Genomic DNA, 67,104 nt, shown 5'->3' on the forward strand with positions numbered 1-67,104 from the left:
TAAAGAAGGTTTGATGAAAAAAATTTAATAAAGTGAAAAGTGATAAGAAAGAATGAAATATTAATTATATTTGGATCGGGTGTCACGTTCTGACAGAGTATATTTACATTGGGTGTCATATTCTGACATGATATTATTGGATCGTGTGTCACGTTCTGACATGGTATATTTGGATTAGGTGTCATGAGTGGATACGATATTATTAGATTGGGTATCACATTCCGGCACGACAATATTAAAGGAAAATAGATTAAAATGACTTAATGCTACCCAATCTCAAATAACTCATTTCCCAAAAGAGCGTGGTGTGGAGGCCTGAGTCTTTATGTATACTTTGGATATTTTTGACTAATTACGTAATTGTTTCATTGTGTTGTCACTTGGTCTTGATCTTATTGTTTGCCACCTGTTAAGTGTTATAGTTGATTTTCTACTTTATGCATATTGATTTCTATTTTGAGTCGGCCGATGATACCTACTCAATACATGTTGCCCCATTTTAACTCCTACCTGTATTTTTCTTTGCTTTATTTTATGGAGTGCAGAGAGTGTACCATCGACTTTGACTCCCCCTCAGCTTTATCCAGTCTACGATATATCAAATTCCAAGGTGAGCTATCCTCTTAGTTCGTGTTGGATTCTCTTAGTTATGACATGATGTCCTTGATATGATGACTTTTAAGTTTTGGGAATGATATGTAATAGACCTTAGTGGAATATTGTTTCTTACTTTCGTAAGTTGGACTCTCACATTGTTATCATATTTTATAAGTTGAACAGCTAATATAAGTTAGGGTTGTATCGTTGGATCTCCCACCTAGGAGGTTAAGTGTGGGTGCCACTCATGGCCTATTTTGGGTCGTGACACCCCTTATATGGGTTGTAGAATAAATGATGAGTCATCACGATGACTCATCTTTCAGGTCTGAGGAATGGGCTTAAAATAGAGCCTCTAAAGTTTTGCAACGAGTCATTATCATGACTCATCAACTTGTCTACAGGTCGTAGACATTGTTATACCCCACACTTTTATACATTGGAACATATTTTTTTTCTCTAAAAGATTGCCATGTGATCCATGTTATCTATGAAGTTCTATGTGAGTAGCGATGGTTGGAAATAGGATTGGAAAGGAGTTGGAGGTCAAGTAGTGAGTCGTGTTAATCGACCTACTTGCGTAAGCTACCGACTTGGATGTCTTACATACTTAAGCCACTTGAGTACATAATGAGCTTACGTAGCAAGGATTATATAGGTTCTTAAACTAAGATAAGATTATGAACCTACGAAAAGGAGTAAGTAGGTGATGCACCTACTTAGAAAGTGGCCCCACCAAGACGTGGCAGCAGGAGAAGAGGACACATGGCAGCAGGAGAAGAGGACATGTGGAAGCAGGTGATATACCTACTTGGATCAAGTAGGTGACGCACCTTCTTGGGTGGACCCCACCCCACCACGTGGCAGCCAAGAAGTGGATGCATGGATGTAGTACCCCAATAAGGGCTGGACACGTGTCACCTTTAGGGGCTAACATGTGTCACATTCTAAGGGAGTATATATATACATATAAGGATGACTAATCTCTCATTTTGCTTCATCTTTAGACTTAGAAATTTGGAGAAAAATCTTGGAGAACAAGAGAGAGTAGATACAACAGCAGCTAGGTTCAAGGTAAGCCCTCCAATTTTTTTCCATAAATTAATTATCTAAGATGTTCTTCGATCAAATGAAGGTATTTAACAACGTAAGTTAATTATTGGGACAGCAAGAAAGTCCAACGGGAAGTCTACCAACTTTCAATCGAAGTTGCGGAGCCAAGTATCTAAGGTAGGATTTCTCCCTTTTAAATTGGAGTTAATGATATTATAATGGAAAGGTTTTGTAAACAAACGGAATTGAAGTCGTTCTAGTTGAATTAAAGTTGAGTAGTGTTGTTATTATTATGGTCTTGTATTTAAAGGTAGTTTGTGGTGTTAAAGGGCTGGAAACGTGATTAAAAATAGGTATGGGTGTTGCTGGTTGCAGCCAGATCATGTCCCATTCCGTGTGGTTAAGATTTTATAAAATAAAGATTAAAAACCCTATTTTGGTATTGTGGTTTTATGCGAGCGGTTTGGAGCTTGTATTGCGTAATATTGAAGTTGTTTAATTGTGCATGGCTGCTGGTTGTTGTTGTTGATATAGATGTACCAATCGGAGGTGTAATTGGAAGTTCGAATAGGGCAAGTTATAGGGGAGATGCTGCCCAATTTCCGTTAACTTCTTAACTAACTAATAGACTAGTTGAGAAAAGTGAATAAGTAAATGATTCATGTGGATAATTGATTGTAGATATGGAAGCTGGGAAGTCGAGGGTTATTAATAGTATCATTACTTTAGTGTTAAATAGGTTTAGAAGGTGACGAAGCAAGCGTGGTTATGATTAATCCATAAGAGGTATGTAAAGCTATCTTTCCTTTCTCTTGGCATGTCTTAGCCATAAGTGGTTTGTATATGAAATATGCGGATAATTCCATTCCTAAAGATCCGAGTATGATTCATGCCTCTTATCCACTTCTTGATGTTAGAACTCTTATAATAATTAAGTTATTGCCTCTCAAGTCTTCTATACGAAGGAAAGTAGTAAATATGTAAAGCTGTCCCACTTTACTTTTGGCATGTCTTAGATCTAAGTGATATATAATATGGGTTGGAAGGTAATTCCATTCATAAGTTCTGAGTATAACTCATGACTCGTATTCACTTCTGAATGTTATAAGTCTTAAAGTAGCTATACTACTACCCTTGAGCCTTCTATATGTTGAGTAATAATTGGATGCGTAAGATCCTATTCCTAAGGTCTCTATGATGATAAATATCTTTGATTGCATAAGATGTGTAGCGTTATCTTGATCCACGTCTATGATGCCTGAGGCTCCACTTGATATGATCCCTAAAGACCTTTAGAGGGTACATAAGAAAATTACTACCCTGATCTTCAAGTGATGGTTCATTTGACTATTTCATGAAGTCTCAGATGATGATTTAACTTGCATATGGTTGCTCACTACTCTGCTCGTGCATGCTATGAATACATCTTCCACCGAGTCCCATAATGGGCTAGGTATGTTAATTGTACACAGCTTCACTAGATATTTACCAAGTCATGGGCCGGGTATGATTATGTATATGATGATATGAAGATATGATTATTCACCGAGTCCCTTGCTAGAGGGATGGATACGATATATGATGATATGATGACATGGTTATAAGACCGAGTCCCATAATAGGCCGGGTACGGTATAAATGTACACTACTCTCTTGATCGAGCCCCTCACTAAAGGACCAGGTACGGTATGACATGATGACATATTTGTAACACCGAGTCCCACAACGGGCCGGGTATGGTATATGATGATGATACACATGACTCTAGTTTATAAGACACAGGTATAGTGATTTATTAATTGTTATACTTGTCCCCTGCATCCCTATATCAGCTGTAATCTCCTTGTGGCATTTTATGCTTTACATATTCAGTACAAATATCGTACTGACCCCCCTCTTTTGGGGGGGCTGTTTTTTATGCCCGCAAGTATAGACACGTATTTTGGGGATCCGCCAGCTTAGAATTCCACTTAGCGAGTTTGGGAAGAGCTGCATTGTATCGGAGCCTAGATTTTGGTAGTGATCCTTTGATGTATATATTTATTTATTTAGGGGTACGGCGGGGCCCTATCCCGCCATATGTTATCGCTAATACTCTTAGAGGTCTGTAGACATGTGTGTTGGTTTTGTATATATGTGTGTTTAGTTGTGTCTATATGACTTATGTTTTGGGATGTTCCCTTTGTCGTGGAAACCTTGTCGGCTCGTGTGTGTGTTTATAATGGGACGACCCCACATGCTATGATAGCCCCATCGGCTTATGTATTATATTGCCTATTGATAAGTTGTGACCCCCCTCAGGAGATAGGTTATGCCAATATATGAACATACAACAGGTTTACTTACAGCTAATAGGGGTATACGCTAGTGTTCAGCTTAGACACCCATCACGACCTACAGGGTTGGGTCGTGATAGACTTGGTCCGACCTGCCTGTCCCAAAATTTGCAACTTTTAGAGCCTTTGATCTTTGGTTACGACTGGGTATTACGGGTCGTAGACACTCCAACAGCTCATCTTATTGAGTCTAAGGGTGTCATCTAAGGTTTTTTTTGGATGAACCCTTGGTAGTCATTCTATGACTCACTCTTACGAGTCGTAAAAGGCTCTATGAGTGGTGAGTGACTCGTGAACATGAGTGAGTTCAAAATTTTGAGACTTTTCTCCTTTGTTCTAACATTTTGACTTCTAGGATCTTACACTGCCCATCACGAGCCATGTTAATAAGGTGTGAACTTCACTATGGGCGGTGAAGGGCACCCTGATGGAGCCTTGGAAATTTGAAGGGGAGAGGTTCATAACGGGGACCAGACCACAGCTCGTGGAATTGACCCTAGGACCTCAATTCTCTTTGAGACCATGATAGGGTCCACTGTCCGTGGAACCCTTGACAGACCATGGTGCCATGCGTGGTGGTATCATCTCATATGTCAAAGTTCACCCTCTGGATCACGATGACCACTACAAGCCGTAGTGAGCTTTACGGGTCGTGGTAGACCTTCCATGTAGGTGCCCAATTTAGTTAAGTTGGGGGTGTTTTGGTCTTTTCCCTGTTGACTCATTAATGAATGTGGAAAATTTTGGGGGGTTAATTAAATCCTATTAACTACCCTATGCCCTCCTAACTCTCTTATTCTCACCCTACACTCAAATTCATAAAAATATTCTTTCAATATTATTATAGGCAAACTCAATTAATGGTAAATGTTCATCCCAACTTCCTTTAAAGTCAATATCACATGCTCTCAACATATCCTCTAAAGTTTGTATCATTTTTTCCACTTGACCGTCGGATTGATGATGGAAACCGGTACTTAACTTTATATTTGTACCGAGACCCTTTTGGAATAACTTCCAAAAGTATAAAGTGAATTGTGTTCCTCAATCCGATATGATGGAAAAGGGTACACTTTGAAGTCTAACCAACTCATAAACATGCAACTTAAAATAATCTTCGACACCATAGGAAGTCTTAACTGGTAGAAAATAAGCCTACTTGGTCATCTGATCTACAAAAACCCAAATGGAATCATGTAGCTTCTTAGTATGAGGCAAACCCGTTACAAAATCCATGTTCACATCTTCCCACTTCCAAGTAGGAATTTCAATGTCTTGGGCTAAACCTCCTGGTCTTTGATGCTCAACTTCAACTTGTTGAAATTTTGGACACTTAGCCACAAATTTCGGTATGTCCTTCTTCATACTATTCTGACAATACACCTCCCTCAAGACACGGTACATCTTGGTGGAACCTGGATGAATTGAATATTACGAACTATAAGCCTCATTCAATAACAACTTTTTAACCCATCAACATTTGGTACACACAATCGGCCTTGATAACGAAGCACACTATCTCCCCCTCGAGAGAAAGCCTCAATGGCTTCATTGGCAACCGACTTCTTTAATTCAACTAACATCAGATCATGGTCTTGCTTAGCCTTAACATCCACTACAAGAGTCAATTCCGAACCATTATGAACAAGAACACCTCCATCACTAGAATCAACCAAACATACCCCTAAATGTGTCAATCTATGAACATCTTTGACCAATTCTTTCTTATCCTCTTCAACATGTACAACACTATCCATAGATAGTTGACTATGGGTATCGGCAACTACATTTGCTTTGCACGGATGATACAACACACTCATGTCACAGTCCTTCAACATTCAAGCCATTTCCTTTGTCGAAGGTTCAAGTCTTCTTGCTTAAACACATATTGTAAACTCTTATAGTCGGTAAATATATCTACATGGACACCATGAAGATACTGTCTCCAAATCTTCAAAGCAAACACAACAGCCGCTAGCTCCAAGTCATGAGTTGGATAGTTTCTTTCATGTACCTTAAAATGCCTAGAAGCATAGGATATCACCTTACCATGTTGCATCAAAACACAATAAAACCAACCCTTGAAGTATCATAATACACAAAAAAACAATTGGGCCCTTCTGGTATAGTTAAAATAAGAGTGGTAGTGAGATAATTCTTTAACTCTTGAAAACTCTTCTCGAAAGCTTCCGACCGTTGAAGCTTTACCTTCTTTTGAGTAAACTTGGTTAAAGGTGACGAGATCACTGAAAATCCTTTCACAAATATCCTATAGTACCCGGCTAGTCCCAAGAGCTCTCTTAAACCTACTCATGGTTAGATCAATCAATTTTGGGTCAAATAGGAAGAACTCTTTTTTCTCGAAAGGCTGCCCATTGGAATATCTTCTCACTCTCATTTTAATAAGAGTATTACATACTATCTGCTTGAATGTTTTCAACGTTCATCGATTTTGCTAAGCGGTATTAGGTGAAAGATATGAAAGTCAACATTTAAATCAAAATAGAATGATCACCTATGACTAAGGGGACAATGAGGGAGGAACCAAGCCTTGACTCAATCATCGGACTCCAGCGCAGCAGTAAGAAAAAGTCACTCAGTGAATCAAAAATTCTAATATTCAAAAGAGATAATGGTCTAGGCTAATTCTTAACCATCTCGGTTTTCTTAAGATCAACAATAATCCCTTCATCAAACACAATATGACCAAGAAAAACCATCTCCCTCAACCAAAACTCACACTTGTTGAACTTGGAAAATAGCTGCTTGTCTCTTTGAGTTTGCAATACAATCCTCAAGTGATTAGCATGATCTTCCTCATTTCGAGAGTAAACCAATATATCATCAATACACACAATTACAAACATGTCTAAATATTATTTGAACACCTTATTCATCAAATCCATGAATGCCACGGGGGTTTTGGTCAAATGTAATGACATAACTAGGAACTAATAATGTCCATACCTTGTTCGTAATGCCATTTTAGGAATGTCACACTCCCTCGCCCTCAATTGGTGATAATTGAAACGAAGTAAATCTTAGAAAAGTAATTCACTCCTTGTAATTGGCCAAGCAAGTCATCTATCCTTGGAATTGAGTATTTATTCTTGATGGTTACTTTGTTCAATTGGCAGTAGTCAATGCACATACATATTGAATCATTTTTCTTTCTAACAAATAAGACTGGAGAACCCCATGGGGATATACTTGGTCTAATGAAACCTTTGTCTAACAAGTCTTTGAATTAGTTCTTCAACTCCACCGGAGCCATCCGGTAAGGAGTAATAGAAGTGGGTTGAGTATTCAGAAGAAGGTCTATACCAAAATCAATCTCCCTTTCAGGAGGGACACTGGGTAGATCATCAGGAAACACATCCGAAAACGCATTAACAATGGGGACTGACTCTAGAATAAAGTCTTCAGAAATTTCATCCCTAACCAAGATGGTAAATACAACCCTTGGAAATCATTCTTCCATTTTAGGACTGGCTCATTTAGGAATTGGAACTTAACCACTTGGGTTCTATAATCAATAGAAGCATAACATACATATAGCCAATTCATACCAAGGATAACATCAAAATTGATCATCTCAAGCTCGACTAAGTCATATAGGGTAACTTTATGAAGGAACGTGAACGAACAACTTCTATAGACTCTTTTAGCCATAATCGACTCACCTATGGGAGTATAAATAGAGAAAGACTCTAATAATGTTTTGGTGCTAACATCAAATCTCATGGCCACAAGGGAAATAAATGACAAGTTTGCACCCGGATCAAGCAAAGCATAAACATTATAGTGAAATACCCGTAACATACCACTAACAACATTGGGAGTCTCCTCCACCTCTTGCCTACCATGGAGAGCATAAAACATATTGTTGCATTGACCACCCTTTTGTTGCACTTGAGCACTTTGAGCAACTTGGCCTCCATGAGAAACTTGGCCTCAAGGACGACCATATTTGACCATGCATTCCTTAGCATGATGAACTGGCTTACCACATCGGTAGCACACATTCAAACCGAATAGACATTCACCCTTGTGTTTTTTAACACATTTCTTGCATGTGGGAGTAACTTGGCCAATAGAAGCACCTCCTTGAGGCTTAGGGTTGGGCACCTTATTTTTGTCGAACCTTGGAGTAGTGGCATTTTAAGACCCTTAGCCGAAGTACTTTTAGAAAAAACAAGGATGTCCACCACCTCCGGACTTACCGTGAGAGAAATCACCATCATCAGCCCTTGGCCTCTTTGACTCCCTATTCTTCTACTTTAGCTTCTTACACTCTATTTGCTCTGCATATTTCATGAGTCTAAATATGTCCCTCTCCTAAATCAACTTAGCCATTTTTCACTTCTTTGAGACCATATTTGATACGCTCGATATGAACTTGCACATACGAGTGAGTCGGCAACCATGAATGGAGCATATTTTGAGAATTGAGTAAATTTATGGGAATACTCCCTCACACTCATACCACTTGTCTTAAGGTTGATGAACTTTTGTACTTTGGCCTCCCTCAACTCTAAGGAGAAAAAGCAATCAATAAACTCCCATTTGAATTAATCCTAAGTTACGAGACCCTCCTCTCTAGGCCTCTCACTCTACCAATAGTCATACTAAACACGAGCAAAACCCTTCAATTGGTAAGTGGCTAACTCTGCCCTCTCAACTGGGCTAATCCCCATGATCTCAACAATCTTATGGATGCTACTAATAAACTCTTTTGGATCATCATCAACTTTAGAACCCCAAAATTCTGGAGGATTCATTCTCATAAAATCACAAACTCTAGTGGCCACTATACCAACGTTTGGGTTCATGGGAGCAACTACTACACGGTTAACTTGAGCCATAATGGCTTGAGTAAGTACTTGAAAGGACACTCAAAACTCAGCATTGGAGACTTGATCATTCATAAAGATCATTCGGAGCTTGTGGCTCCTCTTCAACCATATTCCTTCTAGCGGGGTATCTTCATGGACGCATATTCAGAAAATCACAAAGAACAAATGTTAGAGGGAAAGACTTAGCCACTTTATGACATGACATAGATCATGAAGGAAGTGAGACTTTTCCTAAGAGGTTTTGTAGCCTATAATTCATGGATGTTGTTTGCTTCACATAAATGAACAAGACTCTACTTAACACAACATGATAGACTTCTTAGGACTCTTCTAAACCTTTTGCTCTAATACCAAGTTTGTAACAACCCAAACTAGGCCTAAGCCGTGACACAACAATCAGAATATGAGGGACCCCAATAAGTCATCTTAGCATTCATTGCACTTCTAATGTAAAGAACATGATAATAAGATATAAGCAGAAGTAAGAACTCCATAAGGAAGGGACTAAGGGAAATCAACTCAATAGGCGTCCAATCCAAACTATATTATAAAGCCATCTAAACACTCTTCTAGTCTACTCTTTGATGGGGTCTTAGGATAAGCTCCTAGATCACTCTAACAATAGAGGAAATTCAAGTAAAAAAAAAAATACAAATCATGTCCTCGATAGAATGTGGACTCACTAACTCCTTGAGAATCTAGGTCAACTCTAGTCACAAATAGGATGGTTGTAAGTGTCATTCGTCCCTACATTATGAGACAATGTAGGTAACAAATGTGTTAGTATGTTTAAATGTACTAAGTATGTGAGGTATGCATGAACAAATAAAGAAATGTAATCAATATTCCATAAGATGCATGACCAATCATAATGTACATGAGTAAGGCTTTAAACATTTGAAAACATATAAAACTCATGGTCAATGCATATCATAAAACTTCATCATGAACTCAAAACTTGATATTTAACTTGTGTGGGATAAGATATTTAATCGATATTTAAGACCATGCGAGCTATTATATGGAATTTGATGGAACCCTCATCAAAAAGAGGAGGCTACTTTATTGGGGGATACTCCATCATGGTACTCATCTCAGCTCAAATGTGCTATATGTGGATCCACTAGCTAGTCCATGAAGTCAATCCTATGCGGGCAACGTAGTTTGAGACTTTAAGTTGCTACTAGGATTCCCTTGGGTAACTAATTGCGTTAACAGACCAAACCCTACCTAGAAGCCCTCTAGGTGCTTAGTTAATATCCCAACGAAAACTTATATAAAAATGATCATAACATAATAGGGAAAGATAGTAACTGCCGATTAATCCATCTTATAAAACATTAGGAATAGGTCATTATTTTAGTGATTCATAAGAATCCATAACTTCAATAAGAATTGTACTTATCACCATCTTTAACATGATTGTGTGAGAATTGGACTTATCACACCATAATAACTTCTTTTATTTTAAATTTGATCATCAACACAACTTTCATTATAAAATCATAATCTCAACTTTAAATCATAGAAACTTTTATTGAAATTCATTAAATTCATGATCAACTTATAAAATCATCTTTAACTTTCATAATCATAACTTGAAAGTATATTTATACATGGGCATTCATGTTTCAACTTAAAATTATGTAATTCATATGAAAACATGCATATAATGATCCTTGATAATATCTAAAAATAGAATTAAATCAGCCCAACACAAATTCATCAAAACTAGGGGCAATAATCAATTGAAATTGAATGAAAATTTGAGAAAATTGGGACTCCATGGGTGAAATGAACACTTCGATCAATCCCCACATACCTTGATGGAATTCACTAAGAATTGAAGAAGAAACCTTGTAGAAATCCGGAAACCCTACCTTGAAGCTTTGAGAAGAATCCTTGAACGATTTTGAGTTCTTGCCTTAGGGAATTTAGAAGAATGAATTTGGAATGAGGGAATTTCAAAGAATTAGGTAGATATAGGGTTGAACTTGGCCATAATTATGTCTAGGTTCATTTAACTAAACTAGAAAATGACATAATTACCCTTTATTAAACTTTGGATTTTTGGACCTACGAGACCCTTTTTACGGGTCATAGAATAAAAGATGAGTCGTCAAGATGTATCATCTTGCAGGTTTGAGGAATGGGCTTAAAATTGAGCATCTGAAGTTTTGTAATGAATCATTATTACAAATCGTCAACTCATGCATAGGTCATAGACTTGGTCCATCCTGCAGATCGCAAAACCTGCAACTTTGAGAGCCTCTGATCTTTTATTACGATTGGGTATTATGGGTCGTATACACTCTTATGGCTAATCCTATTGAGTCATTGGGTGTCATCTAAGGTTTGTTCTATATGAACCCTTGGGACTCACTCTAAGACTTACTCTTACAAGTCGTAGAAAGCTCTACGAGTGGTAGAGTGACTCGTGAACATGAGTCAGTTAAGAATTTGAGATTTTTCTTCTTGGTTCTAACTTTCCGACTTTTGGGATCTTACACTGCCCAAAATGGGCCATGTTCACAAGGCGTGACTTCACTACAGGAAGTGAAGGCCACCATAATTGAGCCTTGGAAATTTGAGGAATAGGGGAGAGGTTTATGAGAGGGACCAGAGCTCGTGGTGAGCACCAAGAACCTTAGTCTTTTCCATGGAGTTGGCCCCCAGGACCTGAAGTCTCTTTCAGACCATGATAAGGTCCATGGTCCATGGAGCCCGTGATAGACCATAGTGCCCTCCGTGGTGGCGACCTCCCCTAAGTCAAGGTTCACCCTTAGGATCACGACCACCACCACAAGCCGTAGTGAGCTTCACGGGCCGTGGTGAATCTTCCAAGTAGTTTCCCAATTTAGTTAAGGTGGGGGTATTTTGGTCTTTTCCCTATTGACTCATTAATAAATGTGGAAAAAATTTGGGGGTTTATTCAATCCTTTTAACTACCCTATGCCCTCTTACCTCTCTTACTCTCACCGTAATACTTAAATTCATTAAAAATATCTCTCACTAAAGCTTTCTCTGTATGTCTTGTTCTTCCTCAAGAAAATTCTAGGATAATTCAACGTCAAGTCTCCAATTCATTGCAATTTTGGGCTTCTAAAGTCTAAGGTATGTGGGAATTATATCATGAATCCTTTCATCCGTGGAGTCCCAAGGTTTTCTTCAAATCTCTTTTATGAATCTTTCTTCTAAGCCTTAGTTTTTATGGAATTGCATTGGGTCTCTTATTTATGATTTATCTTATGATATTTGATCAAATTATGCATAATTCACATTACATAGCATGATTTCTAGTTGATTTTCAATTACCCATGCTATATGCTATTTTAAAGTATATTTTCAAGGATTTATGATTATGAATGATGAAGGATTCCAATGAATATTTTATGAATGATTATCTAGGCTTATGAATGGCTCATGGAAAGTAATGGACAATGATGAACTATAATGTTCCAATGATACTTCAAGCAAAGTATAATGGTTGTGATGAATTTTTATCACACACTCATGATCAAGATGATGAATGAGCTACTCTTATGATTATTTTATGATGAGGATTGATATCTATTATTGCGCTTCCTAACGATGTTAATGACTATATTTCCATGAATTTTATTGGGATAATGACTAATCACCGAGAGGACTTTAAAGATTAGGGTCCTTCGGGATTCTAATTATCGTATCACACCAAAGGTCTAGCTTGAGTTGTGACAAATGTTGTATCAGAGCACAAGGTTTAAAATATCTTAGAGAGTCTAACATGAAGAGTCAAGTAGAGTTTTGTTTATCAGTGTAGTGCACCACATCTATGAATAGGAGGCTATGAGGTGTTTAGGAAAAACTTCACTTCTATCATGATCTAATCTGTCACAATTCAATTTCTCAAGTCATGATGACACCTATTATCAACCCATTAGTAGGTAAGTCTAACCCCACAATCTGAAACCATTGGCAATAGACCATCATAAGTGGAAGTAAATAATAATAATAATAATAATAATAATAATAATAATAATAATAATAAGAAGAAGAAGAAGAAGAAGAAGAAGAAAAAAAGAAGAATGAGATCAATACAACAAGATAACCCCCAAAACCTGGTATCCGTCGCTAGTTGATCTACTAAATCTAATATGGATGTACAAGGTTTACACAGATACAATAATAGTGCAACTGGCTCTAAATACAAAATAAAAACTAGTCCAAGACAAAACAAAGGGAGATAGGCAAATCTGAACGCCAAGAGCTCACTCAAGTCTCTAAAATCCAAGAGCTTCTCCGTGCGATACCCAAATCAGTAAAGAAAACCTGTACTATGATATGCAGGGTGCAGAAGTCTAGTATGAGTACTAATAAGTGAAAATCATCAGGCATCGACCGACTTAACACCAAAGATAAAGCAAGTATAAAGGAAATATAAGCAAGGAGTATATATCATAAGTAATTAACAAGAATAATACGGAAGCCTACCATAAGAAACATCTGATATAAGGAAAGGAGAAGATAGGAAACAAGTAAGGAAACAAAGGAAGTATCTGGTGGTGCCATCCCAGAACCTAAACATGATAACACACTATGAAGGAGGACAACTAAGTGACAACCTACTAACAGAAGTAAAAGTAAATATCACATAAAGGACAAAGGACCGTATCATCTAAATCCCTGCACAAGAAGGTTAGCTAAATACGAACAAGCACAGTAACTACCTTCAAACAAGATACCACGTTTTATACCACCTCAAGTTTGCAAATAGTTAGACAATACCTCTCGAGCCCTTATGTGATCAAGAGGTTCACTCACAAATAGGTAAACCCACACGTCATTTCATACTACCGACAGGTACAAACAACTATGCTAGTGATAGAAAATGCATATATGAATGAGAGTTATGCAATAAAACTAGTAGTACCATCAGTGCCAAGTGCCTCATACAAAAATATATACACCTACTTCCAGTCCTGACCTTGAAGTAGGACCCATGTACCTCTCTGGGATTGCCATGAGGGGCTCTGGAATGCCCCTCCATATAAATAGAAAGGGTCAAGAACTCTCTCCAACTAAACTAATATAAGAAAATGAGTGCATCTTCGATGCCTCCATTCCACTGTAAATAGTAGTAATAAAGGTAGTACAAACCCTATTTAGAAAATATATATAAAATAGTTTATGTTACAACCTATCTTCCTCAAATCAATGTCAAGAACCAATGTATGCATCCGGGTCGATTACAACCGTGAGAAAATAAGAATCCAATACAATGCATGTCATCACCAATACCTAAACAGCACGTAAATTCACATACCATAATGACACCACAAGCACCTTACCCTCTAGAGCATAGAAACAGGACTAACACATCCAATCGACCTGTAACCAAGGTTTAGGGTTCAAATCCACTCCTCTAACTCTATAATAAGGTCCAAAAGGTATCTCAACCCTAACTAGGTAACAAGGAGGATAATTTGAGGAACAAGTGCTCAGCTAGTCAATTTATAGCTCTATATCAAACTAAAGTACAACCTCAAGAGTACAAACACAGTTAGCCCCACCAAACGAAAAAAACAAGGCATAGAGGATTCTAACTCTAAATCCAAAAAAAGGGCCCAACAGTAATTCACAAGCCTAACCAGGTGAAAAACATTACACCAAGGCTCCAAAATAGGTGCTACAATAGTGAAAAACACTAAGTCTCAGAAATTCTTGCTAACAACGGCTACATCAACTAAAGGTCAGCCCAAACTCAACTCTAAGTCATAATTCCTCCAACCACCACCAACATCAAACAAGCCACCTAAAATAGGCTAATCAAGGCCAAGCTAAGGCATATTCAATAATTTTACCAACTAAACTAAAAGTCTCATAAAGGCGACCTAGCCTAAGGCTCATACCAAGATAAGAATGCAGGAACAAGGGTTTGGACCTAACACACCACATATACTCTCAACCACATGCAATTTATGCTAAACAATACCTCATTAAGATTAATCAAAAGAAAGGAGACCTTAGCCTACCTCGAAGCCGAACACGTGCTCTCCAAGTCTACTTTTTGGTAGCTTTTTGCTCCAAAATCAAACCAATTATCTCCATGCTATCAAAATATTGATACCCTCATCAATACGAGCATTTTGACACCAAAAATGCATTTTTTGGAGATAGACCCAAAATTAAGTCAAAAATGGGATTATGGGACCCGCAATAGGAATTCCAAAATTGACTCTGTAAAAAGGTTCTAAATACATTATTGATCTTGTACTCCAAAATGGAGCACAAATTGATGCTCAAAATGAGATAAATCAGTCCAATAAATGAAATCATCATTAAAGCTTGAAACTAAGCTAGGACAGTCATTTTGGGGCCAAGATTACCTCAAACCACTACCTTGCACACTTCTCTGTATATACCACCACGTACCCACGATTAATAAAAACCCACTGGATTTGGAATATCTTAAATTGGAGCTTTCTAACTCCCAAAATTGAATAAAGAAAATAGAGGTTGGGGCTAGTTCACGTCTGGTCTTAAATTAAAAGCCTAGAAAAAATAATGCATCGCGATCGCGAGCTACAAGGAAAATACACTTCGCGATCATGGCAGTGACCTCACGATTACAAAGGCCTATTAGGGAGAGGGTCACAATCGCAGCAGGAGGCATCACGATCGCAAAGTCCAAGGGTGGTATGGCACCAGCAAGGTGCTGCAACAGCTTTTTGGCCAAGTCTAAATTCTTTGATAGGGTGCTTAGGATTCGTTTAGAATCCCGTGAACACAAACGAACTATGATACCCTACAAAATTTGATGTTTCAGACTCAACGGTGCAGTCCAAATTTCCATATAAGGTCATCTCGACAAAATATGAGTCCCTTACCCATTTTTACTAATTCTACAAGGAGTCTCTAAATGAGATCAGAATTCTAAAAATCACATAAAGGGTCGATCCAGACCAAACTCAAGATTTTATAGCTAACCATAGTGATATAATTTTTATCCGAGTGAATTTACCAAGAATGTTGACAAAAGTCAACCTTAAGAATGAATAGAATTAGAGGTTTTGGTCAATTTATAAAACTGAATTAGGTCCTAAAAATGTCTAGGTTCATTAACTAACAATTAGGGAAAAGTCTAAAGTGTCCATGCTAAAAACTAAATTGACCAGAACATCACTAGGTCCGCGATGCAGACTTACCACGCACTTTACTTTTTTGCATAAATTCTTTGAAAAGTGTATCTTTTGATATACGGGTCCTAAAAATCCACCGAGACTATTTTCCGTAGGTTTTGACCCCCTTATAGATATTCCAAACTCGAATTTTTCCAAAAATATTAAGGATAATGTATTACATGAGCGGCCTATTCCCAAGACATTCTTAAGGCAATTGTGAGCATTTTGAGGAATGTTACATTAGCTCTGGAACACCGAATTTGGTCTAGAACGACCTTTGGTTTGGTGCTCGAAATGAGCTTTTAGCCGTTTGGGCGTCTTATTTGTTTTTCTTTGAAAGTGTTGAATTTGGTCAACATTTCAACGAGATTACCTCTATTGTTCATTTCTTTGATTTCTTTGAGTCTAAAACGTCATTTCCAGTTGAATAGTATAACCCATTTACATTGGTGGGGTCCCGAATGAGTTCCGAGCTGCCATCGGGAACCTTTTCCCCTTAGTAGCCTGCTGAAGTTCAGCTGCTGGTGCCACTAACATTCCTTCTCTGCGATCACGGGCTTCTACCTGTGTTTGCCTAGGTTTGACAACCTGTTCTCCGCATTCGTAGGAGGACTTTCTCGTTCGCGGATTTCACTGAGGCAAAGCTCTACATTCGAGGGCTAGCCTACTTGTTAGCGGAGAGTAATTTGGCTAACCTCCGCGTTCGCAAAGATAACCTTTGCATTCGCGAATGCCAAAGGGCCTAGCAGTGAAGATTTTTATGACCCATTTTTGGATATTTTCTTCTCATTTCCCTCAAAATTAAAGCTCAATTTTGAGAGCAAATCTTGATTATTTTTGGTAAATCTTGGTGCATTGTATTGGAGACTCTTGCGGGGATGTTCCGAAACCTTTTCTCATGTTAGAAACTTTGTAAGTCATGCATAATTTCATTGAATTCTTTAATTTTTGACCATACTAGGGCCTGATTTTGGTGGGACTAATTTGAGCCCTTTCAGTACTCGGAATATGACCATTTTTGGGGCACAAGTTCCTTGACCTAGTTGGGACCATGTGATAGAGTTGATTTTTTAATTATGTGTGTGGGTTCTAATATTGAATTTTGACCCAATTTTAGTTTCTTTTTTAATTGTGGTAATATGGGTATCGGTTGCTTTGTTTTGATGTGTTCTTCGATAATTCAATAGAGTGGCATCATTTAGAGGTAGTCTAGAAGGGAAAAGCTTTGTTTTAGTGGTTCGTATGCGATTTTGTCCTTGAGGTAGGCTATGGTTTCTCTCTTTTAGAATTGGCTTAGTTAGAGTTTGTATATTATCAGTAGTGATGTATGTTTAGGTTGGTAAGTTTAGGTGTTGATATCCTTTTGAGAAAAATAGGAGTTGATGGCCATCGTGGGTAATTAATTTGGATCTTAGCCGTTAAAGTATTAGTTTAAGTGCTTTTTTGTCTTGTTTGTATCGCGACGTATCCTTAGAACTTGCTTCTAGGTGACTTGAAAACTTAGGATGACACTCGTTTTACTTGGTTAATTACGTTGCCCTTGTTGGTGTATTTCCGAATTATGCTTGTGTTTTACTTGCTTATGACATTGAAATGTAGGGCTCGAGAACATACTTTTGGTACAACGGAGTCTCAGGTTAGTGAATTGATGCCCTTCGCGGGGTTTTCCCCCGACTTAAGTGATATATGATTATTGACATGCTACTTGCCTTGGTTACCTCGCCGATGTTTAAAATCATTTTAATGGAAAATGAGACAGATTTTGGTTAATGGATAAGTGTAGGATTTGAATTTATTGAAATCTTATTGATTTCGACATTTCTGCTATGATGAGCTGGAGTTATAATTTTGGATGGCCCTTTTATTTACTTTGGGCTATACTATTATATTCACTGTTGATAAGCTCAAGGTGTGAATTTTGATCATTTTGTTGATACATATTCTGGGTTATTACCTTGATATTAATAAGCTCAAGGATTATTCCAAGATCTCCGTAATATTTTTGGGATTATTGTTACATTTTTGCTTAGTTATATATACTTGTTCTCCCAGTATTTTGTGAGTTGAGGCAATTATGGCGATTATCCGTTGTTATTGGGTTATTTGGCCTTTTATGTTCTCACTATACCCCGATGCACCCATAGTTATAGTTCATGATTTATTTTATGTTGTTATTAGTATCATCATGCTGCTTATATATATTTATTCTTTCTAAGCTCGGTCGACCTATGATGTCTACTGGGTACCCCATATTTTGGTACTCATACTGCACTTCTACATTTTTTTGATCTAGCTCCCAGTTTGAGCTACCACCAGCGTGTGCTAGAACATCTATAGTTGTGCCAGATCCTAACAGTATTTTGTATTTTGGACAGCCAGTTATGTATTGTATATTTATATGTTGTCAGCTTTTATACTTAATAGCTCTTGTATAGGTGTCACTAGGTTCAGGGTTTGGTCTAAATTCAGTTTATCTTTTTGGTAACTTTTGGGCCTTTTTGTATATTTTGTATCATATTTATACCTTGGCTCGATCTCTTTTGTTATATTATTCTTGTTTTCACCTTCTTATGTTATTTCTTATTTATTTAAATTGATGTTTGAATTCCACTTTTGAGTTTGGGTTTGCCTCGCCTACTCGGGGGTTATAGTAGGCACCATCATGGCCCGGATTTGGGCTGTGAAACACATTCCCTTACTCAGAGTTGATGATAACCCAATCAAAGATCAATATTTGAAAAGTAACTTGCTCCTTGAAGTTGGTCGAACAAGTCATCAATTCTTGGAATGGGATACTTATTCTTAATCATGACCTTGTTTAATTGTCGATAATCAATACACACTCGGAGAGAACCATCCTTCTTCCTAACAAAGAGAATCGGAGCACCCTATGAAGAGATACTCTGTCTAATAAAGTCCTTATCCAATAAATCCTTCAACTGATCCTTTAACTCTTTCAATTATTTCGTAGCCATTCGATAAGGAGGAATAAAGATAGGTTGAGTATCAGGGATAAGATCGATACCAAAGTCTATTCCCCTTTTAAGAGGAATGTCGGGAGATCATCAGGGAAAACTTTTGGAAATGCAATAACAATTGAAACTGACTCAAGAGTAGGAACTTCAAAATTAGTATCTCTAAACCAGACTAGATGACAAATGCAACATTTGGAAATCATTTTCCGAGCTTTAAAGCATCAGAAGAATTGTCCCTTAAACATGGAATTACTACATTTTCATACTAGAACTGGCTCATTAGAAAACTAAAACTTGACCACATGGGTCCTACAATATATAGAAGCATAACATGCATGAAGCCAATCCATACCAAGAATAACATTAAAATCGGTCATATCAAGCTCTACAAGGTCAACTGAGGTGATTTTATGAAAAACTGAAACAAGCAATTTCTATAGACTCTTTTAGCCACAACTGAATCAACGATAGGAATATAAACTGAAAAAGGTTCTAGCAAGCTCTCTGGACTAACAATGAACCTCATAGCCAGATAAGAAGTAACAAATGATGAAGTAGCATCCGAATTTAACAATACATAAAAATCAAAGTCGAAGACTGTCAACATACCAGTCAAACATCGAGGGAATCCTCTAAGTCCTGACAAGTCTGAAAGGTATAAAATTTGTTTTGGTGCTAATCGCCACCCGAAGTAGTAGTATGTTAATCCTAATGATCGGTATCTTGAGTCTGAGTATAGGGTCTAGCACCACTCCTAGACTCTCTCGAATGATGACCCGTCTTTCCACACCTATAGCAGACATTCGATCCCGCTTAGCATTCTCCCTTATGATTCCTCCCACACCTCTTGCATGAAGGGATGACTTGACCACTTGGATCTCCTCCTTGTGCCTTAGGATTAGGCATCTTATCCTTACTGAATTTTGGGGCTGGAGTATTTGATGAAGCTTGGTAGGAATACCTTTGACGAAATTGAGGATGACCACCATACCATGAGAAAAGTTACCACTATCGGTTCGAGACTTCTTAGACTCCCTCTTAAACCTCTCCTTCAACTTTTCCTCTTCAATTTTCTCAGCATGTGTCATGAGCCTTGAAATATCCATCTCTTTAATAAGCATGGTGTAACTATATTCTTTGACCACCAAATCGTACATACTCAAAACAAACTTGCTCATACGAGCTCTTGGATCCGCAACCATGAATAGAGCATAGTTGGACAACTTTGTGAACTTGAGGGCATACTCCCTCACACTTATATTACATTGGCACAAATTGATGAACTCTTGCACCTTTGCCTCCCTCAACTCCAACGGAAAGAATCAGTTAAGAAAAGCACCCATGAACTTCTCCCAATCAATGGGACCATCATCTATACCTCTCTTACCGACCCATTGTTCATACCACACTTGAGCAACCCCCTTAAGTTTATATGCCGCCAAGTCCAATTTCTCAACCGAGCTAACACCCATAATGCCAACAATCTTACCAATACGCTCCATGAACTCTTGTGGATCCTCATCCACCTTCGAACCATGAACCTCGGTAGGGTTTATTCGGGTGAAATCACAAACTTGGCTAGCCACCGTATCTAAATTTGGGTTCATGGTAGCTACCACCTCATAGTTCACTTAAGCCACTATGGTTGAGAAAGAACTTGAAAAGTGGCTCGGAACTCTAAATGAGACACTTGTTCACTCAAAGGGTCATTTAGATCTTGTTGCTCCTCCTCACATTTCTCCGGATAGGGTTTCTTTGTGGAGGCACAATTCTATAATTCGCAAAGAGAAAGCGTTAGAAGAGGAATTCTTAGAGTTTAACTCCATAGCACGATGAGATCACGAAAGAAATGATATTTTTTCTTAAAATGCCTCATAGCCTCCTATTCATAGGTGTGGCGCACTTCACACTAATGAACAAGACTCTACTAGATGTGGCATGTTAGACTCCCTAGGATACTTGAACCTTGCGCTCTGATATCAACTTTGTCACGACTCAAGTTAGACCCTAGGTGCGACATGAAGATTAGAATTCCGAGGGACCCCAACCAAGCCTCTTAGCATATCTTCCATGAGCATACATAAGGTAAATAAGCAAATAATATAATCATAAAAGCAAAAGTAAAGACTGAATAATAACATCTCAATAAAGGAGAAAAGATATCAAAAGATGCGACAAAATAGACTCTATGAACATCTAGCATGCCTCTACTAACTTGATGGGAGTGTAAGACAAGATCCTAGCTCATCTACGAAAACATAAGAGAGTGAAATGACATAGTCAAATAACGTAACAAAAATAAAGTGTCATATCCTCGGAATATGAAGACCCACCACCAATACAACTATCATAAGATCTATCTACGAACGGGAGGATGGACGAGATCGTCGGACCCTATATTATGATATAATATAGGCAAAAAGTATGTATTAGTATATGGAGTGCACTAATTATGTGAGAAGTATACATGAACAATAAATATAGGACATAATTAATATGAATCATGGGATGCAAGACCAATATCTTAAAACATGAGTAAAAGCATGAAAACATTATGACATCATAACTCATTGGTCAATGCATCAAGACATCTTTATCATAAGAAATTCATAGATTTTCATTAACTGGTGTGGGATTGGACCTTTAACCGATATATAAGACCATGCGAGCTAATACATTAAATCCAATGAACCCCACATCGAAAAGGGAAGGCTACCTTGCCATGATAGACTTCTTGATGGTACTCTCTCTTTAACTGTGCTATATATGGATCCACTAGCTTCGTCATATTGGAATCTTTGAACCTACATGGGCAACGCAGTTTGGGACTAAAGGTTGCTACTAGAATTTCCTTGGATAGCTACATAAAGTCTTCTCAGTGCTTAGTTATTATTCCAACAGAACTTTCACTAAAACATAATCATTAACATCATTAGGAGAGATAATAATCGATATGAATCCATCTTATAAACATAACATAAGAATAGTTCATCTATCAACAACATAGTAAAATTATAAGAATAACTCATTAAGTTGCTTAATTCATAAAGAATCCATAGTTGGTGAGAATTGTCCTTACTCCTCTTTAACATAATTGTGTAAGAATTTTCCTTATTGCACCATAACTTCTTTTCTTAAAGCATCATTGAAACATCATTCATAACTTCTTGTATAAATCATCTTTGTACATCATTCATAAAGCTTTCATCGAAACAACTTGAAAAGCATGATCATAACTTATAAATTATACTTAAAACTAGAATATAGCATAGGTCTTTCAAATTCATCTTAAAATCATGTAATATAATGTGAAATATGCATAATAATGCTAATAGCATTTAAATACATCATAATTAAGAAGATCCAATGAAAATTATGAAATTAAGGCTTTTTGAAGAAGAAATCATAATAGAATTTGAGAAGAAATCTGTGAGATTCCATGGGTGAAAGGGCCCAAGGATGAATTCCCACATACCTTTTGTAACACCCCAATTTTTCTTTTTATGTTTTTTTCTAAAAGATTGTCAGGTGATCAACGTTATTTGTGAAGTTCTACATGAGTAGTGACAGTTAGAAATAGGTCTAGAGGGATTTGGAAGGAGTTGGAGGCCAAATAATGAGCTGTGGTAATCAACCTACTTTCCTAAGCTACCGACTTGGATGTTTTGCATAATTAAGCTACTTGAATACACGTCAAGTTTAAGTAGCGAGGACTACATAGGTTCTTACGGTAAAATAAGATTTTGAACCTTCGAAAAATAAGCAAGTAGGTGTTGAAGTAGGTGACAAGTAGGTGATGCACCTACTTGGGGTAAGTAGGTGACACACCTACTTGAGGTGGACCCCACCCTACCACGTGGCAGCCTAGGATTGGAGGCATGGCGTGAGGTGGCACTCCTAGGGGCTGAATACGTGTCACCCTTAGGGGTTGCCATGTGTCACTCTCTAAAAAGCATATATATACATGTATTGATGACTAATTCATCATAAGTTATCCTTTACAATTAGAAAGTGAGAGGAAAGAAGAGAGAAATATAGAGAAAAGAGAGAGGCAGCCACGGATTTGGCTTGAAGCAAGGTAAGTCCTCCGATTTCTTTCCATAAATTAATTATCTAAGGTATTCCTAGACTAAGTAGAGGTATTTAACAACGTAAAATTTATAGTTGGGGCAGTGAGGAGGTTCTTTTCTTGTTAACAAATCTATTTTTGGATGGGACTGTTGTTAGTAATATTAGTATAACTCCTTGTGTAAAGCTTCGTTTCAAGTGATTCAAGATTTTTTGGAAAGATATTTCATAGGGATATAACTTTTATTTAGGCTCTAAAACCCATTTTTGCTTTTATCTACTCGAAAGAGGGTGATGAAGTATAGGAGATGTGCTGCCCAGATTTTGTTTTGGAAATCCTACATGGACTACTGTTGGTATTTTGGGCATATCTTTTTGTACAAAATTGCTGTAGGGGTGATTCGAAATTGTATGCGACTCTAAGACATATATCTATAACTTTTACTGTGGCCACAAAGCCTAGTTCCCCAATTTACCCCTTAGAAATAGAGCGACAATACAAGACAGTAGGCTGTCCAGAATTCCGATTTGAATAGTTTGGGCTAATTTTTATTAATTTCATGTTTAGTTTCAATATGATGAGACTCTTAAACTTAAATAGATATTTTATTGTATATTTAAGGTGTATATATGCTTATACAAGCTAATAGAAACTATTTGACGAAGTGGATTTTGGTTGGTCTATGGCAGAGAGGAATTGAGCTCCTCGAGTTGTGGTAGAACCTGTTGTATGCTAAAACCCCAAGGTTTGTGTATAAACTTGAACTTGGAATATTTTATTTTTCTGAAATTTGAATTATTTTGATGGGTTGTTTCTTTACTCCTTGTCTTGTATTATGGTATGACTATTATCTCAAGTATTGCAAAACTTTTGCTAAATCGCCCACTTGTACGGATTGCTTGATCATTTTGTATTCTTGTTGGGACTTTTCTCTTCTTGTTACGGTGACTTGTCATCGAAATTGGCATGTCTCTCGATTTGGATCTTGTCCATCTTGACTTTGGATTTATATTTCATCTTGACTATGGAGTTTCATCCATTCTCGAGTACGAGTGGAAAGCCACTTTCAACATGATTCTTGATTCTCTTGATTTCGAGGCTTCGGTCCATCTTGATACTGAGTGTACTTAGTGTGAAGGCATGACGTACATATTGGGTGAAATTGAATTATAAGTTTTTTGTTACTTGAGCCTTCGAATATTGATATTGATATTTTGAAACTCTTAAAGGTTTGTATTCGATACTTTGATATGCTTGTTCACTTGGGCTTTCTTTTATCCTATTGAGCCACCTGGGACGAATAAGGGAATTGAAGAATTTAATGACTCCAAGACCAAATTTTTTACACCACTAAGCTTTATGCTTAGCGATAGTTGTTTTCTATTGTAGGTAATGTGCGGACGAGTTATGAAGATGGCCATTTGGAGTAGACTTTTTGGATCCCTTGTGAAGATCACATCTGCATATACATCTAGTTTTTATAAATATTTTGGGGGACTTGTACATGATACATGTGACACTTATGTATGAAATTTTGAAGGCTTGTAAAAACAAAACTATATGCTTGTAACTTGAATAGGATGACTAGTTTTGCTATTTTGGAGTGTGCTTTTTACTCAAGTCATGTCTGTACTGCGTTTATATGTTGGCTTGTCATTTTGCACAAAGGAAGATAATAGCTTTGTAATAACTACTGATTTGAGTTTTGTATACTTTATGGACCCGCAATGGTGTTGACTATTTGTGATTTAAAAAAAAAACTACCTTTTGTTTCGTAAGTGGCATCCTCCCAGAGGGGGTGCTACACCTTTGATCTAGAAAGCCCCAATTTTTTTCTTGATTGGAGACTTGACTTGAATTCCTTTTCGAATTGCTTGAGGAAGAAGAAGACTCTTGAGAGGAAACTTTAGAAAGAAGATTTTGTGATTTAGGAGTTATGGTGAGAATGAGAGGGTTAAGAGGACTTAGGGTAGTTAATAGGTTAGAATGTAGTCCCAAAAACCGTCCACGTTCATTAATGGAAAAAAGAGAAAGACCAAAACACCCCCAACTTAAAATAGGAATTGCACCTAGACGGAGGACCCACCACGGTCCGTCAACCTCACCACTGCCCGTGGTGGTGATCATGGTACTAGACTTGAACTTGGGAAAGTTGGACTTCTGAGGGGTGACCTTCACGGAGGTAACCAAAGCACGTGGTAAGTACCAAGGCTCGTGGTGCCTTCCCGTGGTCAGCACCCTGAATAGGGCCTTAAGGGGTTGGGCTCCACAGATCACACCACAGCTCGTGGTTTGCACCACGGGCCATGAAGCCATCCGTGGTCCCTCCTCCAAGTGTTCCCTTCAATTAGTGACCTTCACGGGCACTCTCCACAGCTCGTGGAGAGCACTACAGGCCGTAAAGGGCCTCTAGAGAGTCACTTAGTGCAAAAAGTTGAAATTCTCTTGGAAACCTCTTTTGAACTTCGTTTTCTGACTTTTCAACTTTCGGGGTCTTACAATAAGCAAAAACTGCTTCTACATAGCAAATATATATTGTCTTAGTATGTACCTCTTGGCTACTACAGGAATACAATAGCGAGTGAAGAAGATCTTAGATTTAGGTAAATCAATGATTACCTATTAGCAAACAGAAGATATATGGTACAAAATGAAAATGGCGAGGTATTTGTTGCCATCTAATATTTATTGATAAAGAGGTAACATTATTTTAATCGTGTGTTACATTCATTTTATATTTTCTGTTACACATTACACGCATGCTGAAAAATAAGTTTTATTGTTTTGATTGATTGATAATAATTAATGAGCGACTAGGACTATTTCACAAATAGAGCTGGAAATTATCGCAGCTACATATTTTACTACTCGTAAGAAGAGTGTTCTGTATAATGCACATATATTGTGGTAACAAATTTATATAAATTAGCATGGGACACAGGTGCACGTGCCTAAAATTAGTATGTATGATAACTATAAATAATTGTTCATAAATATGATTAGTAACTTTAAGAAATGCCTATGATCTACTAATCTACTTGCAAAGATTTTTCAAAAATTCTTTTGAATTAAATATCTATTTAATTATTTCTTGTCACGCCAACATGTGCTTACAACACCTAACTCGCTACCCCTCCACCTTTCTTCAAAAGGAAAAAGAAAAGTTTGCAAAAAAATTACTTAAGCTGGACCCAACAGATTGCTTTTCACGTTCGTTGGATGTGGAGATTAAATGGCATGTAAAGTCCTTAGAAGCTTTGTCTTATATGTGATGTCAATTGTCACATCAAAGATGAAGCAGATGGTTCTTGCATACCAAGTTTAAGGCAAGAATATAATGAGAATACAGCCAATAAGTTATTATTATCCACATCTAACTCTAACTTGTTACTTTTCCTAGCAGATGGTTCTTGCATACCAAGTTTAAGGCAGAAAATTTACTTTTCTATAAATAATACACTCCCTGTTTTAATTTATTTATATGATTTTGATTTGATATAAAATTTAAAATTTAATAAGAAAGTAAATAAATATTTTAAATTTTATTGTCTTAAATTAAATATTGAAACAGACCACACTATTTTTGTTTATAAAAAAATATTTATAATAATCTTATTGTTGCTAAAATAATGGGACACTTCACATTTGAAATCCAAAGATGAATGTCGTATTTTCCAATGCATATGCACAGCATAGAGCCGCTTATCTTGGGTAAACTTGAGAAATGACAATTATATAAATCTTAATAATTTTGTATGGTATAGTTTTTCTAATAATTTTTCATAGATATATTTATGTTTGTTATGACCATTAACATTTGTATATCTCGTTGCAATATATAAATTGGGCTTTCAAAAGAGATTGTACATATTTGCTTCAAGATTTGAATATTTGCTTTCAGATTTGCTTTAGAAATTTGTATATCGTTATATATTCACTTTCAGATTTGTCTATTTACTTCTAAATTTGTATATTCGCTTCCATATTTGTATATTCGCTTTCAGATTTGTTTTAGAAATTTGTATATTCGGTTCTAGATTTGTATATGAGCCCCCAGATTTGTATAATAGCAAATTTCATTAAACTATAGCTAATTCGTTTAACTAATTGAAATTATACCTTTATCACATAATTATAATAGTAATGTTCGTCAATCCACGTAATTTTTCCTATCTTATATTATGCCAAAAAATTATAATGGGCTGATTTATTCTTACACTAAAACCATACTTTGATGGATGCTTACATAAATATCATTAGTTTAGGAGCTAATTACTTAAATGCATTATAGATTGTAATATTATGTATCGTATCAAATATACGTACAAATACATGTATCTCAAAATATATGGGGTCAAAATTATGTGCAATTTATTCTAGATACATTGTATCCAAGTGGATTCATATGTATCTGGGATACATAACAAATCTCACTCACCTCCCTCACCTCTCTCCCATCTCGCTCGCCACTCTCCTATATATCTAGTATATCATATACATACCAATACATGTATCTAGTGAGTATCTAGTGTGATTCGTATGTATCTGAGATACATAACGTATCTCGTTTGTCTCTCTCCCTATCTCGCTAGCCTCTCTCCCTATTTAGTGTATCAGGTAGTAAAAATACATGTATCTAAGTATATCTTTTCAATAGATGATAGGAAACTATTAATTAGTGATAAGATACCTAATATTTTAAAAGTATAGATCATAATAATATATAGGGTTGTACAGGGCAAACCGATAAACTGCGCCAAACCGACAAATCAAACCAAACCGGATAAAAACCCGACTAGTGGTTTGGTTTGACTTGGTTTGGTATTTGGAAAAAAAACCCGACCATTATAGGATTGGTTTGGTTTTAACTAAAAAAAGTCAAACCGAACCCAAACCGACCCGATTATAGATATACTACTTTTAAATTATGTTATACATAAAAGTATTTATTAAAATATAATTTATAAATATTTTTTTCATAATTTTTGTTTTCTTTCTTCCATTTAGATTTGGACTTGAGAAGACCTTCTAAATAATATACAAAAAAAGTCCATCTTATAAAGTTATATTATAAAGCTAAAACTTCAAACAGTGTTCTGCCTCCATCTTATATGTTGATATTTTGTACTAGAACTCCTTTTAAGAAGCACTATTCTGTGCTTTTATTAGATACTATGAAAAACCCGAAAAAACTCAAAAAACCCTAGAAAAATTGATATCGAAAAACCCGACTTTTATTGGTTTGGTTTGATTTATAGATTTAATAACCCGACACAAATAGTTTGATTTGATTTGTAAAAAATCTTAACCAACCCGATTCATGTGCACCCCTAATAGTATATATGATAGTAAAGTATGTCTAATTATGTAGTTTTTCCAACTTTCATTAATTCGTGTTCTCTCCTTCAAACCATTTGATGCCCAAACAAAGCCTCAGACTAAACATAGGGTGTACTTTTTACTAGGTGAGATCTACTTGTATAAACATACAAGTTTTTCCAAAGTGATTAATATCAAAATATTTCTTTCCACAACTAACTCTAACTTGTTCTTTTCCTAGCAATGATCCAGTGCCCACATTTCCTTTCCTTTTCTTTCTTTGTTTATTTCTTATTTTATTTAGCACTAAAAAAAAGATTTAAAAAAAAAGTTCACCCAACTTTGAAGTCATATAGTTGGTCAGTATAGGGCTTGGATTATTCAAATAAGAAAAATTTACAAAAATTTCATAGTGTTATGAGATAATTACATCATATTCCTACTCTTTTTTAAATTATAAAAATTCCTTCAATTTGGTGGAATTCAGATACTTCTCAAAACGTCTTGATACATCACATAAAGTGATGTATTTGATCGATATATCGCGTGAAGTGATGTATCCAACGTTCCGATACATCGCGTAAAGTGATGTATCCGACCGATACATCGCATAAAGTGTTATATTCAAGAATTGCAGAAAGTGGGGATTTTTATAATTTTTTCAAATAATAATTTTTTTAAAAAAATATGATAAAATAAGTTGTGTATTAAGATAATTTTTCTTTTCAATTATTGAATTTATGTTTTGTTTTATTATGGGCCTTTATTTGGGTCTTTGCAAGACTTTTTGAGAATTAATTAAAAAAGAAGTTTTGAAAAATAAAAAAGTCATATAGTTGGTAGCTACACATAAATTTCGCCGATGTTTCATAACTCCGATAAAACAACAGGCACCACTCATTCTTTTGTTTTATCTTTTGTCATGCCAACAAATTATAATGGGCTGATTTGATCTTACACAACCTGTATTTTCATTAAGTCTTCTCTCCTTTAAAAAGTTAGATGTCCAAACAAACCTCAAATTATAAATGAACAATAATAACAATATATCCAATGAAATTCACAACATTAAAAATTGATCAAACAACATATACATATATATATAAGGATGTACTTTTAATTGTGTGAGGTCTATTTGTGTAAGCGTATACGTTTGTTTCAAAGTAATTAATATCATACCATATAACACGTGGTTTTGGCTGATTTAATTAATTTAGCGCAATAAACTAATATCAAAGCCAACTGTTTGATCGGACAAGTTTAATGATCCAAATTTCCTATATGGCAATGGCTCCTAACCATTCGTACGCTATGCGGACTATTACACAATATTTACAAAATTAGAAATAGTTTATCATATGTTCAAATATTTAATTGAATTAAATTTTAATGTGAAGGCCAAAATAATATTAACGTATAAATTTTAAAAATTATCAATATATTAAACCTATATATTATTAAAATTACAAAGAGGACCGAAAATGAAACTTGTGAAGTGCGTAAATTCCATCACGTAACCAGAATATCTAATATGATATCCGAGTGCCCACATTCTGCCTTTTCCATCTTTTACTTTACACAAGAAAAGTAAAGGTATAAAATTGAAGCCAAAGTTAGTGGCGCTTGAGTCTGACAAATTAAAACAATGACACCCTTCTCTTTTTATAGTAATTTTTCTCTGCAAAAATATAGTGGGATGATTAGGTCTATCACATCTTCCCTCCTTTAACTAACCAATTATTTCAGGCAAAAAAATAATTAAAAATTCACTCCTTCTCGTCCAGTGTATCAACTCCTAACTTATAGCCTTGTTTCAATTATAGCCCCTTGAATATCTTACCTTTACTTTGTATATATGGACCAGGTCAATTGTCACGCTTCTAAATTCTCATCAAATTTCAAAAATGACGTTAACGTTTCAAAGTCATTCTCGGGTGTACATGGATCGGATTGGTTCAAATTTTTTACAAATCAAATCAAATCATTTGTGTTGGGTTATTAAATCTATAAATCAAACCAAATCAATAAAAGTCGAGTTTTTCGATATCAATTTTTCTTGGGTTTTTTGGGTTTTTTCGGATTTCTCGGATTTTTCATAATATCTAATAAAAAGCACAGCAGTGCTTCTTAAAAAGAGTTCTAGTACAAAATATCAACATATAAGATGGAGGCAGAACACTATTTGAAGTTTTAACTTTATAATATAACTTTATAATATGAGCTTTTTTTGTATATTATTTAGATGAGCTTCTCAAGTCCAAATCTACATGTAAGAAAGAAAACAAAAATTATGAAAAAAAAATTAAAAATATTTATAAATTATATTTTAATAAATATTTTTATGTATAACATAATTTAAAAGTAATATATCTATAATCAGGTCGATTTGGGTTCGATTTGACTTTTTTTAGTTAAAACCAAACCAACCCTGTAATGGTCGGGTTTTTTTTTCAAACACCAAACCAAGTCAAACCAAATCACTAGTCGAGTTTTTTTTCCGATTTGGTTCGGTTTGTCGATTTGGTGCGGTTTATCGGTTTGCCCTATACAACCCTACTCACTAGTTAAACACTTCCTGCTAGTCGAGACGGTACACTCTCTAAGGTATAATTGAACTTAATATTTTATACTTGAAATATATATTGCGCGTGTATGTGTATGTGAAATAATTAATAATTCAATAAATTTAAAATTTTATACGTGTAATCTTAAAAATATAATAAATTTATTGATAAGAACCTCAAGATTAAATTCGATGATGAATTTAAATTTTGAGTATGCTTCTACAAGGAGTCTTTTGAGCCAAACTCACACGCTCTGTCATCTGCTAATGGAAAGAAGTATCTTGTATAATATGATAGTGTAAGAATTATTTTACTTAATTAGTGATTATAAATTGAACCTGATATAATTTTTATATTTTCCGCGATTTAGCAAAACTCATTGGGAACGCCGGGGATCTCTAACTTTGTTACCTTTTCTAAATGTAGGAAGTTATTCTCTGTACACATCATTTACAGTATATTTTTTATTAAATCACCATAAACATACCATATATGTCACTGATTATTTTTACTGTTGCTGCTTCTAAACCTATATCAAAGTCCGGTTACTTTTTAAAAAATATTCAGAAAGAGCAGTGGATCAAACAAGCCCCGCCCTACCCCATCAGGGCGAAGCTAAGTAGCTCATATACGGGTTGTAATCGAGTGAATTTTGCTTAAATAATATATTTATGTTAATAAATTTGCTAAATATGTATAAATATTAAATTTAAAATCTAATTATTATCATTTAAGTAAAAAATCAGAACTCATAAAATTGAAATCATAACTTCTCTACACCCTACCCCACACCACCTCCCCGCGGTGAAAAAGAAAAATAAGAAAGTGTAATCTTTAGGGGTTGTTTGGTTGAAAACAAGTTAACCAGAATTAATTATTGTGCGATTAGCTATTGTGGGATAACTTATCCCATCATGTATATAAGATGACTTATTCTATTACTATGGCATAATGGTGGAATAAGTGATTCCAAACTTGACAACAAAAAAAGACACCAAAATTTTATTCCTGAATTATATTTTTATCACAAGACTATTTATTTTTATCCCTCACTACAAACGACCCCTTAATAAACAAGAAAAAGAGCTAACCAACACGTGACAACGTGTAACTCTTGCATCGAATGATCACATAAACATATACCAATTATTTGCCATATGTAAGACGATATTTTGTAAAGTGCCTATTTTAGTATTTCTTTTATGTCCTAATTTATGTGAAAGAATGCAAAGCTGACGATCAAAATATTTAGTTTTAGTTTTAAATTTAGGTGCAGGTTCTTCAAATATTTTAAAATAAAATTTAATTATTTAAAAATACTACAAATTAATGTAGCTAATGATTTAAAATATTTTAAAGAAAAGTTGAGAAAATTATAATCACAAAGAAATATTGTCCCAAAACAGTAACACATAAAAAGAGTATAGAGGGAGTATTATTCATTATAATTATCAGTTTGTTTATATTATTCTCCATATTGACTCCACCTACCATTTGTAAATACTCACTCTCCGTTCATTTTTACTAATTCAATACTTTCTTTATTCCATATTATCTGAATTTATAAGATAATGCACACATATTAAGAATATTATTTAAGGACAAAATTTGAATCATATTTTTTTCTATTACCTTTCTGTTTATTCCTAAGCTATTACTCAAAATGATTTGTATTTTACCTATAATAATTACTACTACTAACAGAAGTTAAGAAGTCCATTTGATTCCCAATGTTAGATTTTCACGAGGAGCATCAAGCTTCTCAGTTTATGAAGTAGAGTACTAGTAATACAAATAGTTCTTTATTAGAAATTTCAGTCTCATAAAAATAATTAAATATGAAATTATAAATACTCTTTGTAAATAGTGTAAACATTAACTCCTAGAATAATATAACTTCATTAAAGCAAAGGGTAAAACAAGAAAAAAAAAATTCAAACATTTCTCTACAACTCTGAACAATTCAACTATTTTGAACAATGAAAAAATCTTTAAAAATTCAGATAATATGGAGTAGAGGGAGTACTATTATAACATAGATTTTTATTTTTACTTGTCATTTTTAATTTTTAACATATCAAGAAAAGACAATTATTTTTTTTCATGTTCTTTAACATTAATTACTTTTTCCAAAATCATTTTTCAAGACATAAACTAAACATTAATTAATAGGAGTTGCAATAAAATAGTCATGTCAATTATTACTTTCTTAATGTGTCTGTCAAATTCAACTATGACGAGTAAAAATGAACATAAGGAGTATATTTAAGATGATCAGACGGTATAAAAACTCTTGCAAGACATCGAGGCTTTTTTCATTTGATATATTTGTATTAGTTAGTACTTATATATAAGAGAATAATTTAGTAGCTTTCGGTCGTGCTACTTGCATGAGCAACTTCCGATCGTCCTGTCTGTTTCAGCTGCTTGAAGCAGTCAACTAGTCATTGAAGTGTCTACATATATTCATTTTTTTGTATTTTTTATTTAATTTCTTTTTTACTCTTTTGGAGTATGTTATATATTAAAAAATTAAGTGTGAAGTATAAATTACAGTGATTACCAATTTCAAAAATTTATGTAAAAAGTATTATAAATCACAATAATTAGCAACTTAAATTAGACGGAGGAAGTAACATATATTATTTGAAATGATGTAAAAAGTATAATAAATCATAATAATTACCAACTTAAAAATTTAAAAGACATACACAAAATCTAAATGATTCTTCAAGTTTTATCATTGCCACATAAATTGAGACAAAGAGAGTAACATACATTATTTGAAATTTATGTTGTTGTACTATAAACCACAATAATTAATAATCTAAAATATTTTTTTTTAAAAAAAAAAAATTGATGCGACATAAAATGAAACAAAGTAAATAATATGTATTAATTAAAATGACATAAAATGTATAAATCATAATAATTATCAATTTAAAAATTTTAAAAACATGAAAAAATAATTTTCAATATCAAATAAATCGAGAAAAAAAGAAGACATATATTGAGCTTGGGCTAGCATGGTCTCTTTATGACTAGTATATATATATATATATATATATATAAAACTATGAAGTACTGGATAGGCTCCAATACTCTAGACTCCATATTTAAGTGTAGTCCAGTCCTCCATAGTCCATCAATATTAAATAAATCCCATCTCTCTCTTCAAGTGAACAACATAATGTTAGACTCCATCTCCAAGCTCCTTGCAAGTAAGCCCTTTCTCCTTTCTCTTTATTCTTGCAATCCAATTGAAGGATTTTACTTTTGATCTACTGCATGGAATTAAGTCTACGTACAAGACTTGCCATCTTAAATATGGTTAAAATTACTTTGACTCTAGATTATGGATTCACTTCTGCAGATGAGCATGAACTTTCTCTTCCCAAATGAGAAAAGTATAACTAGATAGTCTTTTCATTATAAAATTACAAAAAGTTATGTGATGATTTTCTATCTTACACCCTTCATATTTGTTTCGATTCTCTTTTTATTGTTGGTTGTTACGAAATTATCTCAACAAAATCTTTTAAGAAAATCACATTGTAAATTGTAATGCATTGATATATTCGCGGACGATTAAACTAGTTAGTATATACTTGGAGGGGCATAAAGTTCACCAGGTTTTGAGATGCGGTTTTAACTTTAATTTAACATATTTTTCATGAAACGCATTATGTGACCAGCATAAGTCATATACAATAAGGAACATTATTTATCCAGACGAATATTCAAAATGGATAACCAAGAGATTTTCTATCAAATTTTGAAAATTTTATCTTCAAATATCTATTTTGATCATAAAATTTGATCAGATTTTCAAATATTTTAAAGGAAATTTCACTCACTCAAAAAACTTCAATTTTTTTCAAGTAAAATACATGTCTGAATATTCAATGATATATAGGAAGATGTTTTTACTCATTGGCTGTACTTTAATTAAGAAAAAGAATAGAATTTGCGGTGCTTTAAACAGAAAAGCTGGATTGGCACTAGCTAAACGTGACTGAAACGGTAAGATTTTAAGAACATTAGGTGCTAACTTAGGAAAGAAAATAAAGATGTCTTCTTACGAATCTGTTAGCTAATTATGCTTATGTACATTACAAAGAGTGATGTCTATATACATGTTGTAATAAATACTCCTTCTAATCCATATTAAGTAAATTATTGAGGTTTGACATATCTTCTAAATATTTAAGAACATAAACTAACTACTAATTTTTCACTATTATTCTTTTGATTATTCTTAAATTATTCAACTAAAAAATATAATAAATATAAAATAAAAAAGTTCTAACAATTTTCTTGAACTATGAAAACAATTTGAACGATCCATTAAATATAAACTAAACTAAAGAGAGTAATAAAGTAGAGTGATCGAAATCTCTAACTTTTAGCCACAGCGAAAAAGAAAAAGGTGAGCAAGACAATGCCAATTGAGAAGATCAATAGCACACGTAAGTGAACACACATTTGACATTACCCATAAAAGTTTCAAATATAGATCTGGTAAAGATTCGGAATATATCGTGCTTCATATACAGACATGAGATAACTTAGAATGTTTGTCGACTTATTAAAATGCTCAGAAAATATATTTAACAATTGATATATTGTCAGAGCATGATTATAAGTAAATATTTTACTATTTCCAAGTACTATCAAATAGAATACTATTCTCACTATTTTATATTAACTTAATTTTTAAAATATTGCACACATATTAAGAAAAATATTTAAGGATAAAAATTTTAATCATATTTTCCTCTATAAGCTTTTTATTTAATCAGCTTCATAAAAATGATTTAACGTAAAATTATAAATTCAAATAGTCCTTTATTAGAGTATAACTTTGTAAGTAGTGTAGTTTAACTCCTAAAAAATTATAAAATTTTATTAATACAAAAAGTAAACATGAAAAAAGATTGTTGAACTTTGAATAATTCAATTATTTTGAATAATAAGGACAGCCCGGTGCACTAAAGCTCCCGCTAGAGAGAGTACTATAATGACTTGTGTACTCACAAAGATGTATAAAGTTAATGACTTTTTCCTCAAATCTATTTAATATTTTTCCTTTTTCAGTAAAACCCAGGAAATGAAAAACGCGATATCATTGGTGAAGTCAAAAAAAAGAAAAAGTGAAATCAGTCAGAGCATAATTTACCTAGATCTAAGATCCCTAGCTGCTGATGATTAGAGCTGCATTTAAGATCAATTAGAATAAGCTAAGATCTGTGAATGACAAACTCACTGCAACTTCAAAGATGGAGTTCCTCTACCTTTATTTTGAGCAGCATAGTAGAAATTTAAGGTGTGTTACCTAGGAAAAATGTGTTTTTTTTTAAAATGTTTTCCCATGTTTCAGACTTTCGGTTGGTCCAACACATTTTTTTCTAGGGAAGAAATAGAAACAAAATAAGTTTCATAAATGACATTTCAAGTTAATTGTCTCATTCCTATTCACTCCAACACTTCAATTTATCTTTTTGATAACTAGTGATGTACCATTCAGCTTGTACCGAGACTTTTCCGCTGACTTGCTACCTCCATGAACAAAATGGTAAATTCCCACCAAAGCCTAGAAATGAAAAGAAATTATAAGTATTTTTTTGTTTTTATTAAGATTTGAACCCTAGTACCCAATAGTTTTTACTAGCTTTATTGATCACTAGGCGGACTTTGGATGGACGGCAATGATTGAGATTTTGGAGATTTGAACCATCCCGACTCTTGCAAAGTCGACTTGGCATGAGACCTTATGCCCTTTCCCTAACAAATTATAATGGAAGTGTTAGCAGGGAAAGTAAGAATGAAGTTTCAGTTCAGCATACGTTTCCTCCTTTATAAGACGACAAAGTGGTACAGATTCATGAACAGATGGGTATTAGCATTGTTTTTTTCACCTGAGAATTGAAAAATTAACTGCTTTATGGAGCACTAAACAACAGGAAAATTCATGAACATATAAGTTTCTGTTCTGTTTAAGCTGTATGGGAAGTGAAGTGCATATAACCAAACAGAATCAAGGGATGACGAATAGAAATTGATAACAATTTTAACATGCACTGCCCAAAAAAGGATGCTAGTTTGAGAATAGTTTAGTCTGCTTTATATTATTGATGATTACTGAGATGATGATTCTTCTTTTGATCAATGGTAGATATAAATTTCCCTGAATTAAAGATGGCGTGGCTACAGCCAATGTCGCGCTGCTTGTGGGAGGACGCCAGCATCATTGTCTTACTGGGATTCCTCGGAATCTTACTGCTGGACTCACTCCTATGCAAATGCAGAGAGGAGGTTATGACAGTCGAGAAGTATGCTGTTGGCACAAAAGATGGCATTTCCTACATATTTAGCATTCTCTGCACGACCATATCATTTATCACTCATGTCATAATGCTCTTGATGCTGCAAAAGAGGAATGGTGCTCACTGCCAATTTGAGTTTCCAGCTCTTTCATCTGAGATTCTGCAAATGACATCATGGGCAGCTTCATTTCTTGTGCTCTACAGAACTCAATATAGGAAATACATAAAGTTTCCTTGGGTCCTCAGAATCTGGTGGATTTCCAGCTTCTTTCTGTCCCTTGCTCGTGCGACTCTTGATGCCCATTTTGTCATCACAAGCGACGAACATCTAGGACTTGCAGACTACGTTGATATCCTTGGTCTTATTGCATCAGCCTGTCTTCTGGTCATCTCTATTAGAGGGAAAACAGGCATAATTTTTGACATCTCAGACAGCACAACTGAACCACTTCTAAATGGAAAGAGGGAACAGCATTCCGAAGCCAAAAGGGACAGCCCATATGGAAAAGCTAGTCTTCTCCAACTGATCACCTTCTCTTGGCTCAATCCACTATTTGAAGTTGGAGTCAAGAAGCCCATTGACCAGGATGAAGTCCCAGATGTTGACTTCAGAGACTCTGCAAAATTTCTATCTGATTCCTTTGACGAAAGCCTCAAGTATGTAAAGGAAAGGGATGGAACCACAAACCCATCTATCTATAAGGCCATTTACGTATTTGGAAGGAAGAAAGCAGCTATCAATGCCCTCTTTGCTGTTATTAGTGCAGGATCATCTTATGTTGGTCCATACCTTATTGACGACTTTGTTAACTTCCTCAATGAAAAGAAATTCCGTGGGTTACGAAGTGGATATCTTCTAGCACTAACTTTTCTCGGCGCAAAAATGGTTGAGACAATTGCACAAAGGCAGTGGATATTTGGAGCTCGGCAGCTAGGCCTTCGGCTCAGGGGTGCTCTGATATCTCACATTTACCAAAAGGGCCTACTTTTATCAAGTAAATCACGCCAAAGCTACACCAGCGGAGAGATAATCAATTACATGAGCGTAGATGTCCAAAGGATTACAGATTTTATATGGTACCTCAACACAATATGGATGTTACCGATCCAGATATCATTGGCAATCTATATTTTACACATGAATCTAGGGATGGGGGCACTTGTGGCATTAGGGGCAACTCTGATAGTGATGACTGGAAACATACCCCTGATAAGAACCCAAAAGGGGTATCAAACTAAGATAATGGAGTCCAAAGATGAAAGAATGAAATCCACCTCGGAGATTCTGCGGAATATGAAGACTATCAAACTTCAGGCATGGGATAGTTATTATCTACAGAAGCTGGAAATCTTGAGAAAAGTGGAGCATAATTGGTTATGGAAGTCACTCAGATTGTCAGCTCTAAGTGCTTTTATCTTTTGGGGATCACCTACATTTATTTCTGTGGCAACCTTTTCTGGATGTGTTATGATGGGCATTCCACTGACTGCAGGGAGGGTCTTATCTGCATTGGCTACATTTCGGATGCTTCAAGATCCTATATTCAATTTGCCAGATTTACTCTCTGTAATAGCTCAAGGAAAAGTTTCTGCTGATAGAATTGCTTCCTACCTGCAGGAAGATGAGATTCAACACGATGCAGTTGAATTTGTTCCCAAAGTTGAAACGCAATTTGGGGTTGAGATAAGGAGTGGAACATTTAGCTGGGACACAGAATTAAATATCCTGACCCTTGTCGGAATAGAATTACAAGCTAAGAGGGGAATGAAGGTGGCAATTTGTGGCACTGTTGGATCAGGGAAGTCAAGCTTGCTCTCTTGTGTTTTAGGAGAAATGCCAAAACTGTCAGGAATCGTCAAGATCAGCGGTGAAGTAGCATATGTTCCTCAGTCTCCTTGGATACTTACAGGAAATATCAAGGAGAATGTTCTATTTGGAAAACCTTATGAGAGTGTCAAGTATGACACAACAGTTGAAGCATGCGCTCTGAAAAAAGATTTTGAACTATTCCCTGCTGGTGATCTTACAGAAATAGGAGAAAGAGGGATAAATATGAGTGGAGGTCAGAAGCAGAGAATACAAATTGCTCGTGCGGTTTATCAAGATGCTGATATATATCTTCTCGATGACCCTTTCAGTGCTGTCGATGCTCACACAGGAACGCACCTCTTTCAGGTTGGTTGTTCAGCATGTCTATCAAATAGTAATTCTAGTGTCGGTATCTTTAACCTCACTATCCATCTGGTGTGAGGTAACTTCATGGTATTTAAGTTATATATTTAAAGTTTTCTTCATGGTGCAGGAGTGCTTGATGAGGGTTCTCAAGGACAAGACGATACTTTATGTTACACACCAAGTTGAGTTTCTTCCTGCAGCAGATCTCATTCTGGTATGCAGGAAAACAGAATTTCAATTTGTTCCACTGATGCACGCATTAATGTCATTCATACTGATAAAACACTGCATAATTTATGAATCATAGCATCACCCTCACAAAACAACAACTTCCTATATAGTGGCTCTGAGGATGATTCAGAATAAAGAAATTAGTAACCCTTCAGTATATTCCATTGTTTACATGAATATATATCAAAGTTCTTCCATGATTGGATTTCGTATTCGAAAAAGCCTAGTAATTCTAAGAAACTGGACCTTTTTAGTTACGGGTCTAGCAACAGAAATATTGGAATAGGATTCTATAGAATCTCCCCTCCCCCCTCCCACCCCGCCCCCTCCACCTCCCCCGCCTTCCAAATCAGACATGAAAGTTTCGCCTCATCCAGCTAAAGAAGATGCACAAAATAAGGAAATCCCAAAATATAAAGATTGAGGTCTACTCCTTGCTCAAGTGTATACATGTTACACAGTTCAAAACAAGCTGGAATGTGTTGGAACTTCCCAAATATTTGGCAGTTGCCTATTCAGGATACCAAAGATCATTTTAAACATTAGTAATATTTAGACTCTTATGGAAAATACTTCATGCCTCTTAAGATTTCAATAATTTTGACCAACATTCAAAACTCTATGCAGAACCTAACTCCTTAATATCAACAGGTGATGCAAAATGGAAGAATTGCACAAGCTGGTACTTTTGAAGAACTATTGAAACAAAATATTGGATTTGAACTTCTAGTTGGAGCACACAACCAGGCTTTAGAATCAATTTTAACAGTTGAAAGCTCAAGTCGAGTATCTGAACATGCAGTTACTGATGGTGAGCTTGATACAGATAGTAATGTAAATGCAGAATTTCCACACACTAAGCAGGATTCAGAACACAATCTCTGCATAGAGATAACAGAGAAGGATGGCAGACTTGTGCAGGATGAGGAGAGAGAAAAAGGAAGCATTGGAAAGGAAGTTTACATTTCTTACTTGACCATTGTAAAAGGTGGTGCCTTTATTCCAATAATTCTTCTAGCACAATCATCATTTCAAGTGCTTCAGATAGCCAGCAACTACTGGATGGCATGGTCATGTCCCACAGGTGATGCAGCACCAATAGAAGAGAATATGAACTTCACACTTTTTGTTTATGTTCTTCTCGCTGTTGGAAGCTCTCTTTGTGTCCTAGTCCGGTCATCATTTGTGGCTATAACTGGCCTTCGAACAGCAGAAAAGCTCTTTAGCAACATGCTGCACAGCATCCTTTGTGCACCTATGTCATTCTTCGACTCTACTCCTACTGGAAGAATCTTAAATCGCGTAAGTAACTCAAAGTTAGTTGAATTGGATCGGACATAGAGGACAGCATACCAGCTGCAGTTTACTTCCCTTAATCTGAATGAGATGTGTGGATTTAGCTAAGTACTCGTACTGCATATGTAGTAATAGTTGGGTAGTTTTCCTTATCCTGCATATACACGGATAGCTAGATATATCCCTGGTACATGTTAAAAAGAAATAAATAGGAAGAAACCAGGCTTGATAATAGCTATAAGTCTGAGAACATATTTGAGATAATCTATATAGTGGAATGTTAGCTATATCTCATAACTGCACAAAGCAAGTAGACGTCTTCCAGTGTACAGTCGTGTGGTTTCTGAATATGTCCTCTCAATCAACCGTAACTCACAAGTTAATCCACAGAGAAATATCATAATAAGATAGTAGGATAAAAACATGACAACAGCAAAGTGAAGTGCCTAAATTATTACCATAACCTCTAGAACTTTAGGCTGAAATTCAGTTGATTCATTAATGCAATCCTAATGGATCAATCATCAATACATCTTATTACATGAACAGGCATCGACAGACCAAAGTGTTCTAGACTTGGAAATGGCAAACAGGTTGGGTTGGTGTGCTTTCTCCATCATTCAGCTTCTTGGGACAATTGCAGTCATGTCGCAGGCCGCATGGGAAGTATTTGTCATCTTTATTCCAGTAACAGCAGTCTGCATTTGGTACCAGGTAAGTAAGAAGTACATGTTTTAATCTTGGAATGCTAACTATATTAAAACAAGAAGATGCCGTCTTAGTTTTAGACAAAGTACTCTAGCGGTCAAGTTAGGGGAGGCTAACGCAGTGATAAAGCCAAGTTTTCCGCTTAAATAAGAATTTCTCATTTAGCTACCATTGTAAAAGAGTTTTTTGTATATATCGGTAAGTAAGTGCTTGCGAAAATATTGTTAAACTTATTATTTAAAGATGAAAGGATAAACAAACTCTATGTTTCTTTAAGATTCCAATGATTTTCTTTCTAACTTTTATAAAATGTAATTTAAAGCTATTATTGTTAAAAATGCCAGCAATACTACATACCAACTGCAAGGGAGCTTGCTCGATTATCTGGAGTTCAAAGAGCTCCGATCCTCCATCACTTTGCAGAATCACTCACAGGAGCAGCAACAATTCGTGCTTTCAACCAAAAAGATCGCTTTGCACATGCAAACCTTTGTCTCATAGATGGTCATTCAAGGCCATGGTTTCACAATGTGTCCGCAATGGAATGGCTTTCTTTTAGACTGAACCAGCTAGCTAATTTTGTTTTCACCTTCTCCCTTGTTCTGCTAGTCACACTCCCGGAAGGAATCATTAATCCAAGTAAGCATCAGAAACTATTTGTCTTTATGTTGTTATCTACCAAAGTCATGTTTCTTAAGAAAGTCAGGTTGATCAGAAGTTTCTTTTCTCACTTTCTTTTTACTGATGTGGCGGTAGTGGTGGACAGGTGTTAAGAAGTTCAGTTTCATAAAAGAAATCAGAGGAAACTCATGTTGCTTTATATTCTACAGGCATTGCAGGATTAGCAGTAACATATGGGATCAATTTGAATGTTTTACAAGCTTCAGTTATATGGAATATATGCAATGCTGAAAACAAAATGATATCAGTTGAAAGGATTCTCCAGTACTCGAACCTTGCCAGTGAAGCACCTCTTGTGATTGAAAATAGCACACCATCAAGCACTTGGCCAGAAACTGGTACAATTTCCTTCCAAAATTTGCAGGTAAAGACACTGTCTCATAGCTTAGATAAAACTAGACTGAATTATGTGGTTTGCAATAATGCAGCAGGATATCATCCAATAGTAATAGATGTCAAAGATGCTAGACAGTTAAAACAATTGTAAAGCTTTCAGAAAATCCTGTACAATTTTTGTGGTTCTAGTATGTCTAATGATCAGGATGCAAGGAATAAAGCTATATTTACCCAAAACCCGGCAGGAATATTACATACTTGTTTAAATACTTTTTAGCTTGATTGACTTAAACTTCCCACCCACTGATATTATCACCATACATCTATTTGCAGATACGTTATGCTGAACACCTCCCTTCTGTTTTGAAAAACATAACATGCACATTGCCAGGAAGTAAGAAAGTCGGTGTTGTGGGCAGAACAGGAAGTGGTAAATCAACCCTCATTCAGGCCCTTTTCCGGATTGTAGAACCCCAAGAAGGAAGCATTATCATCGATGATGTAGATATTTGCAAGATCGGTCTTCATGATTTGAGGTCAAGGCTTAGTATTATTCCTCAGGATCCAACAATGTTCGAGGGAACAGTGAGAGGAAACCTAGATCCACTAGCACAACACTCTGATACTGAAATCTGGGAGGTACTTATTGCACTCAGTATTGAAAAATAATTATGTGAAGAAGTCAACTTAAATTCACAAGATTGACTTATATATCAACATTTGTGCATGGTAACAAGCCAAAAGAACACAGAGTTTTTCAACCCTCTAATAGATCTTGTACTTGTTTCACAAAGTCTAAATGATTGGAATATAGACTTTAACCAGTTTTTGTGATGCAGTCAGGGAATAGTTGAAATTAACTCAAGTATTAGTGATTTGTATAGTGAATAATGTAGTGACGTCTTCTTTCATCAGGCTCTGGACAAATGCCAACTCGGTGATATAATACGTGCAAAGCCAGAAAAACTAGAGTCTACAGGTTAGACTAGAAATTTCTTGATAAGAAGTAGAATATTATTTTATGAAAGCAGTGGCATATTTCCTTGTTGAAACCTACTAATGTATTAAGTTTCACAGTGGTTGAAAATGGAGAAAACTGGAGTGTTGGTCAAAGGCAACTTTTCTGTCTTGGAAGAGCCTTGCTAAAGAAAAGCAGCATTCTCGTTCTGGATGAAGCAACGGCATCAGTTGATGCTGCAACTGATGCAGTGTTACAAAAGATTATCAGTCAAGAATTCATAAATCGAACAGTTGTCACAATAGCTCACAGAATCCACACAGTCATTGATAGTGATCTTGTCTTAGTCTTAAATGAAGGTAAAATTATAATGCATCTAAATCTTTTTATCCTATTGAATTGAATAAGCTGTTAATTCCTTCCTTCGCTTGTCCTTGAACAGGAAGAATAGCTGAATATGACACACCAGCAAAGCTATTGGAAAGAGAGGATTCTTTCTTCTCCAAATTGATAAAGGAGTATTCGATGAGATCCAAAAGTTTAACAGCTTAGCTATATTACAGACTTGATCTTGATTCCTACATTCTGCAAGAGGAAGAAGTAGAAGAAAGAAATGATATTGGAAAGCTAAAACTTTTATAAAAGCTGAAAAAAGTCTATAAACTTGACCATGTTTTCGCTGCATTTTTATCACTAAGTCATAGGAAATTGAAAATTTTGTAAGCTTAGTTCAGTATAGTGAAGAAACTGAACACAAAATGAAGAATACCCTCCCCCCCCCCCCCCCCTCCCAAGCATTAAAACTATTTGTAGACCATGAATCTCTTTCAATTTCAAAATAACCAATAATTATGTGTATTCAAAGTTGCAGTATGAGAGAGGTTATGTTGATGATGCACATGAAATCTTCCAATTCCCATGTGTAACTGTCAGCCGAAAAGTATAAGTTCAATAAACTGGCAATTGTCTGATATTTATGTCTTCTCAACTCAAAATAAACAGTTAACACCCTCAACAAACTAGCATACCAGAAAAAGAAACATGCTAGAAGCAATTATTAAGTTTCATTGTCCCAAGAGGGTGATTAAGACTTGAGGCATACTTGGAGATTCCATATCCAAATCCCAACTAGGAATTAATCTATTCTAGTTTTGATGGACATGTGTTAGGATAAGCATAGTTTTGATGATTGAAGAAATGCATGGAATAAAAGTAATCACAGCTGGTTCATGAGAAACTATTTCAAATGACTTCTACCTAAACTAGGACTGCGCAGATAAAGTCAAGCATGAGTAAATCAAGGAAAACAATTACTTCAAATATACACTGAGTGAAATAATTCGTGGTGGGGACTGAAGAGTTTGTGTTTGATTATGACTCTTGAAGAAGAAGAAGAGTTCGGATGAAAAGAGGAGTCTCAATGTCAAGAGGAATCTCAAGTAAAATACAACTCTGTGAAGAGGTTGTATGAAGCATAAACTCATTGAACTGAACAGTGTGTGCACTTAACAGAGCAAAGGCAATTGACAAATTGACTTTGAAGTGCTGTTCGTATATTGAATAAACTGATCAAGGAGCAAGGTTCTATTATAGTGTTAGGCTAAAAGTTTAGCATTCATGTAATAGGAGGTTTCCTTGAGTCGTATTGTTGATGTAATTGTTTGTGTGTTGTTTGGAATTAGAGCTTATAATTCCTTAGTTCACATAAGTTTGTAATCTTTTGTTGAAAGGCTCATTGTGGTTTAGTGAAGTTAGGAGAAAAATCTGTAGAGGTACAGGTCACGATGTTTACACCTTTTGTGATCCAGGTTTTTCCACATTAAAACAGTGTGTTCTTTACTTACTATTTACTGCTTTGTTGGAATACGTTAGGCAATCTGGTTCATTTTTGCGTAAGTCAACTAATGAAATTCTAGGTTGTGTAGAATATTAATTGGTATCAGATCAGGTTATCTTTAAAGGCGAACACCAAAGATAAGATCATGATGAATTCTACACCACCGATTGGACACAATGAAGGACAATCAACAACCAGACCTTCTCTCTTTAATGGAACTCATTTCACCTGGTGGAAGGTACGTACGGAAATCTTCATTCATACCGAGGATTACGAGCTATGGGAACAAATTATTGGAGGACCAACTATTCCCATGTAAACTATGGAAGGAGAAGAAGTTAAAAAAGTAAGAAAGTGTCGGGATTAATGCAGTTTTGATGATTGACAAAGAAAAATGAAACACGTCAGTCAGTATGATCCAAAGATACACTTTCACGAGCAGTTGAATTGGAAGCAATCTTTTAGAATGAAAAAAGACAAGAATGCAGAAATCAAGGAATAGATAATGTTAATTTTGTGATAAAACTCAAGGAAACAAACAATGCTGAATTGAAGAAGGATTCTAAAGAATCAAAGAGTTCGATTTGAAGAAGGAATCTATAGAGGCAAGGAGTTTGAATTGAAGAAGAAGTCTCACTTGAAGTAGAACTCCAAGTCAAGAGAATTTGAGTCAATGTGGAGTTTGAAATAAAGAATAACTCTATGAAGAGTTGTGCTTAAATAGAGATGAAGTAGTCCAGAATACTTGTGCACTTACAGAGCAAAAAAGAAACGAAAATTGGAAAATTGACTTTTCAAGTGCTACCAAGGGACTGAAGGAACACATTAAAGAACCAGGTCCTATTACAAAGTTTATGTTCTAGAAGTTTTTCTCTGTGTTTGAATTTTGATGTAACCTTAGTTTCAGTGAGATATAAGACTGAAATAGGACTTTAGTCTTCAAATTGGGGATACTCAAAGATTTGGGAACATATATCTTATGAGGTTTATGAGGTTTGTGTTGTTGTTGGGAATTAGAATTTATAATTCCTTAGGTGACACATGTTTATAATCTTTTGTTGAAAGGATCATTGTGATTTAGTAAAGTTGAGAGTGAAATCCTGTAGAGGTACTAATCGTAGTTTTTATACCTTTGTGAGTCGGGTGTTTCCATATAAAAATAGTGTGTTATTTACTTACTGATTTATTTTGTTAGAACACATTGGACAACTTGTTTCACTCGTATGCTAATTTAAAGAAAAATACTAGGTTATGTGGAATATCAATTAGCATCAAAGCAGATTTTCTTGTTAAAAGTTTAACCATTTAAGAAAAGACCAGGATGAATTCTACACCTCCATTAATATATAGTGAAGGACAACATTTTAACAGGCCTCCACTATTCAATGGACAATATTACTCATGGTGGAAAACAAGTATGGAAGTTTTTATTTATGCTGGAGATTATAAACTTTGGAATAGATTCACTGATGGTCCAAAGTATTCAATAAAGAAGGATGATAAAAATAATGACATACATAGATAAAAGAGTAAATATGATGAGGATAACTTCAAGATGCTTGGAAATAATGCCAAAGCTAAGTTTATTCTTGTTTGTGGCCTTGGACCAGATGAGTACAAACGAATATCTAATTGCATCACTGCAAAACAAATCCGAAATACTGTCATAAATGCACACGAAGAAATAGGTAGCAAGAAATGGTCCAATGTCAGTTCTCAGACTGGCTGCCACAAGTGTGATAAGACTGATCACATGATTAATGAATGTCCATCAGGAAAAATTTAGTGGAAGAAACAAAGTGTTGAAAAGGAAATAAAGGAGAAAGCAAAGAAAAATGATAAGAAAGAAAATGACATAATAGTTGTATGGGAATTAAGGTCAGAAGATTCTGACGATGAAAAAGTAGATGAGACTCCTCTAATGGCTATTGGAGATTCATATCTTGAAGAAGATGAAGAAAAATCTGAGGTAAGTATTCTTGACTTAAAAGAAAAATTGCTTCTTTTTTCAAAAAAGAAATTAATTTCTTTGATGAATGCCTTAATTGATAGTATTCAAGAATTATCCTATGATAGAGATCAGTTGTTCACTGCTTTTTTAGATCAAAAGTTTAAGTACTTAGAACTTAAAAACTGTAAAAGTGTTATTGATGAAGAAAATAGCACTCTAAAGAAACAGGTTGATAAACTTGATTTACTGAATCTGAATTTAAAATATGAGATTTTGAAGATGTCAATTATTGAAAAAGGAAAAGGAGTCATGAGTGAAGCTAAAAAAAATTGAGTTTGATCTAAAAGAATGCAAAATTGACTATTTCTGTGAAAAAGAAAAAGTGAGAAAATTGAATATAGAAGTGTTGAGGATAAAAATAGATCTTGAAAAGGCCAACTGATGGAGTCACTCATCTAGAATTGTTAATTATCTGAGTGAAAGAAATCCCAATGAGAAAGCTGACATAGGTTCTTATAAAGAAAGTGCTAATACAACATACTTATATTATATTTATGGTAAACTTGGACATCCAATTACTGAGTGTCCAGTTGCTAATAGATTTAGAAATAAGAATATTGAATTAGCAAACAAGAATAGCTTATTTCCAAGTTGGGAAAAAAGAAATCTCATTCATCCCTTTGATCACTGAAAAGGACCCAAGCTTGTTTGGGTTCCTAAGACTAATCTCTAACTATTTTGCAGGTGAAGGCGAAAGAAAGCAAGCAACGTTGATATATAGATAGTGCTTACTCAAGGAATATGATTGGAGACAAATAAAAATTTCTTTCCCTCATTTCACTAAAAGAGAGGAATGTGTCAGTTAGAGATGACTAAAAAAATGCAGTGCATGTGTAAGGGGGGAAGCAAGTGAATTTTTTTGAAAAGTTAGGATGAAAGTCAAACTGATGAGTGTGCACAAGAATATGTTGTACCACCTGATCCAACTATTAAACAAATTGAGGGCACATTGATAAGGGGAACAACCAATCAAGAAATTGATTCATCCACAAAGGTATGTGGTTGTTCGATCATGTTGTTCTTAGTTTTTATGGATCAAACAACAGTTGATGGATTTCTGACATTAAGTAAGAAATATTTTGAAAGAATATGTTAGGCTTGGGGATGATTAAGATTGCATGAACTCCCCTCAATGATTTACTAGAATAACTTATCTCCTTAATTGTTATTAGCTATAATGTTATTCAATTCAGTCTTTGCTCATTTAGTTGTGCGTCCCAATTCCATATCTCTGACTTATTTTAACCTAATTTTGTATTAGATTGTGCAGAGAATCAGGACAAACAAGTAATGGTGATCACAAAATTACTCTTATCGGGTATGTTCTATATAGATAGAGGTTAATATTATTTAAATTGAAATAGTTGAGCGCTCATGTTTCATGTATTAATTGGTCAAATAGACAATAAAATAACCATCAAAGCTAACGTGTCCCCCCACACATGTTTCATCTTCTTTCTCTAACTTATAAACGGTTGAATTTGCAATATATTTTTCACTTTGCTTTTCTCTCTCACTTAACCTTGTTGAAATTTTTTGCAAGTTAAAATTTAGATATTCCCCAAAGTTCATCAACTGATGTTTGTGATATTGTCCCTCTTCAAAATGTTCCTAACCCTATTGCAGATCTGATTCTCATTTAAGGAAGAAATTCAGTTTTTCAATTTCATTTCCTTAGAAAAAACAACATCTTGAGACACATCATTCTCCTATACATCTAGAAATCTCATCTAGATATCAGAAACATCAAGAGGATGCCCCTCTTCTGGAGATCTTAGAGCTAGCACAAAAAAAGGCATGCTCTCCCTTATGATCTTAAGGATACTTAATTTCAGTTCAGGTTTGGACTTTTTAAATAATAAAGAATCCTCTTGAATACATGAAACATGTTGATCTACATGCTTCAATGATAAAAATTGATACTGCAATGCAAAGTTTGAAGTATCATCTTTGCTGATAAGAGTCTTGAATTGGATGTTACTCATACAACTTAAAAAAAACTGTCCTTCATATTAGGATTGAAGCTCTACATAGTGATATTGATAGAGAAAGAATCAAAAACGCTGAAATAATTCGTCGATTGACGCGAATGTTGCCACCTGTTTCACCCTTCTCTTCAATTTTCAATCTAAGTTCCCCTAACTTTATTCCACTCTTATCTAGTATTTTTAGTGCTCAATTGTTTTTGCTACATTCAGTATAGCCTAGATCTTATATAGAACATTCTCTGGCAGATTAATAGGATGGTTATCTTTTGGTTTAATAGCTCATGTTCTTGCTTTCTATAATACATTATTATGTTGCATGAAGTCATTATCTAGTTGTCTTGGTGATATCCCCAATGACCATGAATTGTTTAACTAATCACTCTAGCTAGTATGTTATAGAACTGAAATAACTTTTCGATGATGTCAACAAGGGGAAGATAAGGGTTTTTCCATATTTATAATCCATTGACTAACCTATTTCATTCTAGTATTTCATACTTCAGTGCCTACAGGTAAAGATGTTTGAATGCACAAATATAAGAGGTTTTTCATCATCAAAAAGAGAGAATTTATCGGGATTTATGCAGTTTTGATGATTAACAAAGAAAAGATTAAACACGTCAGTCAACATGATCCAAAGGTACACTGTCATGAGCAGTGGAATTGGGGACAAACTTTTAGAATGAATAAAGACAAGAGTGCAAAAATCAAAGAATAGATAATGTTAATTTCGTGATAAAACTCAAGGAAACAAACAAATGCTAAATTGAACAAGGATTCTAAAGAATCAAGGAGTTTGATTAAAAGAAGGAGTCTAAAGAGGCAAGGAGTTTGAATTGAAGAAGAAGTCTAACTTGAAGAGATCTCCAAGTAAAGAGAGTTTGAGTCAATGTGGAGTTTGAAGTAAAGAATAACTCTATGAAGAGTTGTGCTTAAATAGAGGTGAAGTAATCTAAAATACTTGTGCACTTACAGAGCAAAAAAGAAACGAAAATTGGAAAATTGACTTTTCAAGTGCTACCAAGGGACTGAAGGAACACATTAAAGAACCAGGTCCTATTACAAAGTTTATGTTCTAGAAGTTTTTCTCTGTGTTTGAATTTTGATGTAACCTTAGTTTCAGTGAGATATAAGACTGAAATAGGATTTTAGTCTTCAAATTGGGGGAACTCGAAGAGTTAGAAACACATACCTTGGGAGGTTTGTGTTGTTTTCAGGAATTAGAGCTTATAATTTCTTAGGTTACAGGTTTGTAATCTTTTATTGAAAGGCTCATTGTGGTTTAGTGAAGTTGGGAGTAAATCGTGTAGAGGTACAGGTCTTGGTTTTTACTCCTTTATGAGTTGGGTGTTTCCATGTAAAAATAGTATGTTCTTTACTTACAGATTTTACTTCGTTGGAACATGTTAGGAAACTTGTTTCACTCGTAGGCTAATTTAAAGAAAATCACTAGGTCATGTGAAATATCATAAAGTACTTTACTGCTGAAGATCTCATAGCACTAAACAAAAATGTTAAGACCAAAAACATTCTAGATTATGGTCTAACACCTGATAAGTACAAAAGGGTCTCAAACTATACTACTTCCAAGCAAATGTGGGATGCTCTAGTAAATGCTCATGAAGGAACTAGTCAAGTGAGAAAGTTTAGGGTGGCCATGCTATTCACTGAGTATGAAGCTTTCAAGATGAAGGAAAATGAAACCTTGATGGAAATGATCATTACACTCACCTCCTTGGTTAATAAAGTATTGTCACTAGAAAATGTTCTCACCACTGAGGAGCAGGTGGATAAATTTGTGAGAGTTCTTCCAAAATTCAAATAGGATGTGAAAGTAACTACCATAAGAGAAGCCGTAGATATTTTTACTATGACACTTGATGTGATGGTGGGAAATTTAAGAACTTATGAGATGCAGATGACCTCAAAAAGGATGAAGTAATTAAACAAAAGTCACTAACATTAAAAGTTTTGGATGTACAAGAATTTGATCTTGATGAAGAACAAGTGGATTTTCTTGTAAAGAATTTCAAAAAGTTCTTCGAGAGAGGAAAATGATATGACAAGAAAGGAACAGGTGGAAGGAAAGGGTCCTATGAAAAATCCCAAGATGGTTGCTATAAATGTGACAAAACTGACTAAATGGTCAAAGATTGTCCACAATGGAAAATTGAGTGGAGGAAAGAAAGGGCTAAAAAGGAAATAAAGGAGAAGACTGCAAAACAAAATGAAAAGGAGGATATGCTATGATGGCTGCTTAAGGATTAGGATCAGGAGAATGTGATGATGAAGAGGTAGATGTAAATGTATTCACGGCTATCAGAGACTCTGACTTAGTAGAAGAGAAAACTAATTCTAGGTAAGTATTCTTGAGTTAAAAGAAAATTGCATCTTTTTTTTTATAATGAAACTTATTTCCATGATGAATGCTCTAATTGATGATTTTCAAGATTTAACCTTTGGTTGGGATCAATTATTATGTTCAGTGCTCTTGCAGGTCTTAATTTGACTACATAGATCTAAAAACTTGCAGGACTACCACTGAAGTAGAAAATAACATCCTTAAGGAATAGGTCAACCAACTTGACTCGTTGAATGTTAACCTAAAATCTGAGATCTTGAAGTTGTCTGTTGTTGAAAAAAAAAGATTCATGAGTGAAGATCAAAAAAGGTTGAGTCAAAATTTAAGGAGTGTAAAATTAATTTTTTTTCTATGAGAAAATTGAATCTTGGAGTGTCTAGGCTAATAATTGACATTGAAAGAGCTAATAAATGGACTAACTTTTCCAGATTGTAAACAACTTGAGAGGTAGAGTTCATATTGAGAAGGCAAGTCTAGATTTTGACAAAGAAACTAGTATAATAGAGGAAATGTGTTTTATTTATGATAAACTTGGACCCGCCACTGTTGAATGTCAGGTTGCTGCAAATTTCAGAAATAGAAATACAAAATTGACAAAAGGAAACATTTATAAATATTTTCACAGAAATAGGTCCATCAACCTGTAGCCTAAATAAGTAAAAAGGAATTTAGTCATCCCTTTTATCACAAGAAAGGACTCAAAGCTTGTTTGGGTTCCTAAAACTAACCCCTAAACTATTTTGCAGGTGTAGGTGAAAGGGAGCAAGTGGTAGTGGTATATGGATAGTGCTTTCTCGAGGCATATCACTGGAGATAAGCAAAAGTTCTTTTAACTCACCTCATTCAAGTGATCATGTCATTTGGAGATGGTAAAAGAGGTATTTATTGGAGCTGAAAAGATTAAAAAATCTGAAACAAAAGCACTGAAAGAAGTGTATTATGTAGATGGATTGAAGCATAACATACTAAGTATATCTTAGTTGTGCGACAAAGGAAACATGGTAAATTTTACTTCTGCAGGTTGCAAAGTGAAGAATCATGATACAAAGGAAATTGTGCTAATTGCTAAAAGACATAAGAATATGTACAAGGGTGATATCATAGGGATACCAGGTACTAATACATGTCTTAGTGCAATTGATTGTGACTTCTTACTATGGCACCAAAGACTTGGACATGTAATTCTGAAACAGTTGAACAAACTTCTTCAACTTTCTTCAAAGGACATGATAGTAGGCTTGCCTAAAACTAAGTTCAAAGACAACAAAGTTTGTAGTTCCACTGTAAGGGGAATACAAGTAAGAAGGTATTTCAAGCCAAAGAATTAGGTAAGTATAACCAAGTGCCTCGACTTGGTCCATATGATATATGTAGACCCATGAGGGTAAGAAGCAGAGGAGACATAAAGTATGTGGTTTTCATTGATGATGATTACTCCAGGTTCACATCACTCATAGCCTTTGTTGCCTTCATGGGATTCACTTTATATCAAATGTATGTAAAGAGTGCCTTCTTAAATGGATATCTAAAAGAAGAAGTATATGTAAAGAAGCCGCCTAGTTTTCTATATCATTTGTATAAGCTTGATAAAGATTTATATGATCTTAAACAAGCTCCAAGGGCTTGGTATGAGAGGCTATCAAAGTTTTTTTTGAAACATAGTCTTAATAGAGCCAAAATTGACAATACACTCTTTTTGAAAACTAATGGAATCAACTTTCTAATTGTGTAGGTGTATGTAGATGATATTAAATTTGGAGCAACGAATGCTAAACTGACACAAGAGTTTGCCCATATGATGAATGGTGAATTTGAGATGAGCATGATGGGACAATTTTCTTGGAATGAAAATCAAGCAAAATCTTACTGGAACCTTGATTCATGAATAAAAGTATGCAAGAGATATACTCAAAAGATAAAAATGAAGCAAAAGACATTGACATCCCTTTTGTCACTACCATAAAACTAGACCTTGATAAAATGGGTCCATCGACAGATCAGAAGATGTATAGAGGCATCTTTGGATCTCTCTTGTATCTTACAACAAGTAGGCCTGACATTGTCTTTAGTTTAGGATTGTGTGGTAGATATCAAGTAAATCCCAAGGAATCTCATCTCAAATCTATCAAAATGATCTTAAGGTACTTCAAGGAAACTATTGATTTGGGTCGAAGAAAGCAACTTCAATCTTGTGGAAATGTAGATTCTAATTATGCAGGTTATTTGGTTGACAAAAAAAGCATCACAGGTGTGGCACATTTTCTTGGTACATGTTTGATTTCCTAGTCCACTAAAAAGCAAAACTCTAATGCTTTTTATGCTACTGAGCCTGAGTATGTGGCTGCAGGATTATGTTACGCTCGATTGCGATGGATCAACAAATAATTGATGGATTTTGGTATGGATATTGTATGTGTTCCTATCTTGTGTGATAATACCAATGCCATATATATTGCTAAAAACCCTATGCAATATAAAAGAACCAAGCATATTGATATAAGTCATCACTTTCTTTGAGACAATATTAAAAAAGGTGAGATCTCAATATGGTTTTATTCTACTAATAAGCAAATTGCTAATATCTTTACCAACGCACTAATTTAGAAATATTTTGAAAAGAATAGGTTAGACTTGGAGATGATTAAGATTGCATAATCCCTCCTTCAATGATTGGATAGTATAATTGAGCCATTCATCTTAATTGTATTAGTTGTCACTTATTTTACTCTATGTTGTATATTAAGTTGTATACCATTCTATCTATTATTATGCATTTTGACTTATAATGGATTATATTAAGTTGAGCAGTGACGAAGGTACAAGAATTTTTGAGCATGTTATGTCACTCACTCAGGTATGTGTTCTATTTTTAACAAATTAGTTCATTACATACTTCAAACACTTGAGTCTATCCGGTCCGCTCCTCTACTATATTGGTCAACGAGCATGGATCACTGAAATGATCTATTTCCACGGCATCTAGAAATAATCGTCTAAATCCCAAAGGTCTCATTCTTTTTTCAAAAAATTGCAAAAAATGTGTCATGTCGGCTTTCTACTCCTATTCAACTACCTTCTATTTTCTTTTAAACCAATTCACCTCATTAAATTCTATTCACCTTCATTCACTCCCTTTTCATATATCTGACGACGCTTGAATCAACATTCCTCAAACAATCTCCCCACTCAACTCATCTTTCTACCATGGATTCTTCTTCAACTCTTGTGTTATCACACCAATCGTTTCTTGAATTATCATCAATGGTGTCTTCACCAGTTTAAAAGTAAAGCTCACATAAAAACTCTCTTGCCCTAATTGTTCCAGACCTAGTTCGTACTATAATTGTGGTCTCTAAGAATGGAGTTGTTAATTTTGTGTCGTTGGGTGATTCTATGATTTCTCCTAAAGATACGAGTGCTAATTTTGAAAACCTTCCTCTTTTGTTTGTCCCCACAAACTCTTCCACTAAGGAAACTGAGTCATATATTGAGGGGAAGCATCTAAGATTGAAAATATCTCTATGGATGATTTTGCTTATTGGAGCAGTACAACAACAACAACAACAACGAACCCAGTGTGATCCCACCATGTGGGGTCTGGGGAGGGTAGAGTGTACGCAGACCTAACCCCCACCTTAAAAGGTAGGGCGGCTGTTTCCGAAAGACCCTCGGCTTAAGAGAGAAGAACAAGGGAGGAGAAACAAGGAAAAACAAGACATAAGTCAGTAAACCCAGGCATATAACAGACAATATAAAGATATGAATAATGAGAACGATAAAGCGATAAAGTCAGGGTAGGAAAGATCGGGGATAAAGGAGCATTAACTACTATAGATAAAATAGGATACCCAAAGTAGACTGGGCCAACTAATATAAGCAGTAATCCCATGCAAAATCATATGTTAAGACAAATGAGCGCGACTACGACAACTATGGAGAACCGATCGGCCACCTAGCCCACTATCTTAGTCTGAGTCCTCCATAGCCTCCTATCTAAGGTCATGTCCTCGGAGAGCTGCAACTGTGCCATATCATGTCTAATGACCTCTTCCCAATATTTCTTCGGCCTCCATTTGCCCCTCCTGAAACCGTCCATAGCCAACCTCTCGCACCTCCGCACTGTAGCATCTGTGTCTCTCCTCTTCACATGCCCAAACCATCTCAGTCTCGCTTCCCGCATCTTGTCCTCCACCGATGCCACTCCCACCTTGTCTCGGATATCTTTATTCCTAATTCTATCCATCCTAGTGTGCCCACATATCCACCGCAGCATTCGCATTTCCGCGACTCTCATCTTCTGGACATGAAGTTTCTTGATTGGCCAACACTCCACCCCGTACAATAGGGTCGGTCTAACCACCACTTTGTAGAACTTGCCTTTGAGTTTTGGTGGCACTTTCTTGTCACACAGCACTCCGGAGGCGAGCCTCCATTTCATCCACTCTGCACTGATGCGGTGTGAAACATCGTCGTCGATATCCCCATCTTCCTGTATAATAGACCCAAGGTATTTGAAGCTTCTTTTCTTTTGAATGGCCTGGGTACCAAGCCTCACTTCCCCATCAGCCTCACGCGGCAGGCCACTGAAACTGCACTCCAAGTATTCTGTCTTGGTCCTACTCAATTTAAATCCTTTAGACTCCAACGTCTGTCTCCAACCCTCCAGCTTATTGGAGCAGTATGAGCCAAAATCCCTTTTCCATACAATTCCCTTTTCTCCGCTGTCACGATCCAAGTTAGGCCCTAGGTGTGACACGACGATAAGAATCCCGAAGGACTCCAGCCAAGCATCTTAGCATATCATACATAAGCATTCATAAGGTATTTAAAGCAATAAAGCTAAATCATGAAAGTGAAAGTAAGGTCTCAATAGGAATATCTCAATAAAGGAGAAACAACATTCAAAGGATGCGACAACATAGACTCTATGAACATCTAAAAAGCCTCTACTAACTAGATGGAGGCGTAAGACAAGCTCCTAGCTCACCCATGACAACATAAGAGAATGAAATAGTTAAACGACATAAATAAAAAATAAAGTGTCATGTCCTCGAAACATGAGGACTCACCACCAATACAAATGTAATAATCTCTAGCCACGAATGGGAGGATGAGTGTGATCGTTAGACCTTACATTATGATACAATGTAGGCAAAAAGTATATGTTAGTACATGGAATGCACTAAGTATGTGAGAAGTATTCATGAATAAAAAACATCGAATATTAGCAATATGAATCATGGGATGCAAGACCAATATCTTAAAACATGAGTAGAACCATGAAAATATTAAAACATTAAACTCATTGGTCAATGCATCAAATATCATCATCATGAGAACTTTATAACTTTTCTTTAATTAGTGTGGGATAGAAATTTTAACCGACATATAAGACCATGCGAGCTATTACATTGAATTCGATGAACCCCACATCGAAAAGGGAAGGCTACCTTGCCAGGGTAAACTTCTTGATGGTACTTTCTCTTTAACTTTTCTATATGTGGATCCGCTAGCTACGCAACTTTTAAACCTACACGAGGAACGTAGTTAGAGACTAAAGGTTGCTATTAGGATTTATTTGGGTAGCTACAATGGCTAACGAACCGAACCTTACCTGAAAGTCCTCTCGGTGCTAAGTCTTTATCCCAATGGAACTTTCATGAAAACATAGTCATTATAATAACTAGAAAAGATAATAATAGATATCAATCCATCTTTATAAAGATAACATAAGAGTAGCTCATCTATCATCATCATAGAAAAATCATAAAAATAGCTTATTAACTTGCTTGGTTCATAAAATATCCATGAGTTGGTGATAATTGTCCTTATCACCTCTTTAACTTGATTATACAAGAATTGTCCTTATTGCACTGTAACTTCTTTGCTTATAGCATAATTGAACATCATTCATAAAGATTTAATTGAAATAACTTGAAACTCATGATCATAACTCATAAGTCATACTTGAAACTAGCATATAGCATATGTCTTTGAAATTCATCTCAAAATCATGCAATGTAACGTGAAATATGCATAAGTAGGCTAATAGCATTGAGATATATCATAATTAAAAAGACCTAATGCAAATCATGAAATTAGGGCTTGTAGAAGAAGAAATCATAAGAGATTTGAGAAGAAATCTTTGGGATTCCAGGGGTGAAAGGTCCGAAGGATGAATTCCCACATACCTTGACCTTTAGAAGCCCTAAATTTCAGAGAATTGAAGCTTGATGTTGAAGAAATCCTTGGAATTTGCTTGAGGATGAATGAGACTTGGAGAGTACACTTTTAGAGAGAAGATTTTGATTTAGAGTGTTAGGGTGAGAATAAGAGGGTTAGGAGGGCTTAGGGTAGTTAATAGGTTAGAATAAACTCCCAAAAACCGTCCACATTCATTAATAAAAATATTAGAAAAGACCAAAATACCCCTAAATTAAACTGAAATTGCTCCTACATGGGGGATCCACCATGGTCTGTGAACCTCACCATGGCCCGTGGTGGTGATTGTGGTCTTTGGCTTGAGCTTTGGGAAATTGGGTTTCTAAGGGGTGACCTCCTCGGAGGCCATCACGGCACGTGGTTCTCACCACAGCTTGTGGTTCCTTCCTGTGGTGGGCATCCTGGACAGGGGCTTGAGGAGTTGGGCTTCACGGACCACACCATGGCTCGTGGCCCGCACTACGGGACATGAAGCCATTTGTGGTCCCTCCTTAAAATTTTCTCTTTGGGTAGTTATCTTCACAGATACTCTCCATGGCTCGTGGAGAGCACTACGGGTCGTGAAAGGTCTTGACAAATATATTTGGCAAACATTCAGGTTTTAGAAAAATATAGAACTTGGCCAAGTTCTAATATTTGGGAAGTTTAATAAATTTAAAAAATTACTTCAAACTTTTATATTTTATAAAAACACTCATCATTTATTAATTCCAACTAATATTTATCTACTAATTTACTCCATTAACTTAGCCAATCAACACCATTAAATAACATCTCTATCTATTACTTCATCCGGAAAAGAATAGTTTGAGTGGCAAGATTGAAAAAAATAATAATTTATTTTTAATTCGATTAATATATTGTTCTTGCCCATATTGTTATTTTGTTATTGTTGATTGTCATACTAAAAAAGTTGTGAATACCGACCTCAAAATTGCCGACCTCCAATGGAAGTCGGTAATTTTTGACTTTCGGAAGTCGGTATTGTTAAAAAAACAAAAAAAACTAAGAACACCGACTTTAGGAAGTCGATTTTTTATGCAAAAAATGTTGGAAAACCACGTACCGACCTTCTGAAGTTGAAATTTCCGCTTTGATATATGCATTTTTTTCTTCGTTCTTATTACTATATTTATTATTACGTCCGAACTTGAATGAATGTTTCGTATAGTGCTGATGTCATAGACGAAAGGTATGCGATAATCCATCGAAGATGTATGTTATCCATCTATATTTATTATTTACAAAATCGACATCATATATATATATAAAGACTACCGACTTTCGAAGGTTGGTATTTTTTTAAAAAAGAATACAGACTTTCGGAGATCGGTATGTTTTTTAAAAAAGATAGCTCGGTACTTTTAAAAAAAATGAATATCAACTTCCGAAAGGTGATATTGTTTTAAATGTAACACAACAGTGGTATATTAAAATATCTATATCTATACTACCTTAAAAGGCATGAACTCTCAAAATTGAAAGTTAAATTACGTAAATACCCCTAACATAATAAAAAAACTAAACTCAAAACACCATCGCGCTACACACTCATTCACCGCGCTTCAAACTCCTACGCCAAAAATCATCACTTTCAACAGACGCAACTTCTGTTCTCTCTGTAAAATCAACCAAACATAAAACACATTAAAAATCCAATTTCTCCAGTAAACGAACAGGTATTCCCGTGACACCTTCTTAGACCAGCGTACTGCCAACATCATCATGGGTCCAGTTTGTTGCTGCTTGTGAGATAAATGGGAAGATTTTGCCAATCTAAACAGATCAATATATATATGACTGCATATGCCTTCGATGTTTTGTTCAAAACTTCTTGCACGTGGTATGATTTTTCCACTATTGTGTTTTACAATCTTCTTTTCTCTGCTACCAGTATTTCACCCCATTGCACTTACTTTCAGTACATCCAAATCATAATAGATTTCACTTTTAACTTTTCTTTGAATAGTCAAATTGTATGTCTACTGATCTAATTAAGAGTGGTTCAAATTGAACTTGTCATCATTTTTGCTATATATGCAACCACATCATTAGTTAATTTTTAGCAACATTTTTTATATGTGATTGGTTAAGGTGGCAGTCTACTACCAGAAACTCTAATTTAAGTGTGTGTAGTAGCGAGTCTTAGGCTCATTTTTCTTAGATTTCTCGTGAAACAGACTGCAACTACATTCTTAATAAATCAAATTATTAAAGAATCTTATAAACCTACACTCTGATTGGATGGTTGTTCGTGTTATTTCATAAGATATCGTATTGTGTTTTATTATATCGTACTATATTATTTTAATGAATACAATATTTGAATAGTTTCTTTCATGGCATAGCAACGACTCCATTGACAAGACAACTTTATAATATTTCTGGTGCTGTTCATCAAAAGTTCATGCATGGAACATGAAGAATTTAATACTGTAACATCATTTCAGTAGCTATTATCTGTACTTAAATATGTAAGCACATTATCTTAGAGCAATAATCATTATTAAGACTTTCTTCATTCCCTAATGGAGTACATAAATTACTCTGTAATGAAGTGCAACAAGATGGATCACAAAACACCTAAATCATGACAAGACATTTACGGCAGACATCTTCAACTTCAGAAGAATAACAAATTTAAGTAAATTAAGTAGTTGTTTTAGCTGTTGAGAGTTTCAATGACTTGGAATGATATTCTTTTGATCCTTCTTCACATAAAGATTCCTTCCATTTATTACCGGTATACCCAAAGATTTAGAATCATTATTAATATCACTTCTTTGTAGTAGTTCAGTTTCCTCGTGTGAGCGCTGATTTTTCAGGCCAACATTGTTCCTCCTCCCGCAAAATGCACTCAAATATTGGAATAGGCTTTGGTGAAATTGCTCGCCACCTTAGTGAGCTGTAAGTTTCCACCTAACTATTTTATTCTCATGTTTATGTACAATTTATATCTATACACTCACCTATATTAGAACCGCTTAAGATACACACCCCATCAAAGTTTTGATACTCTATAATTTAGCAATCGAATTCATGAAAATCTTGCACCTCACAATCCACCACACTTCTTTTTTCCTTTTACTTAGTATATTTCCAACTTTGGCATTCTCGCATTAGAATGCCCCAAGTCCTTAATAGCCACAACCATTCAATTCAATGCTTGTTTAAATCATATTATATCAAAAAAAAAAAAGTATAGATTAAAAAAGATATAGGGAAAGAAGACTTTCACCAGTAAAAATGATTTGAAATTGGTAATTCATTTCATATATTTATTCCCGTCTAAAGTTAGAGAGCTGCACCATGACAGTCAAAAGTAAAATAGCCATCACTATCTTTCACAAATTCTACAAGAATGACTAGAGAGAATGTGCACATTTGATAACGTAATATACTAGAAAATGTATATAATAGTTCATTTCTCGCATAACAATAAGCAAACAATGATTTAAAAAGAATACAACTTGTTAAAGACTTTTATTCGTAGTTTAGATTTGTTTAGACTCAATGGATAACACCATCACGGGCAACGGACACTTTTAGACATTTTACCATTATATTTGTCCAAATTCTAATGTGCAAAAGTGACATATGTTCACAACATTTTCAATGAAAATAAAAATTAAGGAAGCTCAAGGAAGACAATGTAAAGGTTAATGTTATAGAAAGAAAAATGCTTCGGAAATTCGATTTATCCTCTACTGTAACTTTTATCTTCCTCTAACAATTTGTGATGTTGGATAAATCGAATATAGATATGTTAGGGTACGAAGATGTCTCATTCTCACAATACATATATATCTTTATTGTGTTTAGGATTAATATAAAGTTAATGTTGTCTCTAATTTCGTTATTCCCATTGCTAAATTCAATTAAGAGAACTTGCTATATTTGGATTTTCAAAAACTAACAAGGATCATGTTTTATATATTATTTAAGACGTCATATTCATGGGATCTATTTTATAATCTTCGATAACATTGAATAATATTTATTCATGGTGTGAGATACATGTTGACACATTTAAGAGCGATTAATCTCTCATTATTTGTTAGTTTGTCGTGAAAATGGACATGTTTCTATACATCTTATTCTCCAAGGATTCTATTTATAAAATGATATTAATTATATTATTGTAGCAATTGCACTGTTATTATGATAGAGTCACTTGTATAATATATTCTTATTTTAGTTGATGTGCCTTTACTTCTTTTTAATAGGTCTTTTATCTTCACAGTCTTAAGGTTACATAAACTTTTGACATAACTAAATTGAATATTTTTTTGAATATATGTGCATATTAAAAGTTATTATTCCATTCGTTGTAATTTGTTTATCTGATTTTAATTGACTGTGGGTTAAAGAAGTAAAGAAAATTTTGAATCTTTATGGACTTAAATTAAAAATATATTAAATATACCAAAAAATCTTTTAATTTTATAATCTTAAACATGCCATGAAAGATGAATTCAAGAGTCGCCAAAAAAGAAAAGAGTTAAACGGATTAAAAATAAAAAATAGGCAAATAAATTGAAACAAAAAAATAGTATATATGTTATAAATATACTACCTTAACAATTAATTAGACGGAAAGAGTAAGAAAAATAAAACAGAAGAGAGTAATTGCAAATTCTTCGGATGAATGTTTTTGAGCCAAATTGATGGCATTTTATAGCCATCAAAGAAGAAGAAAACCAAGTGGGTTAGTTGCCCACTTTGAGTGGGCCCCACTAATATAGAATATTATGTTAAGTGGACAATCCACTTTCATAATACTCCCCCTTGGATGTCCACGTGTAAAAAAAAACTTTACAAAACATAATATACATATTTATCATGAATATCCATAAAGCTTGTGTCTACATATCTGGTAATACGCCTTGATTGCTGCCTCATTAAAAACCTTACCAGGAAAACTCAGTGGGACAAAACCTTGGTTAAGGGAAAAAGAGTGCAGCGCGTATTTTACTCCCCCTGATGAAAACTTCATTTGATATTTTGGAGACGGCGCATTCCAACCTTATGCCTTAGCTTCTCAAAAGTTGATGTTGGTAATGTCTTTGTGAATAAATCTGCAAGATTATCACTTGAACGAACTTGTTGTACATCAATTTCACCATTCTTCTAAAGATCATGTGTGAAGAATAATTTTGGTGAAATGTGTTTCGTTCTGTCTCCTTTTATGAAGCCACCTTTCAATTGAGCTATGCACGCGGCATTGTCTTCGAATATAATTGTGGGTATTTTAACATTATTTTCCAGACCACATCTTTCTTTGATGAACTGTATCATCGATCTCAACCACACACATTCTCTACTTGCTTCATGAATTGCTATTATTTCAGCATGATTTGAAGAAGTAGCAACAATGGACTATTTTGTAGATCGTCATGATATAGCAGTTCCTCCATGTGTAAATAGATAGCCTGTCTGAGATCGAGCTTTATGTGGGTCTGATAAATAATCTGCATCTGCATAACCAATAAGGTCTACACAACCTTTGTTAGTATAAAACAAACTCATATCAATAGTACCCTTCAGGTATCGCAAAACATGTTTGATACCGTTCCAATGCCTTCGCGTTGGGGATGAACTATACCTTGCTAGCAAATTAACAGAAAATATTATATCAGGCCTAGTTGCGTTAGCAAGATACATAAGTGCACCAATAGCACTGAGATATGGTACTTTAGGACCAAGAATTTCTTCATCCTCTCTTGGAGGTCGAAATTGATCTTTTTCCACTTCAAGTGATCGAACAATCATTGGAGTACTTAATGGATGTGTTTTGTCCATGTAAAATCTTTTTAAGATTTTCTCAGTGTAGACAGATTGATGGACAAAAACTTCGTCTGCTAAATGTTCAATTTGCAAACCTAGACAAAGTTTTGTCTTTCCAAGGTCTTTCATTTCAAATTCTTTCTTTAGATATTCAATTGCCTTTTGGACCTCTTCAGGGGTTCCAATGAGATTTATGTCATCAACATAAACGGTGAGTATAACAAACTCTGATTGTTTCAGACCATATAATGAGATTTATATAGCATTCATTAAGTACTCACTGAGACGATTATACCACATACGCCCTGATTGTTTCAGACAATATAATGATCTTTGCAGTTTTATTGAGTACACTTTCCGAGAATTTTTACATGCTTCAGGCAATTTTAATCCTTCTGGGATTTTCATGTAAATTTCATTATCAAGTGAACCATAAAGGTAAGCTGTAACCACATCCATTAGGTGTATTTCAAGATTTTTATGTACAGCTAAACTGATGAGATATCGAAATGTTATTCCATCCATAACCGGTGAATATGTTTCTTCATAGTTGACTCCGGGTCTTTGAGAGAATCCTTGTGCAACAAGGCATGCCTTATATCTTATAATTTCATTTCTCTTATTTCGTTTTCTAACAAAAACTCATTTATAGCCAATTGGTTTTACACCTTCAGGGGTTTGGACTACAGGTCCAAAAACCTCACGTTTAGCAAGTGAGTCTAATTCTGATTGAATTGCCTTTTGCCATTCTGGCCAATCACATCTACGTCGACATTCTTCGACGGATTTAGGCTCAAGACTGTCACTATCTTGCATGAGGTTAAGTGCAACATTATATGCAAAAACATTATCCACCGTAATTTTTGATCGATCTAGATTTATCTCATCACCTATAGAACTTATTGAAAGTTCTTCATTCACTTGAGTCTCAGGTTCACTGATTTCTTCAAGAATATCAAGATTACTCAAATCTTGACCTTCTTCAGGAGGTTCTTTTGTAGTATCATCTTTATTATTTCTCACGCTTCTCTTTCTAGGATTTTTATCCTTTGAACCCAACGGTCTACCACGCTTCTGGCGTGTTTGGGATTCAGAAGCTATGATACTTGTAGATGGTCCTTTTGGGACATCAATCCGGATAGGTACTTTCACTGCATGGATATGTGACTTAGTTATCCGTTTCAAATCAGTAAATGCATCTGGCATTTGATTTGCTATTTTCTGCAAGTGGATGATCTTCTGGACCTCCTGTTCACATGTGCGGGTACGTGGATCAAAATGTGATAGTGATGAAACTTTCCACGCAAATTCTTTTTCTTTTTCGGGTTCCTTTTTCTCTCCCCCTAATGGCGGGAAAATTGTTTCATCAAATCGATAATCTACAAATTGAGCAGTGAATAAGTCTCCAGTCAACGGTTCAAGGTATCGAATTATGGAGGGTGAGTCAAACCCAACATATATGCCCAATCTTTGTTGAGGGCCCATTTTTGTACGTTGTGGTGGTGCTATAGGCACGTATACCGCACAACCAAAAATTCTTAAATGGGCTATATTTGGTTCATAACCAAATACTAAGTGTGACGGAGAGTATTTATTATAATGTGTCGGTCGGAGATGTACAAGTGCTGCTGCATGTAAGATAGCATGACCCCAAAAAGTAATTGGCAATTTTGTTTTCATTAGTAAAGGTCTTGCTATTAATTGTAGGCGCTTAATAAATGACTCTGCAAGGCCATTTTGAGTATGAACATGAGCAACAGGATGTTCAATTTTTATCCCAATTGATAAGCAATAATTATTAAATGCTTGGGATGTAAATTCTCCAGCATTATCAAGGCGAATGACCTTAATTGGATAATCTGGGAATTGCGCTCTCAATCTTATTATTTGTGCTAACAACTTCACAAACGCCAGGTTGCGAGATGATAACAGGCACACATGAGACCATCTAGATGATGCATCTATTAGGACCATAAAATATCTAAACAATCCACTAGGTGGATGAATAGGTCCACATATATCTCCATGTATACGCTCTAAAAAGCCAGGAGATTCGATGCCAACCTTCAGGGTCGATGGTCTGGCAATTAATTTGCCTTGATAACAAGCAGCACATGAAAATTCATCATTTGTAAGAATCTTCTGATTCTTTAACGGATGTCCAGTTGAATTTTCAAGAATTCGTCTCATCATTATTGATCCAAGATGACCTATTCGATCATGCCATAGCACAAATATATTTGGATCAGTAAACTTCTGGTTTACGATCATATTTGCTTCAATTGCACTAATTTTTGCATAATATAGCCAGATGACAGAATTGGTAATTTTTCCAAAATATATTTCTGGCCTGAGACACTCTTGGTTATACCAAGATATTCAATATTCATTTCATTTAATGTCTCAACATGATATCCATTTTTGCGGATATCTTTAAAACTTAACAAGTTTCTTGGGGATTTAGAAGAAAATAGTGCATCTTCTATAACAATTTTTGTCCCCTTAGGCAGAATTATAGTAGCTCTTCCGGAGCCTTCTATCATTTTTGAATTACCAAAAATTGTAGTAACATTAGCTTTTCTTCTAAGTAAATTGGAAAAATATTTTTCGTCTTTAAATATAGTATGGGTTGTTCCACTATCAATTACACAAATATCCTCGTGATTTATCATTGATCCAAACAAGATTTGAGGCATTTCCATATTTTCTTCAATAAGAAATAAAATACGTATTAACACATGGTATATTACACAGATTTTTATTTATTTACATTGATTAGAAAAATACAAACATCATACTTAATACAAATAAAAAAAATATTTACATATTATTAGTCCTCTCATTATTCATATTTTCGTCTGGAAAATTAAAAAAATCAGCTAAATCAAGATGCATAGGCTCAATATTATCTTCAGAGATAAAATTTGTCTCTGGATTATTTTCTGCCCTTTTTAATGATGCCTGATATAGCTGAACCAGACGTTTTGACGACCGGCAAATTCGCGATCAGTGCCCCACACCTCCACATCTATGACATATTGTTTCTGAATTATTCTTCGGTAAAACTTCTGGCTTTTTACCCTGCCTTTTATATTGCTGGTTATTTCTCGGTGCCAGCCGAGCATCATGATTAAAATTTCTTCTTTGACTACGACCACAACCACGACTGGGGCCATGGCCTCTTTCTTGTTGGTTAGAATTTACCTGATTCACTTCAGGGAGTGACAAAAAACCAACTGGCCGACTATCATGA

The 67,104-nt window shown here is 35.1% G+C and overlaps 1 protein-coding gene across 1 annotated transcript; it reads left to right on the plus strand.

Moving 5' to 3' along the window:
• Window positions 1–34,030: 34,030 nt before the first annotated feature.
• On the plus strand, window positions 34,031–45,483 carry LOC129877879 (putative ABC transporter C family member 15). The gene is made up of 11 exons (XM_055953412.1): window positions 34,031–34,153; window positions 37,108–39,434; window positions 39,562–39,648; window positions 40,317–40,967; window positions 41,511–41,675; window positions 42,014–42,308; window positions 42,500–42,714; window positions 43,020–43,325; window positions 43,602–43,665; window positions 43,764–44,003; window positions 44,087–45,483. Exons 1-11 carry the CDS (start codon window positions 34,123–34,125, stop codon window positions 44,194–44,196), a joined length of 4,491 nt encoding a protein of 1,496 aa, XP_055809387.1. The 5' UTR covers window positions 34,031–34,122; the 3' UTR covers window positions 44,197–45,483.
• Window positions 45,484–67,104: the final 21,621 nt, after the last annotated feature.

The sequence above is a fragment of the Solanum dulcamara genome, chromosome 12, assembly GCF_947179165.1.
Source record: "Solanum dulcamara chromosome 12, daSolDulc1.2, whole genome shotgun sequence".
NCBI lineage: Eukaryota > Viridiplantae > Streptophyta > Magnoliopsida > Solanales > Solanaceae > Solanum > Solanum dulcamara.

Bases quoted from the DNA above. Each gene is read 5' to 3' on its own strand.
- LOC129877879 (XM_055953412.1), top strand. From the start codon at position 34,123: ATGTTAGACTCCATCTCCAAGCTCCTTGCAA. The intron at 34,154-37,107 runs GTAAGCCCTTTC...GATCAATGGTAG, and splicing joins CATCTCCAAGCTCCTTGCAA to ATATAAATTTCCCTGAATTA. The intron at 41,676-42,013 runs GTAAGTAAGAAG...TAAAAATGCCAG, and splicing joins CAGTCTGCATTTGGTACCAG to CAATACTACATACCAACTGC.